The 72,089-nt window shown below is 39.0% G+C and overlaps 1 long non-coding RNA gene across 1 annotated transcript; it reads left to right on the top strand.

Annotated features, from left to right (window-relative positions):
• Positions 1–36,712: 36,712 nt before the first annotated feature.
• LOC130142891 (uncharacterized) lies at positions 36,713–71,856 on the top strand. Its single transcript, XR_008819561.1, has 3 exons — positions 36,713–36,830; positions 68,229–68,320; positions 71,510–71,856. It is a non-coding gene; the product is annotated as an uncharacterized LOC130142891 (long non-coding RNA).
• The last annotated feature ends 233 nt before the right edge of the window (positions 71,857–72,089 follow it).

Genomic DNA, 72,089 nt, shown 5'->3' with positions numbered 1-72,089 from the left:
AAGCTGGAGCCAGAAGGATAAATCATGTTATTTCTTGCCTCACCTTGGGGAGGATTGTTAGTAGAAGATGAATCAGGGAAGCTGGGCTTAAGTATCTTTCCCCACAAGATCAGGAATACAAGAATCTTGGAGCAGAAGCACTGGCATTTCTTGTTGACATCTGAAGGGAAGAAGCAGACCTCAGGCTATCCTCTGTCCTGGAAAGCAGCACATAGGGCATCATCCTTCTTTTCCTATTTGTGTTCTGCTGTATCTTGAAACAGGTTAATCCATTTGGCAATTAGTTAAAGGCTCCAGACAGGTAAGAGGTACATGGATGTTCTTGGAGAAATCTGTTCCATAGACCATCTGCTATCACACCAAAAGGAGCGGATCTCACATCACTTTGTTAATATAAAGCATGGGGGTCATGCTTTCCACTACCTGTTCAAATGGCCTTACTATGTAGGCTGAAAGTTGGTCACTTGCATTTTCTTGCTGTGACCTCTCAAGACACTGAGATGTACATTAAGCTTTTGGTTCTCAGATGTCCAGTGAAAAAGCAAATCTAGCAGAGACCAAACTTTTCCGATTTGGAAAGCAACGATGAAGCAAAATGCAACTTTTGCCAATTATTGCTTAATTTTTGCTTTCTAATTACAGAGGGAGTCATCATGCTGTGTGATAGCCACCAACATGTCCATCAAATGCAGCCCTCAAGAGTATAAAGTGCTCAGATGACATCTGCATTAAGTGAATGTGCAGTGTTGTATTAAGTTGCATGTAAGTGCAGGATAGCCAAATATGGCCACATTCCATTCCAAGAGAATAGAATTAACCTGAGTCACCTTGTTAGCTTTGTCAGAGCTAATAAAATCAACACTACAACTTTTGGCAAGAGAGAATTCCAGCGCAGTTTTCAGTAAGTTGCACCATCCGTTTTATGAGCCGATCTTATAGACACGGTCTGATGACAATTTGGTCTTTTTTAATGTCTTCAGGATCTTCATTAAAAGGTCCAGTAGGAAGTGATAACAGAGTGGCAGCTTTCCTCCAATATAAAACAGGTTTAGGTGGTCACATCATTCTCCTTACAAGTGACTTCAGAATCCTTATTTGGTGAGTCTCTAAGAATGATTAAGAATGGGGGTTAGAGTAAGACTGTGTTGAAAACTCATGAGGTACTGTATCACACCCCTGTAGACTATTTATGAAGATCTGAAGACTATTGACAGTACAGTCCCAAAGACATGACAAGAAAGAAAAGAGAAAATAGGACAAGGCACTAAACATTTTTTCCAGCATCATTTGCAAAAGCCAGTTGGGGGGCTCAGTTGTGTATTTTCATGAACATTCATTCTGATGAGCAGTGCTAATGGCTACCTTGCCTCTTTCTGAGAGAATCATACTGTGTATAATCTGCTTGAGAAACAAGAGAAAGCTGACAAAATGAGCTTGGATGTGAAAGAGAAACTCATTTTGACAGCTGAATGGCAGACTCTAGAAGAATGTAAGGTATGTCAGGAATCCTTGACTAAGTGTAAAAATATCATCTTCAGAGATCATTTACGATGCTAGATTTCTGGGACCAGGCACTAGATATTTTGTATGATGTGAATTGATTTTTGTTGAGATTACTTCTTACCTTGCCCAGACCTGAGGCCAAAGCCCTCCACAATCCCTCCAGACTTTCCAGATGAGACGGACAACTGATTATTTTTCCTAGAAGTTATTGGTTGAGAAGAATCTCATAATCCTTTCACATTGTGTGCCTTCATTCCTCTGAAAGTGAGGGGCACAGGACAAGGTAATCAAATGATGGATGAGCCCTTTCAGTGAAGAGAAGTGATTATCACAAGAAGGGCAATCCTGGAGATGGGACATCTCAGACAAACAGAAATCTGAAGAAGAAAAAGGAAGATAGCATCTAAAATAAACAAACAAAACCTATTTAGTTGCAAGAACACAACTACTGAAAATTGCTTTGCTTAGCCACAGGGGATTGAAAACACCCAAGGTGTGAGATGTACTGGCCTCTACTGATGCAGTCACACCACGCATGCATGTGTTACAAATACTGGTGAATTAGAGAACATTCTGCAGCCCTCCGCAGCAAGGTATTCACATTCAACCACAGACTGAGTGTACATATATATAAACACCAGAGAGAAAACTACAAATATGCATTACAAATTATTTACACAGGAAGATCAATTAAAGATCAATTATCCTGCAGAGTCTCTACGAATACTATTTCTCAGCATTTGTCCCATGTCAGGGAATGGACCAGAAGCACCTGACAGTCAGCTACATTAGTACCTCCATAGGCTCATCAATCCTGCTTTTGTTCTTAGACTCTCCATGAACAGAGATTGCCAGAATTGCGTGGCCAACTTGTTTTGTAGGATGGCACAAAGCAGGACTCGGATAATAACTGTAAGCCTGTTTTCATTTTTACTTCAGAGGTTTCAAAGTTGTCTCTCCAGAGGCAAAAGATCAGTTAACTGTGCACTGTGATGCACAGCTCCCTACTCATAAATATCTTATTAGTACAATAAAGAGAAGCAGGCCTCTTAAATCCGTGATGGGGATATTAGTATATTAACACAAGATCCACAGCCTACAGAGAAATATGCATTAACATACACATGTTAATCTAATCTATCTAATCTAATCTATCTAATTCCTATCAGTACATCTAGGCAACTTCTGTGAGCAGCTGAGTAGTCCTACATTTTCCAATACTTAGAGGAGAGGCTGGTAAGAAATCTAAGGTATTATTGACACAAACCAAAGAGTGAGAACCTGATAGAACATAAACAACAGAAAACAAGTTGGCTGAAAGGCGTCATTACATCTTATGCCATTGCTGAGCTAATGAGCAGTAAAAAGTAAACTAGCAAATCTAGATCTTAGAAATTAAAAGAAAAGGTAATACTGCATGTAATGTCTGCATGTTATACATCAATGTCTCAAAGGGTGTAAGGGGAATAAAGGCAGGTAGCTCAATGGTTCCCAAAACTTCTACTGTATGAGGAACAATTTATGACACACCAAGACTGCTTCTGGAGTGTTCTAGTAATAACATACAGCAAAAAGCTTATTACACTTAGGCTCAAAATGCTTTCAAAATCTCTTTTAAACAGAATATAGCTACTGATAGCTAAATTGGAATCAATAAAATAAACCTAACCATTCTTGGCCGATGTCATAAAACTAAACTGAAGTACTGGCAATCTTTCTTTTTTCTTTTCCTCCACCTCTTTTTAAAAATTATTTATGGTACAACTTGTTTCTATCTAAATTAGTCAAGCTAATGACGTTATTATATTTAAGTTCCCTACAGAGCCCGGCGTGCATTATGCACACAGGTAACTGGTAGCCATTGCTCATGCTCGATACTAACCAGGTTCTATTTGGGGTCCTATGAATTCTAGTCATTCAGAATATTTGTAAATTATACTTGTAAACACTGAATTCCCCAGGAATCATAATGTATCTTCCAGCTTTCTAGACCCTACTCCAGATAAATGAGACTGAAAATGTAAAAAATGATTATTTGATCTGGCATTAAGCACCTAACAAGAGAGTTCGATATATTAACGCTTGTAGCTGTGCTGCACCCCTGCTAGCTACAAGAGAAGCGTATCTCAACCAGAGACACTGTGAAACAAGTCCATCTCCCATAGATGAAGACAGGACAGAACAGAACTGGTCCTAAGCCACTCTGAGCTACAAGTTCCCAGTCAGTCCCCCATATAGCAACTGACATGTGACAGGCTCCGTATCTCCCATCCAGTGATCCCACTCCCTTTAATGGCACCATGACTTGTATAGAACAGGAGATTCACCACATTTTCAACAGAGCTACAGAGATGTGTCTGTGGAACAGACCTGGCTTAGCATCCATGAATTCACATGCAAACCTCAGCCCCAAACGTTTGTCTGCTACTTAAGCCTTTGATTTCCTTGCTCAATTGGAACACTTATTTATTTATTTACACATAATTTAAAAAAAAATTACTTTAGGTTGATACGTCTTTTTCCTTTAATTACCTGACAAACAGTAATATAACTGCATAAATTTTGCCTGAGGTGAAAGCTGGAGTTGAGCCTAATCGCTAGCTGGAGACATTGTTCTGGCTAACTTAGGCAGAACACATATGTACTGTATGCCTGAACAATGGTTAGGCACTACAGTTAAGGATTCCTTTTAGTAGTTGTTGATTTTGATTAACCCCTTTCTAGATTATCTTAGAACACACTTTTTCTGCTTTACATTATTTAATTTGCATTAGAGTATAAAGGTAGAAGCAGTGAGTGGGCTCTGAGCTCAGCAGAGTGTGAACATGCACATAGACTTGATTAGCCTTCAAAGAAAATATGTGCAACTTTTGGAATCCTTACACATTTCCTGCACAATTCATGCAGCAGCACTGGGTTTATTTCCAGAATAAACCATAGGTGTTCCTATTTGCTTGTCTTAAAGTAAGGAATCAAAAGGGAAGCCACGAAAGTATAAGAAGGTACCAAAGTTGAAGAAAATAAATACAGATAATATAAATGTGCCTAAAATACATTTTTAAAAAGATACGATTGCAACTAATGTCATTTGAGAAAACTGACCAAGTATTATTTTGGTCAGCATTAACTGAAAGACATATGAATTCCACAGTAAAAGGGAGTAAGTTTTACAAAGTTATATATAGTTCTTAAAATTGTCGAGTTATTTCATTCTACTGTTTAATGTCTTTTGTCTAAGCTGAAGTTTCTTGTGTTATGCCACTAGGTAGGCAGGACGTCCTTAATTCCAAGAGATCATCAAAACCATCAAAACTTTGCTAAATGAGACTATTTCACCACCATTGTGATGCCCCAACATCCTGCAGCACTGTGCATGATCTGCCCTTGCCTGTTTATGTAAGCCTTTAAACTTAGACAAGCTCAATACCCAGCCTTGAACTACCCCTCAATCCATCAGTGGACATGATGTATCATGGTATGTTTAGGGATGGTTTGATCAGATTTTCTGATAAATTACAGAGGAATATTTCCTTGGATAAGAGTGTTCTCATTAATTTTCTCTCTAAAATATACATACTAGTACTTAGCAAAAAAGCAACTCGTGTATTTGCTCATTGCTCACCACCGAAAAAGGTGTGAGTGAACCGCACAGTAAGGACCAAACAAATCTGCAGAGCTTCAGAGCTAGAACTCAGATTTAAATCTGAATCTTCCAGCTGTTACTTCACCTGTACAGCACACTGAGCCAATTTAACACATGATTCTGTAGACTACGCCCATCATATCAAAATTTATTAATTCTAAAAAATGCTTAGCTCTTTTGGCTCAAAAGAGTTCTTCATTCATGCTAGAGATCTCTAAACCATCAATCACTCAATCCACACTGCTCCTAAAATGGAATTTCTCAATTCATGAAACTACTATTTTCTATGAATCCAGTCAGAACTCAGTTCTTACATGCACAAGTAATCTGTTTTGCAGGGATCCTTCTGTCTCAAAACTTCCCGCATTTCAGCCATCAGGTTTGTTTGTTTGTTTTAATATACTAAAAGACTGCATTAATAAAAGACCATTAATAAGGTGTTTGTATGCCTGCTACAGGCCTTCCAAAACCCTGAAGAGACTCATCAAGAATCTGTAGAACATCAGAATCACTCAGCCTCAATTCATGAATCTCTCATCATGAAAATGCACTTGAGACTCTCTGATAGCAATGGAGGCTCCTATTGGCATACATAAACGACAGAGGTCTCTCCCCTTTAGATCAAATAGCATTTCGCAAAGAAGAAAAAAGATGGAGGAAACATAAAAAAATTATGTGTACTAGTGAAGAACATGTCCACTGTTTCCAACATTGAAGTAAACATTAAACATTTTCCTTCTACCAAAAAAGTGTGTTTAACACTGCCAAAGTCAGCTTAGGAATCTGTACTGAGGTACTCCACTTGGAACCCATAGCAAGAGACACATGTTTTTCACAAATGCAGATTTCTCACAATCCCCGGCCCCCCTCCCTTCCCCCCTTGCCCCTTCCCCCCCCCCCCCCCCCCCCCCCCCGCCCCCGCAACTTACAGCTTAATTAGCATTTGTAAAAAAACATTGATAAAAGGTAAAAGGTGAAGATTTTCTCTTAGTATTAGAGGACAGGTATTTTCTTTCTCCCTTCATCTCTTTTGCATTGCTACATCTGGAAATAAATCATTAACAACACACTAATGTAAATATATAATACCAAATATTGGCAAACTTGTAGCAGCATACCCATAACCCATATATACAGTAGTGGCCTTCTAAAATTACTTACCTTCAAACCCTTAAAAAAGCAATCCATTAAGACCTTTACAAGGAAAGTGCCCAAGGCTAGTTTAGAGGCTGATTGATGTCACCGAGACACATTACAAAAATAGAGGTTAAAAAATATGTAATAAAAATCTCATGCTTGATAAAAAATGTAATACTGTGACCTGTAACTTCCAAATAAAATATGGTATTCCACTGTATTTTTATACTGAAGTCTGCTGTGATGTTTTTACTTAACTAGCAGGAATAAGAATGCTGTATACTCCATTTCCGGTAAAACATTTTAGAAGCCCATACTATTCAGTAATAAACTTAATAAGCAAGAACACTTTGATTCTGTAACACCTTGATAGTCATATTTCTGTTTTCAGTTTTGCATACTTCACTGCAACTGTTTGATAAAGAAACACAAAGCACAACTAAAATCCACGAAAGCATCCTGTTTTACAAGGTAAGTGGAAATAAACTTGGGAACGTGCGGGAGCTAGGGAGAGAAATAAGAAGCTGGATAAAAACTTTAGGTCCTGGGTGGCCTGAAGTGGAAAGATATGAAACACCCAAATGAAGGGGCGGGGGGTGGCCGGGGGAAGGCTACTTATGTGCACACATACATATGGAAGAAAGCCACACAAACAGTGAGAACTGTACAGCCCTGATCTGCCCTTGATTTTCTAGGACTTTCTTCTGGAAATCTGGTGAATAAAAGAACGCAAGAATCAAACCTCTTTCTCCTTAGCTTTTACTGAGCACACACCACACTGGCAAGCAACTGTATACAGTGCTTTCAAAGGCATATTGCTGTGTAGGAGTGATGACTGAGTGCCCTCCAGGCACCTCAAACGCAATGCTGTCACTTCTAGTCACTACTCAGCAGGGCTAATGCCATACCTGTTATGACAAGAATCAGCCACTTAAAGGCACCACACCTCTGCCCCCACAACGCATACTTGGATGAAGGTATGAACCACACAGTAACGTTTTAGGTGTTGCCAAGGAGAAGCAATCTTTCCTATAAACACTGAAGAGGTGAGAAGCACAGTAAATTAATAAACTCAGAGAAAGTATTAAATGGAGGAGAACTTCTTAGTTGGAATCCAAATAATTGCTATGATTTTGTAGTAGTTCCTCTTGTGTATGGTCAGAGAAAGATTAAGTTGCCATTTGACCAGGCTGAACTGGGTTTTAGTTGTCAGCCTAAACCTGCCATCTGGTGTCAAGATACAGCAGATCACACCCCAGATATGATCCTTCAAACAAATTGCACTTCTGCCCCCTTCCTCACTTTCTGCGGTACAAGCAGAGAAGAGGATCTATCAAAGATGCAAATTAGCAGGTTTACTGTTAATAAGAACAATAACATCAGCAGGTAAAATTTCACACACATGCAGAAAAAAATCAATTCATGCAGAAAAAAATTAATTACTGCTCCACAATCTCCATCTGTCAGTATTTGGTGCCATGGAAACATGTCTGCGGTTGAGGAAGAAGGTATGAATTTCTTGCTAGCAAAATATGCAGGTTGGCCCACCTCAGCCATTTGTAAGTCTTCTGAAAACCCAGTATTTGTTTCAGGGCACTGCAAGTTTTGAGATCTTTGTCTCATTTCTTTACTTCTTTCTGTTGCAATATCTCATTCCACAACTGGGGTGGAGAAGGGTTATGCAGCGCTATCATTTGCACCTCATTAGTCTTGGGCTGGAGCTTTGAGAAAGCTGATACTCCCTCTAAATTTTTACAGATGCTTCTAGTTTACCAGTTCATGACTGCACTACTAGGAAAGACTTCCTGCCACTAAACTGCTTGCTGGCATGTAAGCTGAATTTCAAAATCCCTGAAAAAAGTAAAGCTCTGTGGTGCTCACTTGCCTTATTCTTGAGGAAAAAAATGTATCCTGAAAAAGCACAGTAAAACTCTTCACTCCTAACCTGTGAGGCTAAAGCCTTTGGAAATATTTTCTTAAAATTGCAGCACATCTTGATTTTGTAACTCTCCACAAAAATGTTCATTAACAGGAAGGTATTTGTGGAGGTGTTTGTGGTGTAAATTAGTATTATGACACATTAAATAAGTAGGGAGAATAATTAATCAACAGATAACTAGTGTTTTGCCAATATCGTAGATATTTTCCTTTATTTCCTACATGCCACATGCATAATCTTTCACTTGGTGTTAGAAGATTTATATGAGATACTAGTCCTTCTCCACATGTCACACCCTATACTCCTTTCCCTAAAGGATGAGAACTCTCTTTGGTGAGGGTTGCTGGTTTTTTTTTTTTCTCGTTTTTTAAAATTTTTAATTACTTTTTATTTTGCTTTGTCTATAATGGTTTTGGAGAGTTTTCTGAAGTTCCAAGCAGGTGACACTGGTCTGTTCTTAATCTTTAGTGCTTTAGTAATGTTAAGGCTAATGACGAGGGACACAAATCCCCTGATGGAACTGAATGCATTCCAAGCTCCCCGACCCACTCAGAGCAGTAATCCCCTGCAGCTGGAACTTACTTACCACGATGCACAGCTAATACATTTTTTAAAAGCTAGTCACTAGTGACAAATGTAAACTGGACTGAGCAGCTCTCATCTCCTATCCCCAATCTTCTCTCATAACCCTGCGACTTGCTATTTCAGTGATGGATATGATCTGCCTTTTAAAGCTACCAAACCAGAGTTGCATAGCTCCACTCTTAAGTGACTAGAAAGTTTTAAAAGCATCTTCAGCTGTCAGACTTGAACAAAAACAAAAAAGTCATTCTTTACACAAACATTTCACAACTGGGAAAACCATCTTAGTTGGCTTTATCACTACCATTCTGAACCCACTGTTTATTTAGATGTTACATGCAAGCCATCTGTACAACACAATTACAGTATCTGCTTGATGCTATTAAGCTGGTTGCTTCTTTCTGTTGTCTTAATAAAACTGCTGCTTGACATGGGAATGAAATCCAAGACTGAGGTTCAGTTTTGTTGATGGTAATCTGTTGCTCATACAAAGGCAGTATGAAGTTCCAGCCTCCTACAAATAACTGTGTACTATGGTACAAAGGTAGACTTCCATGCAGTTCCTCCTAGTTAACTGACTGCAGAGGACTACTCAAATGTACATGTGGGCAAATTACAACCTAAACCATTTTTCTAGATATTCCAAGGAAGGGAGGATTGTTTCTAAATAAGCATCCTCTGCTCACCAGCTTCCACAGAAGTCCACAGCTGAACAACCCAGCATTAAAATTATGTTCCAAAGAAAGCAGTGGAGTGCAGAGGGAGAGCTGAAGTCTAAATATGAAGAAAAAGATTATATTGCTTGGAGGAAAGGGGGGGGGGGGAAACTTCCAGTGATGACATAATTATAACAAAATATCCTTGAAAGGAATGAAAATAGAAAGGGCTTTATGGTAGTGTAATTGTTTGATACAGCTTTTTTTAAAATAAGAGTTAGTATAGCACCTTACTTCTATTAAATTTCCCAGATAACTGGCATTAATTACCATGATTTAAGTGATATTACCAACAGGTCTTGGAAATAGCTACCAAAACACTGACTACAATACTTACATTTCATAAGATTTAATTACTGCCAAGTTACATCTGGTGAGGGAAACATAATTGTATAACTATCCTCAGCATTCTAACTGGAGTTCAGCCTTTGCATATTACATACTTAAGTATCTAATTTAGGTCCTAAAATTCACTCCAGTTAATACTGTGTAACTAGCAGAAACATAAAGAGACAGTGACAAACAGGTCTCTATGAATTAAAATCAGATCTAGTTATGTGACCTTTCTGTGTCCCTTAAAGCCCTCCTGAGGGCAGGTATTTCAAGCAGTCTTGGTGACCAGTCTCAACAGTAACCATGCAAATGGAATGTGTAAGATGGTGAAAAACCATCTCCAGTACTAATGAAGAAAGCAGAAAATTGTTTGGTTTATTATCAAGGTTCTGTTCTATTTTCTTCTGTTTTCTTTTGCATGTCACTGTCTGTCATATTTCCCTAATTTAAAGGCAATCAGACAGACTACAAATAATTAACCAAAAACCTTTATCTCTCCAATTTTCACTCTGAATATAGCACCATGGGATTTCAACATAGTGCATCCAATTATAAATGCACACACTGTTTTTACATGTAGTTATGCTCAGAACTCGTAAATTAATCCAACACCAACACAAAACTTAGAAATAAACTGGACTGCCAACATGCTAATGAAGGGTAAGTGATGCTTTATGGCAAGAATGTCCCCACTGCCACGAGCAGGTTTTTTTTGTTAATATTGCTACTGCTACAAAGGTTTACCAATACCAAATATTTTTAAGGACTGCTTTCCACAGTTGTGTCAAGCTTTGTAACTTCCATCATGATCTTAGATAACTTATTGTAATCCACACATTCTCTTCAGTGTTACAGTGCTTACTCATCAAGTATAAAATCTGGCACAAATTTCATCATAATGGAATTGAGCTATGGCAACAATATTTTGTAAATACACACAAAAAAATGCAGTTCATATCACATTAGAAAAATGAGATCAAAGTAAACTTGGAATTTTTTATTAACAAAATATAATCTAAAAATAGCATCCAGTGCTCTGCTTTAATCCACAGTAAAACTGCTAATGTAAACAAAATAGATACTGTAACAAGTATAAAAATGTAGGAAACCTTCTAAGAAAGCTGAAATGTAAGATTTTGTAGAACTCACAAGCATAAACAAAGAGGTGTAAAACCAGGGATTGCTCTGAAAAGTTCATGTACTACACCAGAGGTATCTGACAAGAAAACCCTCAAAGCTACAACTTCACTAAATAAGCTTCTACATGTTTCTGAATCCATGCAAACACTAAGAAGCAGGTTTACAGACACACACAGAGCATGAAATGGAAATTCCTAGCCCTGTATGAAATCCCACACAGCCACTGGCAGACCTTGTGTGAAATGAGTACTGTCTCTTTAAGCTTGAGGACCTGCTACACTTAAGCAGTCTGCAGCCAAGGAAAAGTTCTGAAGTTAAACTCTCAGGAGCAAACATTTTCTACTTGTGAAGTAAACTCTGTTGAAAGACAGCAGACTACGGTCCCACCAGTAAAAACAGGAAAGTTTTCAGCCAGTGACAGCTCTGCCTACAGACGAGGAAAAAAAAAAAAAAAAACTGTCACAGACTCACTTTATTAAACCATATGCTCATTGCCCTGTGAAGAAAGCAGGGTCACTAATTAGTTCATTCTGTGAAAGAAGCCCCTCCTGATCCCGTTGACTTTTGTCCCCCCGGTTAGCTCAAGCTATTTCTGTCATGCAACTTGAAAATCACTGGAGGGAAGAAGATCGCCATAACAACCGCTGAAATGATCTTGTGGAATGTGTCTAGTGGCACTGGAATAACCTGAATATGTGCTCCAGATGTGTCGGCTGTCACGGAAAAAGTAAACACATCTGATGGACAACGTATGACTGGATGGCCTCACGGTTGACTCCAGAGAGTTGGGATGGAGGGGAGGGAAAGGAGGCAGGGAAATGGAGTCAAGGGCCAGGCAAGAGTCACCCTGTGGACCTGTGCAGCCTGGCAGGCTGAGAAGGGTGAGGACTGGGCTTGATTGTTCCATTTCTGTCCCTCCTCTGAGTGGCCTCTGTGGGACTGCGGCAGCCTCTGTGCATTTCTGTCTGGCACAGACTTGTGAGCTTTTGGGAGCAAACTGAAATATGAACTTCTAGGAGGAGGGGGAGAGGAAGAGGGGTTTCATGATGCTTGCTTCCTAAAGCTTGTGTGTCAATAGATGGTTTTATTTTTTTCAAGGCATTCTGCTTCTACATTCCCAGTCCCTTTTCACAGAAATAACTTGGCGTGTCGCCTTCACTACACTATAAAGCAACACATTTATCACGTTGCTGAAAAAGGCAAGCTTGAAGTTCAGCTGTATTTCCAAAAGTTGGGCTTAGCTTGCCCCCCAAACATAGACAGGCACTCACTTTACCTACCTTTTTCAACATCACTTCTAGTAGGTAATAAATAATATCTATTTACAGTTGTCAGCAGCATGAACCAGTATTGCTAAGGAAAAGAAATCTTAAGGAAATAATCTGGATTATGATTATTATGATTAGGGTTCCTTTCCTATCCCTTAATTTATATATATAGATAAAATATATATAATATATATATATATATGATGCAGCTGATCAACAGTTAAGAATATATATCTAATGGGCCATTTTTTTCTTTGAGCTTTATGATCCTGATCTAAAAAGCTGTCATTATCACGCATATACACAAAATCTGCAAAGAGAAACATGCACCTGTATGAGGCACTTATGAAGGTACCATAAATTGCAAAATAGCATGCCCAAGCTGAAACTGTGGCATCACAAGACCAGTACAACATAGCACTAAGCAAGTGTTCTGCCATAATTTTACAGAGGCAGGAGTAAATCCATAGGCAAAATATCAAGAAAAACTGTCTTGAATTTATTCCATACAGTCAAGATTGGCTCAGCCCAAAACTTCAGACAGGAACACACACAACCTCTGCCTTTGGAAGAAGTACTCTGTGTTCAGGCACTCTGGGGCTGGATAAAGAAAACTTACAGCTGGGGCCAATTTCTGCTAAACTCAAGTGAAATTTAACATGTCATAGGAATTCCTCCATACATTCCATAATAAAAAGAGAGAAAGAGAATATAAAAAAAAATCTTATGTTAAAAACTTTACAGGAGCGTTCCAAAATACAGTCATAAATTGGATCCACATGATCTTTTAAAAAATAGTTTATCTATTTGTTTGCTAAAACATTTTAAAATATTCAAGTATTGCAAGTCAATAATTTTATAATTATGCCTCAAATTGGAATTTACAAAACCCGTGCATGTTGCCAGTTCCCTTACTGCTTCATCTATCTGGGTTTGTAATCTCTCAGACAATCTAAATCTGGAAAAGCAAGTGTCAACCCCCTCCTCCAAAAAACACATAACAGAAATTTTATTACAAACCTACAGGAAACAGAATTTAGTTAATTAGAGATAACTGCACCTACAAAGTGCTTAACTGCAAACAATTTACAGGGCTTGTTTGGTTAAAAATTAACCAGGCTTCAAATCCGACATTTAATTAACTGGAGAGAGAAGATCACATGGTGGCACTTCCCAAGATGGCTGACATGAACAGTTGTAAAAATTTTGTAATTGCCTTTTTTTTGAGTGAGATATCAGCAAATTTAAGACAAAGAAACATTACCAGTCGACAATAACGAAAGTCATGATGGACTAGTCTTGATAAGCAGCAAAATAGTAAGTCTTCAGCAGGGTTCCCTTTTTCCATATTTAGACATAGTTTAACAGCATTACCCTGACAACCAAAGACTAATCATCTGGAGAGATGTGTGGCAGGAAGACAAAGTTGCATCACTGCTGATCTCTCCACATAATCTTCCATGCAAGGGGACCTCACTGGGAAAGGACTGCAGACAGCCAAAAATTCGTCTTTCATAGGAAACTCTTTGCCTTCCAAGCAAATACAGCAAAATGTAACACTGCCAAACAGCAAGCCAAGCAATGTAAAAGAACACAGACTTCAAACAGTTAATGACTATCAGAGAAAAAACATGTAACAAGAACAACTAAAAATTAAATCTGTCTTATGACTTTTTTAGCCAGTATGTTTAACATTAAATTATAATCATGGTAACAAAACCTTAAGGCCCTAGATACCATGCAGCACTAATGGGTCAGACTCCTGTACTCTGTAAGCTAGGAATGAACCACATCATTTTTCATATAATCAGAAGCATCGGATTCTAAGCATGGAATTTTTCTTCACTTAGGACCTACATTCAGTACAACAGTTAAAGTACTCTTAGTTACACCACATAGTTCTACTGCTTATGATCAGAGAATTGTTATGCTTGGTAGGAATGGGGCTATGCTTAAACTTGGAGTGTCTACTCCAATGATTGACTGAACCAAGTCCTAAGTGAGAACTTGTATTGCTGCAAAACATGCCTCCACAAACCTTTGTGCTTACATGCATCTGGCTGCACACATACCCTAACATCAAAATGGTTACAGAACAAAAAAAATACATTTTAACTGGGGAACAAATTAGATGCCCTCCATGTTAATTGGTGTGGGCAACTAATCCATCAATCACTTAGTTAAAAAATTACTCAGAAGTCAAGCAAAAAAGCCCCAAACAATTCACATATACCACCACCACAAAACAGTTAACAGTTCATAAAAGCTCAATCTTAAAAATAAGCATAATGGAAAAGTAAAAAATTAACACATCTTATTTTGAAGCAAAGTACTGTCATATCGTCTTACTCAACTGTGCAAAGGTAGGTGTCAAGGTGTTGGCAACAGGCAGGCTGCAGGGGTGGCCACTGTGAGCAGAGGCCAGGGGCTGCCATGATGGACATAGCCAGCTCCAGTGGACCCACTGCAGGACACAGTTGAGCCTCTCAGCCAAGATGGTGGATCCTCAGGGAAAACATATTTAAGAAAGGGGAAAACACACTGAACAGAGAGAGGAGGAGGGGAAAAAGACTAAGAAAAAGTAGTGTGAACACCACATTCAAAGAAGGAGGTGGAGGAGGTACTCCAGGTGCCAGGTCACCCTGCAGGCCATAGAGAGAACAGTGCTGGAACAGATGTCCACAATGCAGCCTGTGGAGGACACCAAACCAGAGCAGATGGATATTCCTTGAAGGAACTGTGGCCCAGAGAGAGCCCAGATTGGAGCAGATTTTTCCTGAAGTTCTGCTGCCCATGAAAGGATCCGTGCTGGAGCAGGGAAAAAGTGTGAGGAGGAAGGAGTAGCAGAAAGAAGCTGTTACGGACTGACTATAAACCTCCAACTCCACGTTCCCCTGCACTGCTTGGAGGGAGTAGAAGAGTGAGGAGTGAAGGAGTAAGTGAGCAGCTGGGTAGGAGTTTGGCCCTTAGCCGATGTTAACTTATCAGATCAACCAATGTAATAACCACCTCATGGACGGAACACAGGACAAGGAAAGTGCAAGGTATCGTTTTGCAGTTGGGCTACTTAGTCCTTCATAAACAATTCACAGAACCCATCTATCTAGGTTTCATTGTTTTGACTAAGCATTTCTCAATATCCAGCACAATCATTATTGGCAATCATTTCTGCCTATAACAAGCAATGGAAAAGTCTTTTACTTAGTGAAACAGCATTAATATAAACAAATGTTTCTGAGTAACTTTAAGACCCAGTCCCAGACTGTTAACTTACTTTCTGTCACATGTCAACATGTTTGGGTAACTCCAAGAACAGCCATCTTCTTCACAAAACTAAGGTTCATTACTCAAAACTAATTTTCTAAGCATTTTCACCTAACTGAAGGTAGTTTTCAGATAATGTATAGAATTCTAGGAAGAATTTCAGTTGCTTTGTAAAACATTCTGTGGACAACCTACCTTTTTTTCCTCTGTCTGGTTTTGGCACACTTATATTTACTGTTCAAAACAATCATAAAGACTGGCTGTCCAAAGTTTACTTAGGACAGCAGAGTAAGAGAAATCATGCTTCAAAGAAACCACCTATTTTAATCAAGTGTTCAGAAGAAGCACTTGAACATGCATTTGTACTGTTGGACTATTTAGTTGTTGGACTGCTTTGTTTTTAATTCACTCTGATTCAAACTCTACCCTTTTACTCAAACCAATGAAGACACTTGCTCTTGCCTGCACCTGTTGAATTTACTATGGTTCATTTCCCACTGATACAAATATTAAGACTTCAGGGAAGCACTTTTTAATTAAAAATAAATCTATTAAATATTCTGTGTCACTAATTTGGTTTGTTCGTGCTGCCTCTTGCTTACAGACACCTGAAATTTGCTCATCTCTCCCTCACAGCTCATCATTTATCAGAAGGGATGCAGCTGCAGTTCAAGCACTCCAAAATACTAAATATGAACAAGACATATCATAGTCCTCTGCAGATCTTCAGAGTAAGTCTGATCACTCATGGAACCAGATGTTTTGTTATCTCCAAATTAGGCACGGACTTCATTTCGCACTGGGGAAGGGCTTCATCTTACCATCTATCATGTTTCTGGAATCCTTCCTTTCCAGGCCAGACAGCACCAATCATATTTCTGAGTCTGCCCACAACTAAATCTCTGTTACCGTATCACAGGTTTGGCAGGCATTTGTGGGAATCAGAAAGGGGAACAAGTATTAATGAATCAGACCCACACTCTCCTGTTGAGAGACTACTGATACAGTACTGATGGTAATGATATGCATGAAATAACATACTTTTCTTTTACGAAAGCATAACCTTCTTGTGTATGATTCTGGATAAAAACCTATCCTATTAGCTTCAACAAGGCTCTTGAAAAATGAGGGAAATACAAATGTGACAAGGGAAAATAAAAAAAAGTTACTTTCATAACTGTGTCAGACAAGTGTTCATCTGAGTTCTGAATAGTGGTTCTTTAGACCCTTGCAAAGACACTAGAGACCTAGCTCCTAGTGAATACAACTCTTCATCTGCATGGGATTGTTTCCCCTTAATACAATCAGAGCAAATGAAAACCAGATGCTGGGGGTCTGGTTTGATGGGATTTTGTTTTTAGGGATTTTTGCACAACAAAATCATTCAACTTTGTGGAGCTTAAAAATGCTCTCTGTCTTCCCAAGAGACATAAAACTCAGTAAAATGTTGCATACTAGCAAAAGACAACAGCACTGCCATACATACAGGTCTTTGAGTTTTTCCATCCAGTTTTCTTCATGTACATTAGATGCAGATATTATATGCTGTGGTATTTATACACAGTATACACACAATGATAAGTAATATGTCATCAAACAGGATGTTTTACTAATTTTTTGTATGTGTTATAAATCACTGAAAAAGCTATAATAAACTTGCTTTGAAAATTGAATCAATAAAGGAAGTAAAATGTAAAGAAATATAAGTTACCTTCAAACAGGATGCTGACACATAGAAGTTTTCTCTTTGTGTATCAAATGTTCAGAAGCTTAAAACTGAGACAATGGATGATGGAGAGAAACGAGCAACAGACTGACTGACTAACAGTAAAACACATCTATTTTTGTTCATACTATATTCACAAGGCTAGTGCTGGAAAACCACCTTTGGTTCTTCTAAGCTCATAACTTGAGAACTAAGACATGGAATATGGCGACAACTCAAAAGTCAATCTCATTTCTCATAGGTTAATCCATTTCTGTATTGTTTACACATGCTCACCTCAAAATCAAACCATATTTTTGCAATTTAAACTGAGTTCTCTTTTTCCACAGAAGATCTTGCCTTACTCTCCCATAAGAAAAGCTACTGTAGAAGAAATGGCAGTTACTGCACTGCTTACCAATTATCATTACAGTAGCTAAAAGAACAAAAAACTTGGTATTCTTTATCACAGTAATGGATATTATGAACTCTTTGGTTTTATAATCTAAACAACTGACTAATGTAACAGTGTTATAGTCTACCACATTAACAATGACAATGCTGGTTACATGTTGAGCTGCATGTCACAGAGAACACCACCAGCCAAACTTCCTTCTGTTACCATGTGTTTTTTTCACATGGAAGAAAAGTGATTTCCCTTCCAGGCAGCATTTCTCTACTTATTTTAGATAATTTAGTAGTTTTATGTTCCTGTCAACTAGCAATTGGTTTACTTACACAATGGTTTATGTTGCTGTCAAATTACATTTACTTTATCGATACTGCTATTAACTGTCTCATTCTCCTTTAATGGACTGATCAACTTACATTCTGATTCTCTATACAAAAACCTCAATATACACTGATTGCCAGGACTTGCAAATGCCAGGACTGAGAAAACCTCTCTCAGATCCGTGGGCAAGTAGGAATCACTTTCAGTCAAGGGTCACTAACTTCTAAGAAATCGAGAGCTTGTACTTCAACTTTTAGTCCTTGTAGCATGACAGGCCTCTCAAACACAGAATGAATGGAACCGATGCAGAATCTATCTGATGCTTCGGACTGATAGCTCCATGGCCCTCTGCTACTGCTTGTAGTTTTGTTTTCCTTGACAACTAAGATTTCTTTGACCAGAACTGAAAACTGAAGTCAACTTCTCTCTGCTACTCCTCTGGAAGCCTTCAGATAAGGTTCCCTGACCAAAGACGATGGACTTAAAAATTCAGAAACTTAGGGAGAAGCGGAAAACCATAAATATCTCATCTGGCTGTAAGAAGGCTAAAACAGTCACATCCAGAGTCACTGAAGGATAGGGACAAAACTGGCTTCTTCCTTTACAGCAAACAAAGGAAAGAAGAAAAAAAAAAAAAAAAATCAGTGAGGAGAAGAACAACAGATACAGAAGACAAATTCCCTAGACTGTGGTATAGGAAAATACTCAGCCTCCTTTCTTCCCCAGTGGCTCAGTAAGATGTGCTTGTTTCTCAGACAACTCTTATCTCCAAATTTCACATCACTAGAATAGCTGGCTTAGTTACCTGTGAAGTGTTTCAAAGCCATGTGTGAGTGGAGACTTGTAAAACCGGAAGAAAAAAAAGAATAGAATGGCTTAAGTTCAAACAAGGTAAGTATTTTAGAACACCCTGTACATAAAGTGTGCTCTTTTGTATTGGTAAATAATCCTGTATTTTTCCGATGAAATTAGGGTACTAGATTTTTTCGTATCTCTGAAAAAGAAAATTGAAGTTTAAAAATCACTTGAAGGTCTTACATGCAGTACACTCATCTTTCTTAGCAAGCAATATTACCTCAGTTCTGAAACCATATAAAACTGGAATGTAGGACAGCATTATACTTCCCCTGGTCAGACTGACCCCTGAACATTCTAAGAAATGCCTATTGTGGAGAGGAAAGTGGAAAATAAAATTGCCTGATGAGTCACTGGAACAGCTTCAAAAATAAATTTTGTTGTAAAAAACTTTTGAAGTGATTAATACACATTAATTGTGAAGATGCCACAAAGTAACAAACTCAATTGACAAAATCATGCTGCTTTCTGAACACAGGAACAGAACTAACAGATAACAAAGAAACTTATATAATCAGTAATTTATCTAAGAAACCTTTAATTGGAAAAGAAAAAAATACCTGAAGTTTCACATAATAAGAGACAAGCACTTATTTCCTTATCAAACAAATGAAAAAATCTGTTTCCCTGTAAAACTATCATCATTATCATAGATGTATCCATTCTTTTTCTATTTCATCTAAAAATTTAAATATGCCTTTAGGAGAAAACCAAGCACTACAGCTGTAGTTTCAGTAAAAGAATGATACATGCTTTGTGAAAGTAACAGTTTTTAATGCACAACAGCAAGTAGCCATGCAAGTCCTGTGAAAATGCAGTCTTCTAACTCAACAAAGACCAAAATCAGAACACATTCTGACAATACTGTAATCTATCGTTTGCATTAAATGCTCATTCCTAAGACTTTAATTGCCACAAGACGTGAAGCTCTGAGACTTAACACTGGCAAAGTGTTCATTCAGCAGGCATGGACAAGGAACACATATTTTATACATGCTGGTGCGCATAAGTCATTGTTTGCTAGCCTAGCTGTGAACACGCAAAGTAAGTCTTTACACATAACCACAAGGCTCCTTCTCTCTTCCTAGAAAATCTGTAGATATATATATATATATGTATATATATATACTCACAAAACACAAGCAAAAGATGGTGCAAAGAAAAAGGTGAGGGTTACTTTTCCCTAAAACTCTTCTATGCTTTTTTCCAGATCAAAATGCCAGTCTCTCAGTTTTTTTCTTTTCTTTTGTTAAAGTAAGGAACTGAAAACAACATTGCAGCCAAGCAGGACTTAGCCAGACACTGTGCACAGACACATTTTTGGGAAGTTTTGAACCACCAAACAAAATTTGGAGAAAGACAGTAGGGCAACAAGAGGTCTTCATTTCAAGTGGAGACAACAAACGCTTCAGAACACTGTGGTTGAAGAGAAGTAGGTTATAATTACTATGCATGCAGAGGTACAGTTCAGAAATACCCACTCCTCAAGTTTAACACAAACACAAAGATGTCAAGAAACAATCATGAGATGATGCACGTAAAATAGTAATATCTGTTTACAAATTCAAGTTGCTGCTTGGTGAAAACTTGATTTCTGTAACATATCCCCAAGATACAATCTAATACTAAAACTTTTCCTGCGGTAGGTCTACTTTCCAATTACTAGAAGTAAGCATACAAGGTATATAATTAGTTACGACACTGGGACAGGCATACATGTTTCAACACAGACAGAACTCTGAACAAACTTTTTGGCAGTATATGACAGAAGACTAAATTGAAAGCTCAAAGGCAGGGGCATACTGTATTATAGAAAAAAAAAAAACACCCAACCAACCCTCTAACTTAAAGAGTTCTCACACTAGATGATTTTTAAAGGTATGAGCATATTCAGGTTCATAAGCTGGAGAAAAAAAAATATTGCCCTGCAGCACCACAATGGGCTATATTACAAATTAAGAATAAGAAACTCAATCCTTTGAATGGTTTCTTTTCTTTAGTGAAAGGGTGTAATTCTTCCCTAAAGACTACATTATGACAAAACATTTATACAAATCAAAGAAGATTTCTTTAATGACTCTGGGCATGGGATCTTAAATCTGGGATGAAACACCAAATTCTATCAATTCTAAAATAAATTAGGCAAGGATTATACAAGTAGTACTTATCTTGGCATTAGAAAAAAAAGGAACATTAGTGTCAAAGACGTATCATCAACATGCCTTCAACCAATAGTCCCTGGAAGGGCCTTTAGGACTAAACTCAGAATAAGTGAACTCTGAGCAGTTCAATCAGGTATCTAGTTTCTAAACATTTTCATTTAAGTAACCAACAAGACACCAAATGAGATATAATGGGAATGTCCATAAGGATTAACCTTATGGATGTCTTGTTTCATTCTATAGGAAGAATTAGACTCCAACTAGTTTAAATAAGCTTTCTCAGATGTTTGAAAAGGTGTCCCTTGCTCTACCATCTTCCCTACAAAGAAATACTTTTTAATGTCATTTTTTCAACAGGAAGTCCCATGATCACAGTTTTCTGTAACAGAAAACACTGAATCTGTCTGTGTAAATGGAATTCTGAGTACACAAATTTGTAGGGCAACTATCTTGGGAAGTACACCTTAAGTTAAAATCATCACAATTAACAGCCTTTTTCAGGCTGAAATTAATGAAGCTAATATTTGCCTAACACACAGTAGTATGTTTATAAGGTTTTCAAGTGTTTAGAAAACAGCTTACATATTCTTGATACACAAACAAACCAGATACTTCAATCTTTATACCTATCTTATAAAAGCTAACAGCATAACTTCTTGAATTTCACACTCTTAGACAAAATTAAAGCAAAAAATACACTGCCTTTCCAAAACGAGTATGCTACCTCCATCAGTTTAGCTAATGTTACTTACAGAGTAACATTATACATATAACATACAGTAACATATAGCACTGCTGGCAGAAATATTTCTTCTGTTATCATATGCCATGTCCCACTGTGGCGGGCTGACCTTGGCTGGACACCACGTGCCCACCAAGCTGCTCTATCACTTGCCTCCGCAGCAGAATGGGGGGGGAGAAAGTAAGATGGAAAAAAACCCTTGTGGGTCAAGATAAAGGCAGTTTAATGAAACAATAGCAAAAATTGTGTGCACAAAAGTGAAGGGAAACAAAAGATATTATTCTCCACTTCCCATCAGCAGGTGATGTTTGGCCACTTCCTGGGAAGCAGGGCTTCAGCATGTGTAGTGGTTGCTCCAGAAGACAAACGTAAAAATAATGAATGCCCCCCCCCCCCCCCCCACCCCCCCCCCCCCTTCTTTGTCTTAGCTTTTATATCTGAGCATACATCAAATGGTATGGAATATCCCATTGGCCACTTGGGCTCAGCTGTCCTGCCAGTGTCCCCTCCCAAGATCTTGCCCACCCCCAGCCTACTGGGGAGGTTGGAGAGGCAGCCCTGATGCTGTGCAGCGCTGCTCAGCAGTAGCCAAAACACTGGTGTGTTATGAGCACCTTTCCAGCTACTGATACAAGCACAGCGCTGTGAGGGCTGCTATGGGGCTCAGCCAGACCAAATACACCCATCAACAAAATCTGACAACTCTCTTTTTTCTCCTTCAGATACTTAACAAAAAACATGGCTCTTGCCAGACACTTGGAAAAAGTGTGCCTCCGTATGAGGGAAGAAATAAAATTTTCAAAGACAGGGCTTACCATGAAGAACACAAAGTACCAGTTATTTGCCTAGTCCTTCTTAAGCTGAAAGAGTTAAGCATTTTCGTTGATTACAACTGTGGTAATAGTGCTAACATGGCACTTATGATTATTCTGTTAAAACCCATACCTTTACCATCACCCCAGAAGCAGTCTGGCTAATAACCTGCATAGTAGATGCGTGGGTTACATTCAGCATTAGTTCAGTTCATCAACACAGCAGGAACAAAAATAACCTGATCTTGGGGAAGAAAGAAAAAAGTTAACAGCATCTGAATACACCTCAAAAATATCAACACGTGTTAGCCTTGTCTAAATTGTGCCTGCCCCTACTCTGTCAGTTTCACAAACACAATACATTTAGAAAACTAACTTCACCTAAAGAGACTTCATCTTGCATACTTTGTGGGGGCATTGATCCTGAGCGCAAAAGGCACTTTGCATTTCAAGATCTGTAAGTAAGTGTAATGCTAATATGAATAAATATGAAGATAATACAATTCAGTGCACTCCAGAGCTACAATCCATCTCAGAACAACAACTAATCATACAAAGTACTGCACTGATCAATCAGAACAAGTTTTTGCCAATAAAGGTTGGACCAGATGATCCCTGAGGTCCCTTCCAACCTGGTACTCTGTGATCCTGTGAGTCTGTGAAGTTTATCCATAGATTTTGCTCTATTTAAGACATAATTTGAGAACTTTACAGTATACCACAGAATTAAATTATTACCAACATTTCCATCCTTCTCAATCAACATATGACTACATGTACAGATGATGATACTATGCAGACTGCGTATTTACTGATATGTATTCAGTTATGGTTTATTTTAACTCTGCAACTATCCCTTACAAAAAACCTGCGCCCCTCTTTCAGTTCTTACAAGTCACTACTCTAAGAGGATGACTGGACTTCTTTTCCAGACGTTTTTTCCCTCAGTTCTATGAGATCTTGGATAATTAGCATGGTGACTTAGAGACTATTCATGGAGTGGCTGTCTAGCATCAGACATTTAAAAAATCTGTTGAATATATATAATGATTCAAGTTCCCATGATCCCTTCAGAGCAAAGTGTTAATACCACGACCTTACCATTTTCCAGCTCTGGTAGTGGGCTAGACATTAAGCTTATGAATGCCAAAGGCAAAACACCCGTAAATACAAAAAAGTGACCATGAGGGGAAGATGATACAGATTCACAGTGGATCGATTAGCCTGCAGCACATCATGTAGCTTTAACAACCCTAAAACTGAGATCAAGACCAAGGGTCCTCAAACTATGGCCTGCAGGCCGGATATGGTCCCCCAAGGTCCTCAATCTGGCTCCCGGTATTTACAGAACCCCCCGCCCCCACCCCCACCCCCCCCCGCGGGGGGTTGGGGAAACCAAGCAGCCGCAGATGGCTGCCTGCCACTTCATCCGTGCGCCGGCCCCCTGGTTAAAAAGTTTGAGGACCCCTGATCAAGACAGTGCAAATTAGCTGACAAGCTGTAAATTCCTGTTAAAGGTTAAATTGCAGTAAAGATCTTTTGGTAGGTATATTCACAAGAATCAGGAACTTAAATGTTTTTTTGAAGTCAGTGTGAGATCTGGTACTGACTGCTTTGATGAGAGAGGACCTATTCCATCAGCTCATTCTAAATAAACTGCAAATGAAGTTAGTTTACTCCATCCTGAACTGCCACACATATCCCATGTTTCTATTTGAGAAAGGTCCTACAATGCTATCTGGCTTTGGGCTGTGATTAGTTTGTAACGTATTTTCTTGACATCTTGGGATGATACTTCAATATGCTAGCTAACTGACAGATTTATAAGCACCAAAGGCCAGCAATAAATACAGTGCCAAGCCTCTAACAACACCCATTACTTCCAGTGAAACTATCTAATGCCTCAAATGCACCAACTTCTACCTTGCCTTAAATGGAGTTAAACAGTACCTGTGTCTTGTTCACATGGGACTCAGCAATTCTGCATACCTGTCTCAGTGACTGACAACACTGCAATTACAGGAATGGTAGTAAGAGAAGTTACCTGCTAAGTAACATGACTTAATTTCAACTGAGCTTCCATTAACCTTTACATAATTTATGAACTCTTCCTATACTTTTGCCCACTGTGGCACCACATTTTGCCAACACCTGATATTTCCCATTATTTTATGAGTAGCCTCAGTTACAGCTACTCTCCCAACTAGGAACAGCAGGTTCGTAAAATCCTTATAATCCTGAAACTTTTTCCACAGGAAATACAAAGATTCTATAACAAGAACTAAGCCTGCACATTGTGACAATGTACCCAGGAAAATATAATCACAATATGCTTCAATGTACACTGTAACAGCAATAGAACCCAAGATAAATGGACTGAAGATGCTCTTTTGCAATCAAATGAAATGCCAGACCATTTTTGGTCATTCTTCTTTTATAACATATGAAAAAAAGCATAGTGTCATACTGTCCAGGTTTTAGCTGGGCTACAGTCAACTTCTCAGTAGCTGGTGCAGTGCTGTGGTTTGGATTTGGTGTGAGAACAATGTTGATAGCGCACAATGTTTTTAGTTGTTGCTGGGTAATGCTTATACTAAGTCAAGTACTTCACATGCAGTTTCTCAGGCACTGCCAGCGAGAGGGCTGGAAGGGCACAAGAAATTAGGAGGGGACGCAGCCAGGACAGCTGATCCCAACTGGCCAAAGCGCTATTCCATACCATATGACATCACACTGAGTATATAAACTGGGGGAATAAGAAGGAAAGGCAGGTTGTTCAGAGTGATGGTGTTTTGTCTTATCCATTACACTTGATGGAATCCTGCCTTCCTGGAGGTGGCTGAACACCTGCCCGTCAATGAGAACAGGTGAATGAATTATTTTGTTTTGCTTTATTTCCACACACAGCTTTTTTTTTTTTCTCTATTAAACTGTCTATATCTCAACTCATGAATTTTCTCACTTTTACCCTTCTGATTCTCTCCCCCAGCCCACTGGGGGTGGGAATGAGTGAGTGACTGTGTGGTGCTTAGTTGCCTGATGGGGTTAAACCATGACACATCTTTCATGTAATACAGTCATCATAAATGGAAAGCTACCCCTAATTTAGGAAAAAAATACAGGGATTCTTCTACAAATACAATCCTATACTGCTTTTCCAGGGAAAATATCTGCAAGAGCTGGCATGGTCATCTTCAGTTCCCAGAATTAGAGTGATATCAGAGGCTTCGTTGTTAGCAGGACTCATCATTATCATTACTGTAATATATTTATGACACATAGTCACAACACTGGATTTGTTTTAAGTAGTGCTTATGGAAACATATTCAAATCACAGAATAAGGTAATACATTTCTCAAAGAAAACATCGCAGATTGTATGAGAATGTCAAGAAAGAGGCTTTACATTATGCAGAAGAGGTAAGAAAGCTGAAGAACAACAGAGTAAAGAAACACAAAACTCCAAACAGAAACCAGTGTTTCCTAAAATGTTCTAAGATTAAAGGGAAGAAGAATATTTGGTTTCCTTTCTAGCAGTGCACTAATTTTCACAGAGATCTTTTAGGACTGATCTCTATCTTATTGTTACTCAAGAAACGTAACTGTCCAAAAGGCCTTCCTGGTAAGAAAAATGCCTTTCAGAAAAACCTTTAGGCATATATACATACATCTCTCTCTCTCTATGTATATATGTGCACATGTATACATGTGCATGTATGTATGAACTACGTGTGTACTATGAATGTAGGTATATGCATGTGTGTGTATGTTATACCTGCATGTCAATGCACTTACGAAGACATAGATACTAGGTATGCATATACTGTAATATAGTGTATAAATACATACATACACACAGAGGAAAGCTGCAGCGGAATTTCTAAAAGTTATTTTTCTTCTACTACATCAGTAGTTCATCTCCCCATACATCCCACTGATACATTTTTTAAAAAGCACAGTTAATCAAAATAATTTTGCCATATGTAAAACAAAAGGAACATGCATATTTTGTTTGCTATGAGGCTAAGTTTGTGTAGCTTTGTTACAAACTTACCACCACAAGAGCAAAAACAATCCTGAAAACCAACTATGTTTAAAAAGAAGTCTGAAGGTGAATAGCTGTATCACTCACACCTTTGAGGCTTAAATCCATAAAGCTGAGGACAAGAGCAGTTCTCTTTACTTCAACAGCCAGAGAATTTCTCTTTTGCAACCGTTCAGTCTACTGTGATTAGATTCTTCATGGGTCTGGCAACAGCTGCATGAGAAGAGTGATTTTTTTGACGTTCAGTGTTTGACAGTGGGAAGACAGTAACTGCCTGTATGTACCACAAGTTTATCTAACATGATCACAAATCCTCTGTATAGCCTAGTGACTTCCAAATGCTGCACAGAATTCACACATTATGCAAAACTCACCACACCACACTGCCCACACCTGTGAACCATTTAACAGGAAAAGGGCTATGAAATTCCACACACAAGTAACATGAGGGACAAGAAAGGTGTGCAGCGTACGAAAAAGGCAAGCCTCTTGCCCTGCTGCTATGGTGACTAGAAATACAAGCCTGTTCAAGCTCTTTCAACATCATACATCAACCTCACCCACCTCCCTCCCTGCCTTCACCAGCATCACAGAGACTTTTTCCTCTTATTTTTAATCAAAAGAATACTACTAGAGTATTCATGAATGCTATCAATGAGCAGGAGATGGCAAAGCACTTCTTACTGCTTTCTGACCCACAGGCCAAACCATGAAGGGCCAAGTAGCTCACTCCCATTCTTGCTGCCCTCATACTGCCAACAGCAGTCCAAGAAGCAACAAAAAAGGATGCATATCTGCATCCTCTCTGAGTGTCCACTCATCAACCAAAGAACTTCTTGCTTATGGAATAATAATTTGATATCACAAATCATTTATATATACCAGCTGTTAAATCAGATTCACCACTGATATGCATAGTACAAGTTATGTGGATAAGACGAAATAGAGAAGACTCTAACTTACTCAAGAAACTGCAAAAAACTGCATTTTGGCAAAAAAATGGCAAAAGTTTAAAAAGCAGCACAGTTTAAGTAAAGGAGTAGAAACCTTTACATCACAAATCACTTACCTGCTATTGCTTCCTGTTCCTACTTAACTTTCTTGCTGTCTTAGCATGTGAATTATATCAGCTTAGATTTAAATTCCCTTAGAAGCCTTTAGTTATATAACATAGGCAATTTCACACATTGCTTTTTAGTATTTGCACCAAAGTGTGGAGAAAATCTTAATGCCACTTTGTGTACTGAAGAACATAAATTCCTCAGCCTCTTCACATTGTTTTTATAATCACTTAGCCAACTGGCTTGTAGTGTCATTTATTTTTATGATCATATTGTTCGGGACATCAGAAACAAGGTATCTTCAAAAGCCAACTCAAAATACAACTGCGAACTGAAATGTGGTCATAGCCTAGCATAGAAGTAAGCTGTAAGTTTTCACTATAACTTTAGTATTTGCTAATTTTTACTAATTCTTAATATCTTCAGCCAAACAGCAAAACATTTTCCATGATGCTCTCTAGGATTCTGTACAGCATCTCAGTTTGGAAAGTTAAGTATTAGCAGTAGGTTTTTGAAACATGTAATTGGCATCAGATCAGTATAAAAGCACTAGCCAACTGTACTGTAGACTGTAAGTTACTGTACATAATAACTTCAAACATACAGATGGGGTATATGCCCATTTGATTAGTACTAGGAACATACTGGTAACTTCAAAGTGAGGTGAGTAACAAAACCTTTCTTTAATACTGGCACACTGCCACAACAAAGTCAATGGAGTTAGACCAGTAAGAGTCTATCAAATCAACTACAAAAGTAATTACCTAGCAATGAAAACTGGAATGTTTTAACAATAAAGGGAAAAAAATGCATTTTCTGGGGAATATTTCCCTTCATTCAAAAATGGGACTAATCAGGACTTCCAGATTAATTTACCTTAAATTTATTATACCTCAATTCAATTTTGAAGTGGTTTTATTGCAAAAATTACCAGGCTAGTTGCAGTAAAGAGAAGTGGTTCATCATGCTGAGCACATCTTTCTAAATGTCAAATGCTACATTTCAACAGGAAAATTTATTTGATTCCTAACTGGCCCTTTCATCTTTGATTTAGAAACCATGTAGTAAGTTTTAGATTCATCAAAGCTAATATCAGTCTAGTAATGAAAGGATGTTTTAAACTAAGGGCACTACTACATTTGTTCTAGCTCATGTCTGAAGATTTTGTTCCATTTAAGTATTTGTCTAATTCAAATCACAAAATACAACATCTTCTCTTTTAATTTGCGGAAAGTGGAATTCAGTATCAGCATTACAAATGTTTCCAGTGTTTGACTAACAAAAATAGAAAACCATTTTTGCTGAATTTTTTCTCAAACACAATTTTCTTTGGAAACACTTGTTCCTGCAATCAACTACTATATTTCTGGGCACTTTGGCTTCAAAGTTCTGAACTAAAGCTAAAAAGGTACAGCCATGCTTCACTTTTTTTGTACCAAAAATGTAAAGAATAACTTAAAAGCCCAGAATTCCTATTAATAAATTATAACCAATCACTTTTTGAAGATGTCAATCTAAATAGTGCATCTGAAACAAGGAATTTGTAAGGATTTTCCTGTAGCCCAATAGATGTATCATCTTCAACTTTCTCTTAGCATGCTATATGGAAAGTGAAAAGGAGGTGACCAGACTTTACTCAACAGTTTCACGTAACACTTAACTCCCAACAGCTTTACTCCCACTTTCAACCTTGCTATGAAAAGGACCAACAATAGACCCTTATGCTTTGCACAGACCTAAGGGGAGTTATTAAATTATACGTTAACTATAAATCTATAGGTCTAATTCTATTTTGAACAAAATACCCTTACTAAAGTCATAGGAACTTAGGTATCATATTGTTATAATACCACTAACAAAAATGTAATTAAGAAGCATTCTAAAAGGTCAACTATTGAGAAATCAGGAATAAGCATGAATTTTTTACTACTGTAAAAACTGAGAGCTCAGAGTTCAGTCACATTTGGTTAATGGAGTAGGTAAGATGGGTTTCACAGGAACATGAGAAGTAAAATGTATGTGAATATTGCACTGGACTAAATTGAAGATGTGCCTCAGCAGAATGAGGAAGCAGTGTCATGACTAATAATTTTGGCTTTCTGGGTGGCAGATGTAGAAGAAACTACTTAGAAGAACCTAGTCATTCTCTGTCAAATTTATGCCGCAGACAAGATTATGTCAATGCTTTTACAACACCAAGAGTGAATTTGAAGATTTGCTAACAGGAGTATTTTTAAATAAATTGTAATTCACATTTGCAGATCTTTTTCAAGTAATTTGGAAGATTTGCAGGTTTTGATCCAAAACCAAGTAAATAGAAAAAATAGTCATAAAGTCAAAAAGAGGACTACTTCAAGTACACTTTATCCTGACAGCTTAAAAAGGGAAAAGCAATACATTTCTTAGTCACAGAACACATTTTTTTCCTTTGTAAATGACACTTAAATGAAAGTAACATGATTGACAAGTACCTCACAAGCAAGCCTTGGCAACACTTAATGTTAAGTCCATTGCTTTGGCGTTTTAAGTAAAATTCCTTCACAACTGCTTGTCTTTGCAATAACTCCTACAAAGCTCATTAGTGCCAGCCTTGGTTTATCCCCCATGTCGTGCATTTATCCCTGGGATGCATTATCAACATGTGGCACATGTCCTTGACATGCACAGAAGAGTTGCACCCCAGGATAGCAGCATGCATGACAATAGTGTTTACTCTTACTCCTTTATGGTTGCTGGGATGTAACCGAGAAATCTAATAACTGTGACAGTAGGCCTTTAGGTTTTTCCTTGCCTTTCCAGACAGTGAAGCTGCACAGACACTAATGAAAGGTTAAATGAATAGGAATAGCTGACAAGAGGTACAATAAAGAAGGGACTTGGTAATCCACAGACACTGAGCAGAGATCCTTGGCTCAAGCAGAGAAAGGACAGCACATCGTCGAGTCACAATATTTAAAACAGCTTGCTATACACAGAGGCTTTTGTGTCTGGGTACATGTCTGGCTTTGGAAAAAAAAAAAAGATACTGAAAAGACATTTCAGCATGGGGGCACTTTGGCAAATGTCAGGTCACAAAAAGGGAAAAATGTTTTTTGTTTGCTGTTACATCTTTGTATTCAGCATTAAAAAGCATTGACTAAAAGCACAAATCAAAAGTTTCAAAATAATACATATTTGACAAATATGATAAAGTTGCAACACTAATTTAGTGTGATTCCAGCTGACAGCATGAAGGTGGTGTATGCACACTCAGCTTCATTTACAGCTGGTAACAGTCCATAATATGCTTTGCATACTTTCTAAAACTTTCCCCGTAGCTGAAGAATTCTAACAGGCCTAGCTTCTTCAGTTTTATATGCAGCAGAACTGTAGGCGTAACCAATTGTAATACACCGCAACAACATAGCTAAACTTCCAGACAGTATACCAGACCTTGGTGACTTAAAAACTTTTTAGTGGTTAGCTTATGGCATTTTGATTTCTTTTGGCTTTCTTACGAACCAGCATTATGGACATTCTGTTTTTCATAATTATGAAATAACTGCAATGCCCAGCATGTTTTTAAAACGTCTCTAGCTTTTAATAATTTTCTACAAAAATCTAATCTAAAGGATCTCGTAGAACATTTTAACTCCATGAAAAAAATTTTTAAAAGAAGCAGAAATAACTCTCTAAAGTAACAAATTAGAAACAAATCTGATTATCTGAATTTATAGGTTTTTTACATAAAGTATTTCAAGGAGAAGTACTGAAATAGATGCTGCAGATGAAAAGAATTCTCTCTCAAAAACCTTGATTTACCTGGAATAAGAAAAAAAGTATTTGCATATGTATCTGGAGTATAACACATACATATTAATAACATGCGGTGAGAGTACTGTGGAAAGATTCTAAAATGAGATAACCTCTTTGAACAACCACATTAAATTACAGCAGAACTCCTGAGTGTACTAAGACTCTAATAATCAACAAATAAAGGCTTTTACTAGTACAGCACATAATGAGAGCTACTGTGCAACAGAGGAGGCAAATCTGGTAGTTTATCTCACTGGATTGTATCATTTACTTAAATGGTAAATAAGTTTGTCCAAAGTAATGCTTGCAAAAGCTGCCATATAAATATTACACAGCAATTTTGATCAATGCATTTTTAGAACAAATATGCCAGAATTTAGGGGGTACAAAAATGACACAGAATACAAGGTTTAAACAAATGATTTTCGTTAAGTCATGTTAAATGCTTTTCCTCTAAAATAAGTACAAATTCCTGGATAGATTAGAAAGTGATACACATTTCCAAAATGACAGATATAGTCTTACTTGTTTTGTATTTTATAAGGAACTTTTTTTTATTTCCAGGCATGCACATTTTTCTCCAAACACATACCAATAGTGGACATTGAATCAAATTAAATCACTAAATCAAAAGCCCCATGCAAACCTGCAGACTAGAACTCAGGACTCTTTCATTAAACAATGTTCAGCAAAGAAAAGACTTCAAACTCTGGTGACAGTGTCCAGTGTGCAAAAGCAAAAGGGACAGTGCCAGAAACTCCCATCTTTGAGGGGGGAAAAATATAAATTTTGGTTTTGTTTAAAATCCAATGTTTTACTTGGACTTGTTTTAATGTAATTACTTTGCTGTTGGTCATTTCTGTTTTGCTTGAAATTGACAAGACATGTAGTCAGCCACAAATGACATACATATATGTGTAACACAGAATAAAGCCACCTCAAAGTCTAAGTTCAAGATCTCTGGCTCTGAAAAAAAGCTAGCAATCAGCCCTCCCTTATTCTGAATATTTCCCCACTTCTTCTTATCTATGGCATATCTAATAAAAACATGAAGCTCCCTCTAGCTCTGCAGAGGAGCTTAACTGACCAATGATCCTTTACAGTTCCTTCCCATTTTCAAAAGCAATACTGAGAGCAAGGGAGGTGGTATTTCCCTTACGTAAGTGTTCTTGTTTTTCATTCAGCAGTTTTCAATTCTAAACTTGAAATGACATAGATAATATGTGAGAACATCTGCTATGAAATATGTGAAGTTAAATACTGCTTATTATTGTGCAGCATACTAAAGACCCTCTTAATCATTTCCAACTTACACTTCATTTACCAAAATCTACTTTGAAATCTCACTTGTTTGACAACCTAGCCATGTATGTATTTAAACACACACATGCACGCAAACACACCTCCTGTCCACTTTCCAACTAAGTGCAAGAAAATGTAAAAAAGAATGAGAGATATTACCATAGCCCCATTTTAGAACCCAGATGTTAAGTACAGAGTGTCTTAGTTCAAAATCAATTTGTTTGTATACACTGGTTTTCCAGAAAACCAGTAATGCCAGTGGTAATTTGCTGACTGTATTTTCACCTACCATAATATTTACACATACCATTTGGAATGGCTTTGATTGTTTAATCTCCACTGTATTTCAGTATTGGATACTATGGAATTACAGTTATTTAGCAGGCTATAAATAATGTAGTTGGCATGTGCAATTGATATTTAAAATGTCTTATGACAACTGTAAAAGCCTTATTACAGACTAGCAAATCATTTCTAACAAGCAAGTTCAACTCACAAATACCAAAGCAAACCTGCAGCCCATGCTGCAAGCATGTTTGTTTTATTTAAACACCACACATTTAATGCAGCGTGCAATGGGCCATCCATACAATCTGTAAATAAGAAACAAAGCAAACTTCCAAAGTAATACTGCTATTGCGAAGTTTTCTAAAATGCAACTGAAAAAAAAAGGGGAGAATTCTGAGTAACAACAGAAAGAATAGCTTACTTTCCCCTCCCCCCTTTAGGAGCTAGTGTCCAATTTCTTCTTTTCTGAACAGCTGTATTATCCAACTTAAGTTGCTCTGCTAATTTCAGTCCCACAAGGACTAACTTGGAAGGCAAAAAAGTACTAGAAAAGATCAATTTGCTGGGAAAGATCAAATGAGAAAACTGTGGGGACAGCACCAGGTCAGAGTGTGAAGAACTAAGCAGACCTGTTCTTCATTAATTTAAGCTCTTTTGGGATGTCACATGCTACCTGTCCACGGGCTTATTGAACCGCCTAACCCTCGTCTCTGTACCATTCTTCTGGGCCCAAGTGAATCATATCCTGCTGCTGACAAATTAGCAGGGGACTGCGGCTGCAACATGAAAGTACTTTTCTTTCTTGTCTAAATCAGGCAGATTTTTGAAAAGACGACACAGCACTGACTCGTGACATGGCAAGATGAAATGAGAGGTCTGGGCTGGTCTTCGAGCTGTGCAGATAAAAGTAATCAAATGACACTCCTGGAATGTAAATTGGCATTCTTGACTGCAGCCATTGCACAACCATGAAACATCTCTGACAGCAAGCAAGATTAGGACAAAATGTTATGTAAAGCACTGAACTCAAAAACTCACTAAAAAATTCAAACTGTAACACTTACATTTTAATATAGCATTAGTCATCTCTGCTTTTGTCTGTTCCTTTACTTTGTTCAGTGTAATCACACAACCGTCTTTTGCAAATACCTCAATAATAAAAATGGAATGTGATTAAAGACATAGATGTGCTCAGTTTTTTCCCCTGAAACACCATGGTGTTGTATTTTTACAAAATAATGTACCAAGGCAGAGTTTTATGTTATATGTGTAAGATGTCTGCTTAAAGGAGCACTTTTACAATATCAAGTCTTAAAAGGAGTTTCAAAATTTGCTCATAACAAATCAAGTTTATTATTTACATTTAGATTTTACTGCATCTAAATTAGGTAAAGATGGATCATTTTAAATATTTACTAAGTAAATTTTAAAATTCATGTGCTCTAGGAATTCAAAGAGGAACATAGATAGAGCTAGATGGTTCATTAATACTGGACAGCTTAAAATGAAACTACTGTGCATCAGACAGCTCATATGCCCCATTAAATTTCAGATTAAAAATTCCTGCAATTTTTAAGGGCAAGCAAAGTTCTACATACTTTTACAGGAACTTGGTATTCTTGTGCAGATCTGCTGATCAGGCTTATTAAATATTACTGTCTGAAATTAACTCAGTAATTAAACTGTGAACATTTGTACTCTGAAACTATGACAAAAACGCTACCCCATTTTCTAATTCCTCTATGGAGATGAGTTATAATACAGAGGGGAAATGGAAGATAATGAAAAATAAAAGCCCACTCCTAGTAAAAAATATTTCAACAACTACTATGCACGGCTAATATACAGGTTAACAAAATAAATATGTAATATCCTGCTTTGATTTCTTCCTTAAAAATAGCTTCAAACCATTTTAACTGCTGGCCAGACATACACACAAAAAGACACTCATTGCCACTTTAATCCTGAGTACACCAGATTATTACAAGAAGTCTTTTGTGCATCAATTTTAGAACAGCTTGACTCTAGGGTAAATGGGAACCATCATAAATCGCATGCTGCTTTCAAAACCACTTTAATTTCTGTCAACGTTACTGTAACCACAGTCCTGAGCACATGCTGCTTTTTCCCCCCTCTTTTTTTTTTTGCCTACATTTGACAGTTGCATCTCCTACACTCCAATGGTGGCTTTGATCACTGAAACAAGACATGTCATGTTAGAGAAGGGAAAAATACAAACCCTCCATCTCAAGCTCTCCTTTCATTCACACCGACATACACTGTATCTATAGTTTGAGTGCTGTATATACATGTATGTATGCACATACAAACATACATGCGTGTACGTGCACATGTGTATATTCAAAGCACACAGATACGTAACATCCCAGGAGTGAGGTGAAAAAAGCAAGGGAGTAGTCCCAGTAACTGAAAATACACCACTTCATCGAATACGGGCTGATTGCTGTTCATCACTAACTGAGGTCAGTCCACTTGTTAACATGAACAGTTACCATTATGCATGTTAAATTTAGCCATGACTCTAAACGTGCTTGTTCATCGTAGCTGTTTAACTTATCTTCACGTCACAACCCAGATAAACGGACTTCAGCCCAATGAGGTCCTCAGTCATTTCGATTTTTAATTTTTGAATTAAGAGGTCATGAAACCCAAGCTCTGCTTTGCAAAATCCCTGCTGTAAAGGAGACATGCATTTGCACAGCACATGAAATAAGCAGCAAAAACTGGCTAAAAGTTGTTTTTTGGGGGCTCCCCCTTCCCTTTTACAGCTAGGGAATCAGCATAACTCTGCAAGTTCTCCTAACATTCGCTGACGAGAGAGGTGCAAACTGCAAGCACATGCACAACAAAAAGAGTTACAGAGGGAAAGGTGGATTTACACGTCTGTCTCCCTGCCGCAGGCGTTGTTTCACACGCAAACACACAGCTCCTACCCCCGCTCTCAAAGGTTACCTTTACATTGTGTGCAAACCTTACTTATTTCCGAGCAGAAGGTGGTGTCCAAAAAAGATCAGACCACCGTATGTCCGATTCAATCCCACTGCACTCTCCCTCCCTCCATACACACACTTTTTTTACACTAGCCCCTCTCATGTTTAGTGGAGGGAAGGAGGTGGCAAAAAGCATGTGGCCATCCCATTTCAACCCCCCAAACTCAAAGTTTAGCACAACCTCTTAGTCATTTTTTCCCCCAATCCACGCAGCACAGGGCTGATTTATTTATTTATTATCCTCCTCCTTTGCCTTGCCCGGCTGCATGTTTATTTGAAGACTGAAACACACCGGATAGCGAGCAGGGCTGCTTGTGTTACTGCACAATTTATTAATCAAATCAAACCAAAGTAAAAGCTAGAATGAAAACGAAAGGCTGCTGGAAACTTCTTACCATCTCTGCATGCTGGTTGTCAAGTGCACCCCCTGTCTCTCGATCTCCTCTCAGCGGCAGTGCCTGCACCCTTCCTTTTGCCTCTGGGCTCTCAGCGCCTCTCTCTTTCGCCCCCTCGCTCCGTCCGCCCCCCACCTCCCCCCCCACCCCTTCCCCCCGTGATTTGAACGAAAAGATAGAGATCTAAAAAACAAAAATACTCCTTCCCGCCGCCCCCCCCCCCAGCAGCAGCAGCGACAGTCTCTCTCTCTCTCTCTCTCTCTCTTCCCCCGCCCTCTCTGACTTTTCCAAAACTTCAGCCCCCAAAGTTCAGCCCGAGCAGCAGAAAGAAAAAGAGCTTTCAGCGGAGAGCTGGAAGTGATGGGAGGAGGGACCCAGGTTCGGGTCAGAGCCTCCACAGGTTGGTTTGTTGTTGTTGGGCTGTTTGGCTGGGGAAGGGGAAGGGGAGGCGGCGGGGGGAGGCTGCGAGCGGGTCTGAGGGGGCAGCGTTGCTTCCTTCTAACCTTACGCTCTCGGGCAAGGGCGGCAGAGAGGGAGGCAGAGGGAAAGGGAAAGAGTAGCCCGGGTGGGCGAAAAAGTAACCCCCCTCTGTCTCGTCCCTGTCCGTACCCCGTTACCCCCCCCCTCCCCCCCAACTTTCTGTGTCAGACGGGGGCTGCGGCAGAGGCCGTCCGCGCCCAGCTGTCAAAAACGCCCAGCGGCCGCCGCCAACTTTGTGGTGAGGGCGGCCGGTAGCGCGGCGCGGGGCTGGCCGCCCCTCTCTGCCTCCCTCTTCCCCCTCTCTCCTTCCCGCTCCTCTGCCCGGTTCCTCCTCGCAGCGGCTGCAGTCTCTCCCGCTGCTTCTCCTCTTCCCTATCAGCTCCAGGCGCCGCTGGAGCGAGCGAGCGAGCGAGAAGGCGGCAAGGAGAAAGGTGGAGGGAGGGCTGAGAGAAGGGAGAGACACGGCGGAAAATTAAGCGTAGCCCAGCGGAGGGGGTAAGGAGCCGGAGGGGGAGAGGGAAGAGCGTTAGAAGGGAAGCGAAAAGTTAGGCAGATGAAAAGTTTTCGCTTGTGGTGCCGGTTTCCCGCTTCCCACCCATTTCTCCATCAGCTCCCGGGCTCTGCTGCGGCGGCTGCTGCTCGATGTGGGATCTGAAGAAATGTTTGTAAAAGGGTGGTGTTGTGGTTTTTTTGTTGTTTTTTTTTTTTTTTTTTTTTTTGGGGGGGGGGGAAGGGAGGCGGGAGGAGGTGAGCCGTCACGGTTGTACGTTTGCAGGGAACAGACAAGAGTCACATCTGTGTGTGACACTGAGCCAAACCGAGCGAAACCCTGCCCCGGCGACGCCGGGGAAACACAGGCGCTGCGGCCCTCGGCGCGCAGGCACACAACGGCCGCCGCGCGCGTCCTGCGAGAGCGCGCGCGGGGGGGCGGGGAGGGCCGTTCCGCGCCCTCCCGCGGCCGCACACGCACCGCCCGCCTCAGGGCGCTGCCCGGCGGCGGGGAGGCGTTGCCGTTAGCGCTCGTTCGGGCCGGCGACCTCGCTGCCCGGCCAGCCCCTCGGCGGGAGAAAGGCTGCGGGCCGCCGGTCCCTTCTTGGCGCCTTCCCTGCGAAGCCTTTTCCTTACCCCCGTTCGCAGCCGATGTGAAGCGTTCTCCCACACGTCTCCCGCGCACGGCGCTGAGCGGGTGGCAGGTATCTAATGCGTCGCATGGGTTGTATAACAAAGGGAAGGTGATAGAAGGCTATCGTGCTTTATCTGCAAGAACCGATTGCCGAGCTTATCCGACCATCCCTCGTGTCCTGCCAGTGAAGACGCTGAGGGCCACTAGTGCTACCAGAATTGCCTCCTGTCCCCAGGCCCTGTATGAATACAATGTGAGGACTGAATCTTTAAAAAGTGAACATTAGGAGAACTTCTCAGGTGACATGAAATACAAGTGATAGGATGTTTTGCCTCCTGCGCTGTTTTGGCATGACTGGACGCTTTGATGACGCAGCAGGCACTTAGAATTGAGAAGAGACAGGTCAAGTGTATGCATTCAGTAGCTGCTTGGGACTGATTTTTCCTTGCCTCTGCTATGGCCTAAAACCACAGCAAACTCTTCATGTAATGAACAGCATGTCCCTGTGATTTACCAAGTTTCCACATGTTTTACCAGTTTTTGCCATCTTTTGTTAATTGTGCATTTCCCATGCCTGTCAAAAGATGGAAGGGTAAATGGTCTATACTAGTATCAAAACCAGGGTTTCACAAAAACCTGCTTGGATATATCTCAATGTTTTCTGCATTTCTGTGGAAATTTTATTCAGTTTTCTGGGTATTCATCAGATACCTTCAGTAGGAATAATAAGTATCAGCTTATGGAAAGGACTTGCAGTCCCAGACTTCATTGGGGTTAGTTTCAAACCTTGAGCTGTAGAGAGCATGTTTCAGGCCCAGACAATGATTCAAAAGGTTTTTGCATTTTTTAGGATTTTTCTTTCTTTTTTTTTTCTTTTTTTTTTTTCTTTTATTTTTGGTACAAGTACTATGACCAGCAAAGATTTCAAGTAATTTATGGTCATTCTAAAAAAAATCACAGTACTATTTAAGCCCTGATTTGATGTGTTTTCTGTCAAAGGGGAGAGATAAGAAAACCCTAGTTAATTACTTCAGAGTCCCATTTTATCATACAGAAAAACGCATTTGCCCTTTTGAACCAGTGAAGGGCCAAGAAGTTGTCAAAAAATTGTGTTCGCACAGCCCCCTAGTGGTTAAAGCCTTGACAAGTTCACATCCGTGTCTCATGAAGGAGGGAGGATCCAAGATAGCTTGATGCAGACTGAAAGACAAGTACTGCAATCCTAGCTCGCAAAAGACGTGGTCACCTGCTAGAATAAAGATATGCCATAACCATTACAGGCCTAATCTTTACTATGCAGTTTCACAGAAGCGAATCAAAGGCTATGAACAGGTACAGCTTCATGAAAGAAAAGACTTATACTAGGTAGACAGCCAATCAACTAAATTTAAAACCAGGTTTCCTTACTACTTTGCAAAAGTGAGATTTTTTTGAACTGGGGCTACACATTTGAACGACATATTCCTGTATGCACTAAACCAGTAGATTACAGTGATAATAAGGTATACCACAAACTAAAAATTTTTATTTAAGCTCTAACACATCAAAGAACCCAGTAAGTGTAACACAATCATTAATAGCTGCCACTTACTTTATTTTTAAAGATTTTAAGTAATTTTCAATGAAAACTAATAATGCCTTATGGAGGCATTCCTTTGTTATCTTGCTTGGTATTTAATTCAGCTTTTTTAAAACTTTTTTTCCTTCCACCTGTCAATAAGCCAGTGGCTTTTGTATTGACAGTATATTATAGTCTCTTGAAAGCTGCTGGGGAGGTAAAATAGCTGGAGGCAAGTTGGCTGTTGGGAGTTCTGATTCTTGGGTTGACAGTATGGGATTACAGGATAAACATTGTGGAATAAGACATTCCTGCTCAGAGGATCAGGAAAATAGCTAACTGGTGACATTTGAATGTACATTATCATTAGACGTCAGACTAAATAACCTCCAAACTTTTCTGAAACTTCGCATCTTTCAGACTCAACCTTCAGTCACATACACAATAGTGTTTTAAATTTGCATTGAGTTCTTACTTTCAAATCTACCTATGTGGTATATTCTGAGATAATCTTAAGAAGATGGGGCCCTTATTAAAATACTGTACCATCCACCAGCACAGTGACATTTGTTTCTTTATATTGCTGCAGTGACTGTGATGACAGCACACATTATAGATATTGCAGGAAATGGCAAGATATCTTTACTTGTAGTTCAATGAAAACCTCAAAAGACAATACACAGACTCAAGCTGTGACACAGGACAGTCTTATGACTTCTCAAAGTGTGTAATTATCTTAAATTTTGGAGATTGTATGTAAGGTTTCAGAGAGTAGGAGCAAAGCCTAAATGTTTCCTTGCTTTTTGTTAGTGAAGAGAGCAGTGTCTCTAATGGTTTCAGCCACATCAACAGGAATATCTGTCCTGTACAGCAAATACCTTCTCACTGTAGTTTTCCCTTCAAAACCAGCTATAACCACCATAAAGAATTAGTAGTACTCAATGCTCTGAGATTAATTAGCATGAACAAAGTTAGATTTCTTCAATTTCTTGTTAATTTTCCAGATTGGAGCACTGAGATGTTGTGAGTTTGAGATAGAGTCTGAGTAGGAACTGCAGCTTGAGAGGAATGGAAGTATAAAACATCTACATTGTGATGTCTCCAGAGTGTGGTGTTTCTCAGCTGTCTCGGTGTTCCTTCTCATGGAAGGAATTTGTGGTTCCCTTGATCTTCTGCCCACTTAGAAAACCTGGAGGTGCAGTCCAGAGGATGTGCCCTTCCAACAGAGCAGAGGTGGGACATAAAGCACCAGTGGCCTGTAAGGAGCTATAGCAATATATCAGACTGAAATCCTCCATATTTTGATGGGTGACAAGGTGAGAAAGAACACTTGTAGAGTGTAATTATAATTGAATGTAAATGAAAAACCAGTTTACCAGTATAAAGAATCTCCAACAGAGAAATGATACCCAGTCCTGAATATAAAACCTATTTTCTGTGGTCCACAACTAGTAAAGGGGAAAAAAATCCAGTTCAGCATAAAAAAAAAAGATCAACATTTTAGATTAATACAGTTATGAATTCCTAATCTGGTTATTCATTTTATTCAGAAATACAGCTGTAGCATCCATATGCATACTGAACATCCATATTAAGTTCCTATGCTGCATATTACTCTACAATTGTTAGGATGGTTTATATCATGACTTACACAAAAGGTAGGCTCCTACTTCCTGTTAGGTTTCTTTTTTAGTTTTTTTCATTGTTTTTTTTTTCTTTTTTCCCTCTTTTAAATGTTTTAATTTTAGTTTTATGCTAGTTAATCTGTCGGATTCTGACATTTTGGGAGAACTACAACCATTTTCAAGAATCCAATTAGGAAAGAGTATCTGTACATTCATTGTAAAAAGGGGTCTAATGCTTTCCCTGGCAAACTATAATTTCCTGGTGTTTTAGAGTAATAGTTTGAAATTTGACCTGAGGTAGGCAGGGTGTCAAGGATACTACTTCTGAAGGAGTTCATATAAACTTCGCTGTGGACCACAGGGATCTGAGCCAAGACGTGAAAAACTAGTGACCAACTGTAAACATTTTGTTTAAAGTGAGTTGCCCAGGGTTACACAGGGGCTCAGAGACGGGTAGAATCTGGTTTCCCAGGATGGGATTTAACTGCTTCATCTGTTTTAACTGTTGGTCTAACTTTCCTGTCTCATTCATCACACACCTTAAAACTTCAGTAGTAGATTAAGCAGGAGTCTTAAGAAAGAAGCTTCGTTCATTATACAGACACTCATTTTTGTTTAGAGAATATCACCCATTCTGTGTACTTGATACAGACATGTCTTATAGGGAGAAAACCTTACATGATCACACAGTTTCAGACACCACGTGCTCATCACATGAAAGGGCTGAATTAATGTTGTGTGGACACTCATAATGATAACATTTCTTAACTTCTGAATATGTAAGTTTCTAACCCCTGTTAACCAACTGACAAAATTCGTTATAAAGTTCATGAATGTATGTCAAATAATAACACAGATACTTTAGTGTTATGAGTCAAAAAGCATTTTTTTCATTCAGGAAGTGAATTTAAGAGCAGCTAATTATGTTTCCTTTGCCTCTCATACTAAAATACTGAAGGTGATTTGAAGTCTGTCCAGCACTTAAGTATTGCTAGATCCTCCCAGTCATAATGGTGTTTTCTGGAGATGAAAAAAGGTTGTAACAAGCATATCCATCTTTTTTCTTTTTGGACCATATCCTCTCTACCCAATCTTTCCTAACATTCTTTTAGAGGTTGCTATCACACAGTTTGATTTATCCTAAACTTTCCCAAAGGCATTAGCAGATGTTCTTAAAGACAAACGTGCTTGCAGTACTTTATGAGCTCAGCTGAAAGAATATATATTAAAAGCAATAGATACAGATGTTACTTTGTAGTTCTGTAACAGCTTTTGTAAGGGACATTAGAAGTTTTTAAACATGAGCAAAGAAACAAAACTGTTCAACCTACTTTAGAGATGAAGAAATAAGGTGCAGTAAGTTTCAGCAACGTAAAGTAGTAAAGAAAGTTAAAATACATGTTTTGGATCTATTTGCTAGTTCTATGGCCAACCTTTCAACAATAAGAATACACACATTTACATTTAAGAGCTCTCTAGATTGAAGTTTCTTCTTTCTCTGTTGTCACTTCCAATCTCTGTCCATCAAAATTGTTTTCTATAGCTTAGTAATTGCTAGTCAGAGACCACACATAGTGTTCTACATGCATTCTGGAATATGTCTCAGCTTATCTCATATAACACTTGAGGGTATTTTTCCCAAGTGAATCTCAATGTTTTCCAGTTCTCTTAGTGGTTTACCATTTGTTTTCCTTATATTCCTGCAGTCAAAAGTGATTGCCTTAGAGAGCTGGTTGTAATCATGATGGGAAAGTCTCTTTTTTCTTATCCAGTTTAACTGTTATAGTCTTGAACTTTAATTGTGGATGGGCTTTTACTTATTTTATCCTGGTATCTTACAATAAACATTTGTGCACTTAGCTTTCTTTTATAAATGAGTTTTAACAAATAGAATGTCCCATTCACACCTAACAGTCATGAGTGGCTCAGTATCTTAAAAGCAACATTTGGTTATTTGAAAGATTACTGCTAAGATTTCCCTACTTCTAGCAGAACAATTTTTCTGCTGTTTCCACGTTGCTTAAATGGATGTGGCAACTTAAGCTGAATACAGGACAGAAAAGTAAAGCAGCCTTTAAATAATGTGGCATTTTAAAATTTCATTTATAATTGCTTCAGATATTAAACTACAATTTGATCTTCATGTCAAGAAAGAAAAGAAGGCAGAAAAATTGACTGCTTGATCCTCAACTTCTTTCCAAAGACCAACTTTTAGATTTCAACCTCTCAAAGCAGAGGATTCAGCTACTCTGATGGCAGATGCTTAATACATCTTGTTTGAACTTGAGCTCAGTTCTAAGCCTCACACCCAAAGATTTAGTTGGAATGACGGATACTGTCGTGCTCTTTAGTATAAATACTTCGTTGAGGACATCTGCTAGACTTTTATTCTGCATATTGTGGCCAGGTGCGACTGCAAGAGGAAGGTGTAGACTTTGCTATAGGCACTCCTTAAAATCTGCAAAACCTGGAGAAAGTAGGAAATGAAAATGTTGTCTACACAGACTGCTTTCCTTTTTTTACTTTTTCATCCATACACTTCTATCACTGGATTGTAAGCCAAATACTGTTTCATATTGACAGTACTACCCAAATAAAAGTCCGAATTTCCTTTTGGTCCTTTGGCTGTCCCACTTTCAGTTAGTTTGATTTCATATCCAAAGGGCTGGTATTGGACCTTAGACGAATCTCTCCAAGTTTGTGGATGTCCTAGTTGTATTATCTGAGTTAAAAATACAAAACTGACCCCACCTTTGTGTGTGTGTGTGTGTGTGTGTGTGCGTGCGTGCATGCGTGTGTGTGTGTGTGTGTATACACACAATGAATAAAAGGAGTTCATTCCATGTCTGTATAGATGGACAAGGAGAACAAGGGAAATAATGAACTGCTGGCTAAGTGCTTTTTTTAAAAACCTCAAAATCTTTTAGAGTCAATCCAAAATTCAAATGTGGATCTGTCAGCATTGGTATCTTCTAGTTTGTGACTTTGCATTATGCAGGGCGGGAGAGTCTTTTATTATATTTGATTTTAAGGATAAAAAAATGTGACTTTCTACTGTGAAAGGGAATTTACAGGTATGCTTAGAGAGACGTTCTCTAATCCACCCTACCAGTACTGTCACGGAATACATCTCTCAGAGCCGAGTTAGATGTGAGGACAAGGCAATGGCTCTAAGGAAGAGACAAAAGAAGTTACCATTTGAAGAACTGCAAGAAGTTCTTCTTTGTGAAATACTCTCCCAGAAGGACACACTATTCTTAGATTATGACATTGAGTCTGTAGCAGCTGAGAGTCTCTTTATAAAATTATGCTGTGTATGGTGAGCATTTTAATTTGACCCTCTATTTCTGATTTCTTGATGCATCTAAAAACTTCCATATGCATGTATCCTCTGCCACATGACTTCTGCCAACGAATACACCGTGTACAAGCAAAAGACTTACTTACGTTTGATACACATAAGTAAAAAAAGTTGGTAACACTGATTGCCTTTGTGACCTAGACACCATAATTTTAATGTTCTAGCACTCAGAAGCATCAAAACAATTATGATAGTTAGTGCAAAAACCCCCCACAGAATCTAACACCCCACACTCACCCCTGCATCTTGCTCTGAAAAACAGCTCTAAAATCTGTCCCAGTCCAAGGTGGCAACATTGTTCTACAAATCACTGATGAGGTCAAGTTTCTTTTGCCTGACCTGTTAGTACCAAATAATGGATATTGCTCTGGTAGCAAACTAAATACATCACTACTAAAGAAGAAATGCCACAGGCTGTGAGATAAGAACAATAACAACTGTTACAAAATTAAGATCTCAGCAGCAGTTATTTGGCATCTTCAGTTTATATATAGCATATAAAATATTTGAACTTAAAATATCCCCTTTACCATTCCATAGTCTATAACTGCATAATCAACAGAATTAGCAGAATCTTCAGATACATATGCCTAGCAGCTACAGTCTTGTGGGTGTTGTTGGTGTGGAAAGTACATGAATCCAAGCTTTATTGTCAGTGCCTCCCATAACATTACTGCCATTTCCTGTTTCAGTCTTCACTAGGACAGGATAGGTTAAGGTTTCAATTCTCTCCTGTGTGTGCGCACACACCCCCCACACACACCCCCACTCCCACACGCACGCACAACGCCCGCCCCCCCCCCCCCCCCCCCCCCCCCCATTAAAGTTTAAAGAATGGTTGAAATACAGTCCAGGCCACATTTTTAAAAGGAAGCTGCATTCTTCTAACTCATTCCACATACTTCTCCTAAAAGACAAAAAGTACTTCCTTGTAACTTCTTCAGCTTCTTTGTATTCTTATTTCTTTACAGACCAAACACACACATACACATACAAAGGCACTGCTTAGTGCTTTGTAAGAGATGCTGCTAGAATTGAAATCATTACTTAAAAATGGGAGCTAAAATAAGTCCTATATATGAAAGGAAGGATGATCTTTAATTGCAGTGCCACATTTATGCAGAGGAAAGACACAGACATCCGGTCCTCTACGTATCGTTTTAGGAGGCATTTATTCAGGAAATCTGTTGTAGAAGCATACCAGTGGATACATTTTTCCAGACTCCAGAGGAAAATGCTATTCATAGGAGTGCAACTAGTACAGAATACCGCATTTTTTAACAGAGAGGCATCAAAACAAATACATAATGAGCTACTTCGAGCTCTCATAATACTTCAGTCTCTGTTTGCCTTATTCAAAACAATTTTACTCACCTCCAGACTTCAAAGCACTTTATGATTTTATTTTAAAGGCTGGGCCAATAATTTAGGTTCTAAACCTAATCACCAGCACCAGGAAAAAGAAATCCATCACTATAAAGCAGCGACAAACAGAAATCTGTTACTTCATTTTAAACTGGATCTCTGTAGTGTGTATGTCACCTTGAAATTATAGAATTGCAGAGTTTTGGACTGGATGAAATCTCAGGATTTCTAACTGTTTTGAGACAAGATTAGTATGTGTAGAACATCTCTAAGACATGTTGGTCCAGAATTTTCTAAAACATCCCACTATATCCCCCATATGTGGCCTACTGCAGTACTTCACCCCTTTAATGTTGGATTTTCCTGATAGGTAAACAAAATATTTTTGCCTATAAATAAACTGATTCCTATCCTAGAGAAACTTCATAGCGGACTTGAATGCTGGAAGGCCTTTCCTACATTCTTTTCAGACTCCTACCTCCCCCATAGACCAAACAATGTCTTTTCCTTCAAACATCCCTCATAGGTTGTATTTCTGAAAATTATTAGCACTCTTGTTGCTTTTCCCTGAGTACTCCTTAACTTCTATAAATGTCAGCAAGTTCACTGGACTGATTTGCAAATAGTTCTTTAGCTGAAGCTTCACATGTTCCATAGACCATAGAATAATTACCTCCTGTATTTGATACATGGTGTTCTTGGTAATACAGCTCATAATGGCATTTTCCTTTCAATATCATATTGATCTAGCTGGTTTGCGTTCCATTCTAACTTGATCTCCCCATGTGTATTACTGTGATCCATAATTTTTAACTTTTACCTTATTCTGTCTTGTTCTTTACCAGTTACTTTTATACAATCCCTTCTTACCCACTTTCAGTTTATCAAAACCATATAAAATATGCTTTACTCTGTCACCAAAGTTGTTACTAAAATGATGACCAACCTTATAATTGGCAAAATTCCTCTGTTTCAATAAGCCATGCCATATGTTTCAAGACCCAGCTGAGCCAAGTAGTTGTGACTGTGCTGAGCCAGAGATTGCCAGCTCAGTTACAAAAACAGTAAACATGTTATGAAGTAGGACAGAAACCAAGCTAATAAAGGCTTTTACATGACTCTTGAAACCCATTGTAGATAGCCTGGTACCTCTGTGCAGAATTAGGTTGTATCCTGAAAAGCTTACCTGTTCAGGTTTAACTACAGCCTCACCAATAGAGCAGAGTGGAGTTGCATTGACAAACCAGTGAAGACTTGTGCATTCTTCTCTGAACACTACTTTCTAAGACCTATCCAGGATAACAGTTTTGGGGGATGCTGAGTTCTGGTTGGCTTCACATAGAACTGCACATTCACCTAACGTTAGTAGAAACACTTCAGTAAAAACAGGATCTCCCATAATGACATATTCTCAAGTCTGAAAAATTTATTTCACATTTCTTTGTATTTCTTGCACAGCCACCTTCTTTGTAAAATCATCCTAAGAACAGCAACCATTCAGCATTTTCCTGCTGAGGATCTTCAGAGATTCTTGGATGTAAGATGTTATATAGGCATGAACATAGCTGTCTCTTTGGGCAAGTATGCAAAAGCAGGGAATCAAATGGAAGTCTTGCAATGTCTTGCAGACCACTAACCACAGTAAAGATACTTGGCTGGCCCAGAACTAGCATGTGATACTTAAGTCATATCCAGACTGGGGGATTTCTTACGTCACTGTATTCTCAGGAAGCAATTTTTTTGGACTGAGGGCAGGATGATTGTTTTGTCTTCTTGTAAATCTTTGCAGATACTAGTTGTGATTACAGTATGAAATAAGAGCTCTCTCCAGTGTGATATTCTCTAAATGCATCTCATATCACAGCCAAAATCAGAAATTTCTGAATCTTACAGGACTGTCTGATCAGAGGAGAAAAGTATTTGTTTGCAGAAATGTGTTTATGTAAGCAGCAAGAATAAAGTCAAACAGCAGAATTAGACACCTTTCATATAAAGGCTGCCCAAAGATACGTAACACTTGCAAAGAAGCAAAGCTGACAGGAATATTAGAAGAAATTAATTTGTCTCATGTAGACAGTACTGGGCATCTGAACTTGACTTATAATTGTTCAATATTTAAAATTGGTTACAATATTCTTTATTAGTACAGAGCCTCAAGAATAAAAGCTTTCAAGCCATGCAGCAAACACAAACTAACTCCACACAAAGGAAAGTTTGGATTTGTTAATTAAATATGATAGGTAGGTCAAGAGTATTAAATAATTTCACCTTATGTTTTAATGCAGAACTCAGACACAGTTTAACAGGGAATGGGTATACTTCATCCCCTCTTGGTAATTTGTGTTGATGTTCATGTATCTTGTGAACTTCTCTCAATCATTTGTCATTAAAATCAGTTCTACTGGCAGTCGAGTTTCCATGCTGAGAGCTAGGAAGGAAAATAGTTATGATTAAAGAGACATACAGCTGCTATTACTGACCCTGACTGGTTTATTTTGGACACCCTGGATTACAAATTACATTTCTTTTTTCCCCACTTTTGGGTAAAAGCTTGGGTGTGTCCTTGAAAAAACAGATCACCAAAGAGGGTGGAGAATGCCCATTTGTTACCTGATTCTGTCTGCTGTTTAGGCAGTGAGTGTATTTGAACAACCAGCAGGATTGAAAATAATGTTGTTGTTATTGCTTAATACAAATAAATATATTTACTTTGATTTCCACAAACATGAGGCTCTTTTAGTGTAAGGGAACACAATCAAATTCAGACCAAGTCCTGTTCTATACTTTAAAAGAAATTACAGACTTTACATATTTTTATTATCTTATATTTCATGGTATATTAAAATAAATTCTGTCTTTTCCTTATTAACACTGATAGAAGGGCAAATAAATGGAAGTAGATCATATTCAAATTCTGTGGAAAGCATGAAGTGAACAAAAGTAACTGTTTTCAGTTCTCTTAGAGGGAGCTAGTAGTCCACCTCAGGAAGTATTTAACTACTTTTCCAACACTTGAGGGAAGTTTGTGTTGATATTATCTAATAATGCAGTTTATATATCCTCAGCAGATCATCTACATCTAAAAAGTATATTGATGTTTCATTATAAGCAAATAAAGAACACCTGTTGATACCAATCATTCAATCCTCAGTACTTAGTAACGCTTGACTCTGGAAAGTCTACCTGACTCAAGCACTTAGTTTCATCCTACATCAGAATATCTTCTGTGAGTACTCAGATTTGCTTCTATTTTGCCTTCAATACTGATCTAATACTTCCAAGTGACTTATTTAACTAAGTGCTCCCTCTCCTTCTAGTTCTGCCCTTTTCTCATGTTATTATTGGCTTCTGTTCTTCTAGTCACCGTGGATGGCTGTATTCACAAACTGTCCACTTCTTCCTTGGCTTTCCATGACAGACTGTATAATCTCCAAAGACTAGTAACATTCAGTACTTCTCTTTTAACCCTCAAGCCACTTATCTTTCACTGTCTCTCCTTCCATCCTGAGATAGAATTTTCTTCCATGAAATAAAAATAAGGAAAAAGATGGAGTATTTAGATGAAACAAAAATTGACATGGAAGTACGTAAATTACTACGCTAATTTTCCACATAAAGTAATTTATATAACATACGTTATATTAGTAAATATACTTCTTACTTTGGAGTGCTATTAGTAGTAGCAAGCATGTCTTTGGAATCAAAGATGCTGTCATCTTAACATGTATTGTAAATTTGTGTCAACAGAAGTATTTTTCAAGATTGCACTTATTTTTACGTATTAACAAAGATGCTATTTACAACCAGAGGTACCAGAGGTACATAACAAATCTGCAAATACTAGAAGCAGTTATGCTAGAAGAAGAATGTCTCAGGGAGCACCCCAGGGTTTCTTGGGAAAACTGGGTTCAATTTTGTTTTCCTTCTTAGTCTTTTTGTGTGACGGCAGCCAAGTTTCAGCCTTTTGTTGTTCAGTTCCTCCTGTATAAAATTGGTGTAATAGGAAGTTTCCAAATTACAGGATAGAGAGGTGTACACTCAGCTAAACCTATGAGATGAAAACAGTGGTCATTAAATACACTCCACTGGATTAGCAAAGCTTTTGAAATAAAGAAAAAAAATTCATCTGTACCAGGGATCAAGCTTTCTTGGGACTGCGGAATTCTGTGCAAATCTTACCAATTTCTGCTCAAAATACAAAGTGCATTTCCTGCCTTTGTTACATCTGATGTAAACAAACGTAAATCTTTAGATAGTTATAGAAGTATAGACAGGGTAAATTTTTATGTAGTTATAGAAATATTCCAAAACATGCCGATGTATGCTCTTCTGCTGCTAGGAAGAGGCTGAGGGGGCACCATAGATGATAGATACAAATTACATTGCTGAGACACTGCTGAGATACAGTTGTGAAAAGCATAATGAAAGAGCTCAATGTACAGAATCCATGTAATGGCTTGTAGCAAAGGCTGGCAAAGGGAGATTATGATTCAAGGCAACCTAATAACGTTTGTGAAGTTCCCTGTTAAATGAAAGGAAAAAACCTGAACATGTGGAAGAGATAAAGCAGAAGAGCTTGCATCTGAAATAAACAGAAATGGCCAACAGAGAAGTATACATACTCTCTGTCACTTATTCCTACCTTTCACTTTTTATGTCATTTTTGCAAGTAAAAAGTAGTATCTGATCACTCTGTTTCTAGTATAATAGATTAATCCTTTTACATGTTTTCTTTCTTGATTTGACACATATATTCAGCTGCCTTTCAAATCTCTTAGAATTTTTTAACAGTATTTCTTGTTTTCCACTGTAATCTAATTTCCTGCCTTCAAACACCTTTCTTCCGTTTGCTTCCGAGCCAATCTTTGATGCTTTTAAACTTAATTTTCATCTAGTTTTGTAAGTTAAAGAAAGATTTCCCTTAAGTTCTTAACACTGTCAAAAATTATACTAAATACAACATAGCTACTAGTGAAAAGCAATCCACTTATTTTACTTTGGAGAACTAGCATGCATAAAGCTACAAGTTGCATCATGTAAAATAAAAAGCTATGGTAATGTCACAAAATCTAAGATCTGATTTCATTTTCTTCCTTCCTTAAAAGAATGCTGCTAAAAACATTCACATGCAAATAGCAGATCACATGCCTTTCTAACATTTGGAATTAGAAGGGCTCCTGGTCGAGTTACTATCTGCTTTAGGTCTATTTACTTTTATATTACTTCAGAATATGACCAGCAATGAAAAGGCATCAACTCTTTGCAGCATCTGCAAGTTTTGTAATAAAACTCCTACACGATTACAGGACTTCCTTCCTTTCTTTATGAAAGCAAGTTATTCATACAGTACTCTTGAGAAAGCACCAACTATTTAGTGGAAAGTACCAATTCACCAAGGTGGGAGAAGAATTTGGATATAAAGGCATTTAGCCTCAGGGAGGGGAAAATCTGCAGGGCAACAGATTACAAGTGGTTAGAAAAAGAAGTATTGATAGAATCCTGCAAAGCTGAAGCAAATAAAGTGACAAATCTCAAAGGGGATGTAGAAAAGTGGCCTGCCAGGAAGATGGCAAGCATTGTAACATGGCAAGGATGGGCAGGAGTCACAGAGAAGACACCGAGGCGTTTAGTTAGCTGCTGGAAGAGACTAATACTGGCAGAAAAAAAATCATGTTAGGGCCATCTCTAGGGTCAGTGATTATTGAAAACAAATAATTAGACGAAAATACACATGGAAAAACATTTAGCCTGATAGAAAGCCTAGAAATTTTAGCCTGTTATTCAAAGAAACTGTTCACAGAAGTTATGTACTCACTAAATACTGGAGTGAAAAATAGCATAAAGAGACCAAAGAGCTGCCACAAACACAAATATTAAGTAATGCACTGGGCAGCATGGCAGAACAAGCTCAGGCCTGCAGAAATAAACTGAGAGCCAGAGAGGATTTGTCTTTAGAAGGAACCCTACATGCTAGGTATAGAAGCTCATAGGAATTGTTCTGTATTCTTTTGGACTGCCTACATAGGGCATGAGTTGAAAATACTCCTTATTTTTTGACAGGTCTTCCCATGTCTTCTCAGGTTGGAAAGTATTATGCTAATTATTGTTGATTATTTATTTACTAGAAACCTGTCAAATGTCAATGCAACAGTACAAGAGACAAAGCTGAAAGGACATAAATATCAGGCTTTTAGTACTCAAGATAGTGCTGATTCTAATTCCTATTGACTATTCAAGTCCTTGGTCTGAAAGTCTTGGTAAATCTCTGACCTGGTTAATCCTTTACTCCCCTTTCTTCCCCTGCCCTGAAAATACTGTTTTGCTTGTACACCTTCAGATTGATTGGTCTTTAGTCAGAGTAAGTGGTAAAAAAAAACCCCAGAAACAAGGGGGTTTCTCAGGTATTTGTTCAAGTTTTTCAGGGATTGGTGAAAGATGTTCTGACTGTGAACATCTGTAGCTGTGGCCAAGAGTTCAAATACTCTACAGTTGCTGTATCCATCGTATCTTTCCACACGTTTCAGCAACATTGCACTCATTTTTGGTTCCAGAACTTAAAGTATATCAGTATAGAAGAGCAGATTCTTCACTTTTGGTGAGAACAAGTGAGTTTAGTGAGAATCTCACTAACCTTTTATGGGGCAAAGTAATATTCAGTCACCTTAAGTGGGAGAAGACAAGGAAAACAATGGTGATAACAGAAAAAGCATGTTTGGCAGAAGTATGCACCATTGACATAGGGCCAACTGCAAAAATACATACTTGTGCTTATGAAAAAAAGGCTGGACAGTAAAATGTGTTTTGTTCCAGTGATTTGTTTTCTGTTTCCTCTTGATACTGACTAGGAAAGGGGAATAAAGAGAGCCAGACAATCTCTTTCCACTGGAAAGAATGGAAGATAAGAAAGGGACATCTTTGGATATAAGTGCAAGATCACATAGCTTAATGGGCCCCAAAGGAGCAGATATTTCTACAGGGGGTGGGGGGTGGAGGGGTGGGGAAAGAAGCTCCTTAGAGATCCCAATGACAAATTTACCCTCATTTTAGAAGCTTCTATTTCTCACTTCAAAAATTAACAAATGGAGTGGTAACAGAGGCTCCTGAGGGAGGTAAGTAAACTGAGACCCCCAATGAGCAGTATCCATAGCATTTGGGGAGAAGTAAAGATCATCCAATTCCATGTGCCAAAGTGTTTATAGCTTACATCCCAAGTTTCTCCTCTGTGCTCTGCTGAGGCTTTTGTCAAATCCCTACATACATTAGAAATACTAACCACACTGTACTTTCTTGACAGACTGCATATCAGTGGAGAATACAAATTCAGCCTAGGTACTAAGTTTTTCTATTGCATAAAACAGTCATATACAAGGATGACCAGTAGCGATTAAGTTATGGCACTACACAGAAGTTCCTCCATGTGAATTGAATTAATTGATTTATTAGTAGCAAAATAGCCAGGTGGGTCAGGCTAATTAAGACTATGATTGCTAATTGCCAGCACTGGGGACAGTATGAGTGGTTGCACAGGCAATAGATGCAAGACACAGTCTGTAACAGCTCTATAAACTGCTAGATAGTTAAGACTGGGGAAAAAAATAAGAGAAGACATTGTTGAGGATGGGAGTGTAAGTCATTGCAGGCTCCATTCAGATGAGAGAAGTAGTTCTCTATAGAGAACTTCTGTCATTCTTCAGTGGTCTAATCCAGTGGTCTGCAAAGTGGGGTGTGCACACAGTAATCCACTGAGATGCAGGAAGAATGTATTTTTTGTACCATTAATAAATACATTTATAAAAGTAAAGTATTTAATTTGTCTTTATCTCATCCTTTTGTAATTCCTCTTTTCTAAATATGATCTATGTATACATTAGTATAGTTAGTACATGTATATAATTTATAAATCGTTTGGAGACATGTTTGGAGTCTGCTGGTCTAGTTTAAGGTTCAGAATAGCTTTCCTTCAGTTTCCCAGTTTTCTGTATATTGGAGTCTCTCTGGTATGCTGGATATATCAGATAGTTTGGCTGCCAGGTTTAGGTGTTTCAAAGAAAAGAAGTTATACAATGTGGTTGTTAGTGTTTGTAAAACTTAAAAGGTTAAACTTGACGTTCACATGCATTTAAAACTGAATGTCTATAATGCTTCATAAACCATACAATACAACTGTAGAGCCAAATGGGACCAAATGATTGTTGTTTTCAGATTGACTAAACTATGGAGAAAGTGCTGGCTGGAAATGTATGATCTAAATCTGGAAAATATATTTAATAAGTATATATGACCATAGGTGTATTAAGCCTAAAAATATCCAGATACTGTGCATGTTGTAGAAGGATGAGGGTTTTAAAACTTAGATTCTGTAGATTAAATGAAAAAAAACCATGACATTTTTGTCTCTGGAAATGCTATGGAAGAGTTTTAAAGCAATATCAACATTGAGATTTTTTAAGTATTTCTTATTCTGTACCTATCCAATTTCTGTTAAATTAATGTCAGAAAAGATATGTGTTTTTTTTATACTGAATATTAGTTTCCCATACTTCTTTGTTTAGCAAGTACTACATAGTTCTGGATGTTCCTGTTCTCAATATCCCTTTCTTTTTTCTCACTAGTAAATGAACCAGACGTTTTACTGCATTAAACAAGATTCTTCTTCCTTACCATTTGCCTTCCAAAGCTGATAACCTCCTCGCATGCCGTCACAGGTGCTTTAGAGTGAACCAGTTTCTAAAACTTACTCTGTGTTGATAGCAACAGTCAGAAAAGGGGTATTATCTTCTCTTCTCTATTCTCCATAGCTTGACTGAAGGACTATAAAAATTAAGGTTTCAAATAAATATTTTGGCTTCTTCTAAAAGAAACTTCTGCATCTGTGATTTTTTTCTTTTACTGTAGCTTAACAAGCAAAAGTGAAATGTCACGTTGTATTAAAGAAATTCTGAATAATAGTGAATTATAATGAATAAAAATACTTGCAGCATTGCTTACCCAAACACGACTCAGTCACAATCACAGATCATTTTATTTTGTCATTTTTTGCAAGATACGTGGCAGGCTTGTGGGAGGAATGTTTATTACCCATACTAGTTATGTTGGTTTAGTTGGGTTTTTTCTAATTCACTTGTTTCAGTTCACTTAGTGGGTATTGGATCTTTTCTCTGTAGTGCCACCACCTGATTTAATTTTCTCAGTGTGAGAAATTCTGATCCTGAAGTAGCTGCTGGGATGAGAATTTCCCCAGTAGACTTTTTCTGATTCTTTATATTTTAACATCATGTGCTTTTCCTAATGAATTACAGTAATTTACTTATAGCATCATTATTTGGTAAATAATAAACATTTTAAGGATTATTTATTTTCAGAGAGATTAACAGTATATGACAATTCTCTCTCCCTTAGCTTCAGTCAGATCTTAATTCTCCTGAGCATAAAATTTTAGGCAACTTTTTCAATGAGGTGCCTGTGGGAATTTTAAGTGCATTATTTCACTAAATTAAATTTATTACCTATTTGTATACCCTTTCTATGTCAAAACATTAGTTTTAATCTAGTTTGTGGATCTTGTTTTAATAGATTGCTGCCAAAGGATTTATGTACAGTCTTTCCTGAGATCTCCCCACATGTCATTATGTTCATGTTTCTATGCTGCCACATAAGTTGTCAAAGATGCTACATTTTTTTCCTTTTCTTCCTGACACATCCCTGGCATTTGTTTCTAGTTCTGTTTTTTAAAATGTTTGAAATTAGATGAATTAGATGTCTTCTTAAAGGTATTTTAGTGTTCATTCCTCACTTGATTGATATTATGCAGTAGTTTTTACACCGTCTGTACCAAAAATAGAAAAAATATAAATGTCACTTTGTGACCTCATGTTGAGAGCTTGTGGCTTTCTTTTGACTTGTTCCTTTAGAAATATTTTAGTTAGCTGTTTAGGAATTAGATACTTTTGCTTCAATTAGGGACACATTGACAGTAATATCCTTGCTTTGTAGCTTAGAAATATTCATAGTCTGTAGCCTGAACTGTCTGCTGTTAAACTGAGAGAGTATTGTATGCTTTAGATGCTGTATAGGCATGATGTGCACAGCCTTGAGATATATACACCTATATAAGCTCCAGATTGTGCAAAATGCTAAAATCAGCATTCTTACTAGCTTTGGTCTTACACAACTTTGCTCAAATAGTATGGGCAACACATTCCGTTTTACTGTTCTTGCAAGAATACATTTTGAGTTGCAAAACAATATGGCAAGCAGAACATCCACCTTCTGGATCAGCTGTCTAACTGTGTGCATGCAGTTCACCTTGTGAGGTCTTACAGTGCTGACCTATGACCTGACACCAAATTTATTTGAAGCTTTTTTATATCTCTGTCTTTCAGCTGTGGCACTCCTCAAAAATGGAAATCAGTGCTGTCTATGGAGGGTCAAGATGTATCACATACTTAGGTTTAGATCAGAGCTCAAACCTCAGTGGTTGCCTTTGGCTTAAGCTGATTAACTGAGTTCTGCCATTGATATCTGTGAAATGTCCTGGCAGACCCATCTGAAAGGTGTGATTTAAGTACAATGTGTATTGTATATACAAGTTAACCGTATCTTTGTAGAGACAAATGTATTGGGTTTTAATTGTTATTTTTAATGGATCAGATTAAAATATTGTTCTGTTCTATTTGATCTCTGTCCCCTGGTGGGCTTTCTTTTTTTGTGTCTTTCCAACAGTGTGACAGTTTCCTCTTTAGACTTTTAATTATGTCTCTGAGGACCTCCTGTATTAGCGATGGTGGTGGCAGTTTACCTTCTGAGAGCTAACCCAGCTAGTTGCTGCTGGGCTTAGCAAGTTTTACAAAGATGGTGCTTTTATATTTTTAAACTCCAATAGAGTTTGGGGTTTATTTGAATAATTAGATGGCTGAAATGGCCAAACTGTTCTTATATCTGGCTACAGAATAAAATATCACGCTTATGATTGTGTTACCATGGTCTATTCAGGTAATGGATCAGAGCTGAACGTGGCAATTCAGGACAGTTACTTCACAACAAAACTGCTAACGGCATTGTCGTCATGCGGTAATCTGTTTTTTGAGCCTCTGCGATAGTACTGGAACGGCTTTTAAAATCAGACACTTTAGATATTTCTTTCCTCCTCTTTAGGATTATTAAAAATAATACTGCATTAACTACACTGTATCTTCCTGCTTTCCATTCATTCTATCACTCTTTTTTATTGCATCTCTAGATGTCTTTCCTTGCTACTGTAAGAAAAAAAGTACAAGTTGTGCGTCTTCCTTTTCATTCAAAAATGCTTCCCAAAAACATATTTCCCCCTAAAGTCTAGACAGAAAAAGTCAGACATTCCTCAGCCCTGCCACACAGCATAATTGTAAGAGGATTATAGCAAAGGTGGTATTAATTATGCAACATCAAAAAAATCAGAATTAAATATAGAACCTAATAAGATAGCCTTAAGAACCTACGAGTAACTCTATTGTCTCACTATCAAAATATGTCCTTAATTTCTTACTTTCCCAGTTCCTCTTATGTCCCCATCATAATCAGAGCATCAGGTCTAATACAGGATAGTTTTTAAGGAATTTGAGGCTGGTACTGGCTTTTCAAGGTTGTCATGAAAAAGCATACTGTATACATGTATAAACACAGACTTAGTGAAGGTGCTTTCATTTATAAATTGCATCAGGAACGAACTTTTTAAAAAAAGGTTCAGTCTGAACTGTGAAAAGAAGGGTAGTCCAACCCAAGACAAACAGTTACTGCGCCCATATACTTGCGGTGAAAGAGAAGACCCCCCTCTTCTGGCATGAGCTGGAGTAGCTCTCCACAGAAGACGATAAAATATGTTAAAAACCATGTTTTGATCACAAATAGGAATACTCCTAGGATTAATATTTGTATAACAAATATTTCTTCCTCCATCATGTCCTCTGAAGTTTTCTCATGCCACGCTTGCACACAAAACTTAGTCCTCTACACCACCTCTCTGAATGTGCACTGAGTGTTCTAGCTGCTTTACTAGAGACTGAACACTCACTGTGTCACAGTCAGATTCTTTTTGTGTAATTGTTTTCTGGTTCATTACAAAATGTATGAAGAACTCGCTACTCCAAGCACCAAGTGGACTGAGCACCAATATTAAAAATACGACCTGCAGTCTTGATAACTGTAGAAGCAAAAGCCTTTTGACACACAAATTCTCTTTGTTCAGGCAATGTTATTTGCTGCCTTCTTCCCTGAAGGTGACCAGCAGTTTCAGCTGGTGAGAGAAGACTGTTGCTAAAGAAGTTCAGAAATCCTTTTCCATCCAGCATTTCAATTGTTCCTGTAAATACAAGGTTTTCTCTATGATAAATATGGCAGTGAGAATTCTGTCCGAATCAGACTTCAAAACAGAAAACTGTATGTGTATTTATCTATTTTCCTGCCAGAAATAAAGAAGCAGCATGTATAATGTTTCCTTTTGTTTGTTTTTAAATTTTGCATTACCTTTTTTTTTTACCAGCCTTTACAGTTCATGAGTTAATGTTAGGTAGATGGAATTCTTCTATGAGATCATATATTTCACTCTGTAAATGAAAGATAGACTAGCTTTACCCATACCCTAACAGTTAAGAAAAAAATAAAGCAGTGAAACATATTCACATTCCTCCTGCCGTGCCGAAGGAGCAGCTGTTTTGCTTTGGTTTTAAAATTGAAGTCATAGATGGAGAGATATGTAATGCTGTTTATGTGATTCATCTGTAAGGTAGAATACTCCCTACAAAAAGGGAGGAGTTTTAAAGACCAACACTGTATAGTTGACTCATTTCTATGCAATAATACGCAAAATAATGTATTTCTTTCCAACACACAGATAAGGTATGAACTTAAGCATCTTTACTCTGATAAGGGCTGGAAATAGAATGGCAGCCATTGTGATAGGCACTGAACTGTTTAGCAATTTATCTAGAAAAGCTCTTAGTTTTGAGTATTTCTCTCCTGTATTTCAAGCATATTGCAGATTATTTTAATGTATTTTATACTTTTTAATTCCAGATTACTATGTCAAACCTAAGTAAAATGAAATTACATGTTTTCATTTTTCTGTTCTCAGTGTTTTAACGATTTTTATTTCTATTATTCATGTCCAAATATTAACTAAACGTTGTTTAACTTATGTGTGAAATCTGAACAAAGTACAGAAAAATATTAACATAATCTCTGTGACATTTCCCTAGACTTTTCTCATGACTTGCTCAGATTGTGCATTACAGTTTTGCTTTTTAAATTTGTTTTATAAAATTGGAGCACTTTTCAACCACTACTACAAAAGAGGCATCTGCTCTGGAATTGCTGTACTAACGGGTAGGAAGAGATCTTCCTTTTCTTTTGAATACTTTTGCATTTGAAGTCCTTTACTGAGTTTATCCACTGTGTCTCAAATAAACTCTGTTTATGAACTGCCCAGAAAGATGAAATCGAATATTGAGAAGGAATGGCTGGTGCATCAACCAATCTCTCTCCAAAGTCTTCAGTTAGGAATGTTGAACAATTGCTGTCAATTTAAGGTAAAATCAAGGGAGTCACAATTTTGGGAGGTTATAAGGTTTCTTGGGGTAGAACAATAAGCTAAGAAGAAATCAGCTATATATTTCTAAAGCATGCTTTAGTTAAGAATCTTTGCCCTGGGGAAGCCCATGAAGGACAGACATACAGTGTGGACTTGTAAGAAGATTGAAAATATTGTATTAATTATGATTTAATTGTAAATCTGTAAGTGGGAGAAAAGGACCTTGATCAGCAAGAAACCTAGAACTGGTTAATTGTTAGAGAATAGCATATTAGTAATTTATTGTAGCTGTAGTTTATCTTCTTCAGTGTTTATATGAAGAACACATTGTATTTCTATCTGCAAAACTTCATTAACTGTTTCTCAATCCTTTTTGAAGCCATTATAAATGTATATAATGACTTCCTACTTGCTTATCTAATGCTGGGTCAGTTTTCCATTTCTTAATGAAGAGCTTCCCGCTGGAAGCTTTTTGTGAGCAATTGTCAGCAGGTGGGTTACAGAGGGAGAGAAGGGTTTTATCTCTTATGGTAGTGAGGCTAAGCCTGTTGCTGTGTTGCTAACCAGAGTTTTAAAAGGTTTGGGATCTGTATTCCATTTTACTGGTGACTCTGAGTGACTTTAAAGAAGGTAACTTGCAGTTTTTAAAGGTCTTCTGGCATGTTTTCCCAGGATTTCAATGGTTGTCCAGCATCAAAACAGTTTTTAAAAATTGCCCCTGCTGTATGCTGCCTTTAGCTTAACAATCTGTAAACATCCTGTCCTGACAGGTGTATCAGGATGCGGTATGTTATATATGTACTAGTATCTTAAAATACTAATATAGACATTAGACTGTATGATGCTCAGTTTTACTAAAAAAGGAGATTAGTAGTAGTTAAAACAGGCACAGGATCTCTCAAAACGATGACAATCAGCTTCTTCAGGACTTTGAAGACTTTAAAATGGTTTTATTCAAGACAATAATTTACTGGTATTCACACAATTTTTTGTTCACACAATTTGCCCTTGCAGCACAGAAGGCAAATGGTTTCCTGGGCTGCGTTAGGAGGAGTGCTGCCAGCAGGTTGAGGGAGGAGATCCTCCCCCTCTGCTCAGTCAGTGAGGCCACACCTGGAGTCCTGTGTCCAGTTCTGGGCTCCCCAGTAAAAGACAGACATGCAGATACTTGAGAGGATCCAGCAAAGGGTCACTAAGATCAGGATGGCACTATGGCAGCTCCCCTATGAGGAAAGGCTGAGACAACTTGGTCTGTTCAGCCTGGAGAGGAGAAGGTTCAGGGAGGGATCTGTCGTGGTTTAACCCCAACCAGCAACCAAGTACCATGCAGCCGCTTGCCCACTCCTCCCCCCACAAGAGGAATGGGGAGGAGAATTAGGAAGGAATGTAAAATTCTAAGGGTTGAGATAGGAACAATTTCATAATTTAAATAACATAAACCAAAATGAAGACAATAATAGTAATTATTATAACAAAAAGGAGGAAGAAGGGGAGAGGAACAAAATCCAAAGGGAAGGGAGAAAAGAAGACAAGTGATATACAGTACAACCACTCACCACCCGCTGACCGATGCCCAGCCAGTCCCCAGCAGCGATCAGTGCCCCCAGCCAACCCCACCCTCACCCCAGTTTATATACTGAGCGTGACATTCTATAGTATGGAACATCTCTGTGGCTAGTTCGGGTCAGCTGTCCTGTGTCCCCTCTCAGCTTCTTGTGCTCCTCCAGCCTTCTCCTTGGCAAGGCTGGAGAAACTGAAAAGTCTGTAACTTAGTATAAACACTACTTAGCAATAACTGAAAACATCCATGTGCCATCAACATTGTTCTCACACCAAATCCAGAACACAGCACTGCACCAGCTACTATAGAAGGAAATTAACTCTGTACCCTCTAAAACCAGGACAGGATCTCATCAATGTGTACAAATACGTGAAGGGAGGGTACAAAGAGAACAGAACCAGGCTCTTTTCAGTGGTGCCCAGTCACAGGACAAGGGTCAATGGGCACAAACTGAAACACAGGAGGTTCTCTCTGAACATCAGGAAATGCTTTCCCTCTGTGAGGGTGTCTGATCACTGGCACAGGTTGCCCAGAGAGGTTGTGCAGTCTCCATCCTTGGATATAGTCAAAAACTGTGGTCACCTAGGCCAGATGACCTCCAGAGCTCCCTGCCAACCTCAACAACCATTCTGTCATTGTGTGATTCTTAGCTTTTATCCCAAATAAAGACTTTCGGTGCAAACTGGTTATAGTAATTTCTGAAGATTTTAAAGAATTTCACACCTAAGCTTATGAATAATAGCAAATAGCATAGCATTGTGATTTGTTGATACTTCGCACAAATGTGGAAGTTATCATAGATTGAAGGCATTTCCTGGGATTTGTGGTATGGAAGGAGTTTTATCTGTTTATGAACTGTATACTAAGAATGGAGGAGCAATTATTTCCTTAACTTTCAAGGGGCTTTTTATTAAAATGGCCTTTTTCTCCCCAGACTTCCTCAAGGTTTTGGAAGCATAATTAACAGAATTAATCCTGTCAGTAAAACATGAACTTTGAGAAGAGTTGTTACTAGGAGCTAGAGAAGTAAATACTACATTGCTATTGCCACTTGACATTACACACTGTTAAACTGTATAAAATAGTTCAGGTTTTTTATCTCTGTACTACTATTACTTGTGGTTAAATGAACAGCTGATGAAATATTTGAACAACAAAAATATGTACAAGTAAATACAAAAAACTTAATTGAATGAAAGCAAATCTTCACACATACCTCGTATTTGACAGGCTGACAGACTAAAAAACATTTTAAATTGAAGCTGTGTATACTACCTCTACATGTAGTCACTAGACAAAGGCTTTCTAATCAATGTAATGCCCTTTAGGAAAGGTTCATCATCTCTGAGGGCTGATACTTTGAAAAATCGGTATCTACTGCTCATGCTTTAGATTCCTAGAGAAGAAATTGCTGCTAAGAGATGGAAACATTACCTCACAACAGCTGTAAACTCTCCATCTCGGCAGGCACTGATTACATAGATAAGATCAACAAAACCACATTTGAGACCTAAATATTCTGGTGGTGGTGTTAATTCTCTGTCCTTCATTTAATCTTATTATTTAACTAAGCAAAAAATACATTTTCAGTGTTAGTACAAAAGCATATTAAAAGAGCTAGTTTTCAAAACAGAGAAAATAATTAAGCCTTCAGCTGGCGATGTGGTAGCTCTGTTGTGTGTCTGACACTGTACTGTTGGCATTTTTGATCTAACTTCTCCATCTTCTTGGTGTAACTAAGCAATGCAGTTAAATTACTACAGCCCTTCTCTCCTTAAGTGGACAGATATTATATTGTTACAGCTCTTTATTAGAGAAGAACAGCCTTACCTATGTAAGGCAGATTTGTATAGACATCATGCATTCATGCAAGAGGGTTTTTTAAAGCTATTTCAGTTAGAGTCTACTCCAAATGCAATAGTTTTCTTGAAAAAATTCAGATTTAGAATAGGCCTATATTTTGGAATAATGCTAGTGCTAAGGAACAGAAACCACTGAAAAATTTTACCCCTTCCAATAAGTCCTTCATGCTTTAGCTCTCGGTGTATCCTAGCAAAACCTCTTTATTTCACATCACATGAAGAAAAAGAATAAGAGGGAGTGTCATAACAGCTGCTTATGTTGCCAGGGAACACCAGGATGAAGCCTGTTGTCTTTTGATTGCTTTTAGTAGAGCTAGGGCTGGAACAGCTGGGGAACTCCTTCACTCTCAAGGAGACACACTGCTGAAAACACACTTGCCTTCCTCTTGTCACACAGCCACATGCTAGACAGCACCTGAGAAGAGGCATTGTTAATTACTCTGTATACTTAAAAGAACGTTCTCCAGGGTTTAGCATATTGTCTGCTTCATATACACCAAAGTCAGAGCTAAATCTTCCAAAGAACAATGGTTAGCTCTCAGGCTGATCCAGGGGCCATTTTATAGAATTACAGAACAGTTTGGGTTGGAAGGGACCTCCTCTCATCTAGTCAACCCCCCTGCAATGAACAGGGCCATCTCCAACCAGAGCAGGCTGCTCAGAGCCCTGTCTAGCCTGACCTTGGACATTTCCAGGGATGGGGCATCCACGACTTCTCTAGCCCACCTGTTCCAGTGTCTCGCCACCCCTACAGTGAAGAATTTCTTCCTTGTATCTGATCTAAATCAACCCTCTTTCAGTTTAAAGCCATTACCCCTTGTCCTATCACTACATACCCTGGTATAAAGTCCCTCTCCAGCTTTCTTGTAGGCCCCGTTTAGGTGCTGGAAGGCTGCTATAAGGTCTGCGGGAGCCTTCTGTTCTCCAGGCTGAACAACCCCAACTCTCTCAGCCTGTCTTCACAGGAGAGGTGCTCCAGCCCCCTGATCATCTTCATGACCCTCCTCTGGACTCACTCCAGCAGGTCTGTGTCCTCCTTATGTGGGGGCCCCAGAGCTGAATGCAGTACTCCAGGGGGGGTCTCATAAGACCAGGGTGGAGGGAGAGAATCGCCTCCCTTGACCTGCTGGTCATGCTTCTTTTGATGCAGCCCAGGATACAGTTGTCTTTGTGGATTGCAAGTTCACATTGCCAGCTCTGTCCAGCTTTTCATCCACCAGTACCAAGTCCCTTTCCACTGGGCTTCTCTCAGTCTCCTCATCCCCTAGCCTATATTGATACTGTGGGTTGCCCTGACCCAGGTGCAGGAGCCTGCACTTGTCCTTGTTGAACCTCATGAGGTTCACATGGGCCCACTTCTTGAACTTGTCCAGGTTCCTCTGGATGGCATCTCTTCCCTCAGGCATGGGGGACATGCCTGGCATGACACCCACCGCTCATCTGGGTGTCATCTGCAAACCTGCTGAGCGTGCATTCATTCCCACTGTCCATGTCATTGATGAAGATATTAAACAGTACTGGTCCCGGTATGGACCCCTGAGGGACACACTTACCACCATTTGACCACTACCCTCTGGATGCAACCATCCAGCCAATTTCTTATCCACCAAACAGTCCACCCATCAAATCCATGTCTATCCAATTTAGAAAGAATAATATTGTGGGGGCTGTGTCAAAGGCCTACAGAATTCCAGATAGATGACATCTGTAGCAATTCCTTTGTCCTCTGATATAGTCACTGCATCATAGAAGGCCATTAGGTTGGTCAGGCAAGACTTGCCCTTGGTGAAGCCATGCTGGTTGTCTTGAATTATCTTCCTGTCCTCCATGTGCCTTAGCATAGCTTCTAGGAGGATCTGTCCCATGATCTGCCTAGGCACAGAGTGACAGGTCAGTAGTTCCTAGGGTCCCCCGTTCTACCCATTTTAAAAATGGGTGCAATGTTTCCCTTCTTCCAGTCATCAGGGACTTCACCTAACTGCTATGACTTTCCAAATATCATGAAGAGTGGCTTGACAAGTACATGAGCCAATTCCTTCAGGAGCCTGGGATGCATCTCATCACGTCCCATAGGCTTAGGTATATTCAGATTCCTCAGGTAGTCATGAACATGATCTTCTCTTACAGTGGGATGTACTTTGCTCCCCCAGTCCCTGCCTTGAGGTCCATCCAATCGAGGGTGTGGGAAGAAAGGTTGCCAGTGAAGACTGAGGCAAAAAAACCTGTTGACTACCTCAGCCTTCTCCTTGTCTGTCATTACCAGTTTGCCAGTTGTGTTCATCAGAGGAGTACACATTCTCTGATCTTCATTTTCTGGCTGACATACACATAGAAGCCCTTATAATTCTTTCCATTCCTTGTCAAGGTCAGCCCCAGCCACACCTTGGCCTTCCTCACCCCATCCCTACAGAACCAGGCAGCATCCCTATGCTTTTCCCAGGATACCTGTCCCTGCTTCCACTGGCCCGTGCATTTCCTACTTGCCCTTTAGTTTGACCAGTAGGTCTCAACTCATCCATGCTGGTCTCTTACCTTCCCTTCCTGATCTCTTATACCTAGGAAACAAGAGCTTTTGTGCTCTATGGAGAGCATCCTTAAAGATCTGCCAGATCTATTCTGCTCCCTTGTCCCTGAGGGCAGTTTCCCAGGGGGTCCTACTGACTAACTCCTTGAACAACTGGAAGTTTGCTTTCCTAAAATTGAGGCTCCTGACTTTACTGTTTGCCTGACCCATATCCCTCAGGAGTGTGAACTCCACCAGTGCATCATCACTGCAGTCCAGGCTGCCTCCAATCTTGATGTCACTGATTAGGTCACTTGTGTTGGTGACCATCAGGTCCAGTATCGCATCCCATCTGGTAGGGCTGCATATTACCTGGTTTAAGAAGTTGTCCTCAATGCAATCCAGGAATCTCTAGGATTGCCTACAGCCGCTGGTGCTACTTTTCCAGCAGGTGTTGGCGTGGTTGAAGTCCCCCAGCAGGATGAGAGCCTGCAAGACCTATGTCTTCTGTAGCTAGAGTAAGAGGACTGTGCCAATAGCCTCCCCTTGATCGGGCAGCCTGTACTGAACACCAGCCACAAGGTTCCTTCTGTTGCCTTGGTCTCTAATTCTTACCCATAGACTTCCAACTTGCTCGTGGCTATTCTTCAGAGACAGCTCTTCACAATCCACCTGTTTCTTGACGTAGGGGGCACCCCCGCTGCCCCTCCTTCCTTGCCTGTCCCTTCTGAACAGGCTGTAGCCATCGACAGCTGCACTCCAGTCTTCAGTTCATCCCAGCAAGTTTCAGTAACAGCAAGTAGGTCATGGCTTTCTAGCAGCACGGTGGCTTTCAACTCCTGTTTGTCGCTCATGCTGTGTGCATTGGTGTAGAGGCCTTTCAGCTGGGCTGTTGGCCACATCACCTTTCAAGAGGAACCTTAATTCCTCTGAGGTATTTCACTGATGTTTCCCTGTTGGCTCCTATTGCCTCAGGAGCTCCTGGCTCGTCCCTGTAAGACTGGAAATGTGCTCCAGTGTACACAGCATGTCCCAGAGCAACAGGCTGAGGGCCCTCACTAGCACCCCAACCCTCTAACCTCCCACAGCTTGTCACAGGCAAGCCTGATACTATCCCTGGCCCCCCTCCAGTCTAGTTGAAAGCCCTGTCAATGAGTGCACCCCAGCTCAGGAGCACAAACTCTCCTCTATTCTGCCTTTGTAAAAGGTGAATCCCACCTGATGCCAGCACGCCAGATTCCAGGCAGACCATCCCGTTATAAAAAAAACCACCAAATTTGTGGCGATGACACCAGCCACAGAGCTATATTCTTCTTTGATGAGGAATATCTAAGTATTAATGCCGCCTTCTAAAGAAGCAGCATTGGTGACATAAATAAATATGAGACTGCTGTATGAGAGGCTCCCGTTGGCCCTGCACCACATGTAGCACAGTTTCTGAGTTGGGAAGTTGATACTGGACAGAAAATAAGTACTACAAAGACTAGTGAATGAACATGTACTTTTTTCTTATTCCTGCTAAAATCAATCTCACCAAACTCAGCAGTAAGCAATGCATATTTGTAAAATAAATTAATGAAAAACAGAGGAAAAGGAGACTATCGGTTTTAATCATATTTTGCAGCATAAAGTTATTCCAGCATTAAAAGTAGCAAGAAGTAGAAATTAATAGTTTATGCTTAAAGTCAGAGGCTTAGATTTTTAGGCCGTGTTTGCACATCTACCATAATATTTTTAGTCTCAGCATAACATATTTTTTTTTTATGATTCCAGGGTGTATGAACTGATGAATTCTGTAGAATAGAAAATCCAAGACTTAACTTTGTTGTAATAGTGTTAAATTCTTTACTAAACATACGAATAAGGAATATGTCTGCTTTCTAATACTAATGAGTATGAGTACTGAAAATTTATAGTGTCAATTAATGGGGTGCAGAATATGGAGCATGACAGCATCTTCACACCAAGATGTCTGCAGTCAAAAAAAAAAAAAAAGGAGAACAGTAAAGTATTTCGACTATTGGCAGGACTGGTAGAACTACATACATCTAAGTGTGTCAGTGTCGTGGTTTAACCCCAGCCAGCAACCAAGCACCACGCAGCCAATTGCTCACTCCGCCCCAGCCAGAGGGATGGGGAGGAGAATTGGAAAGGAGTGTAAAACTTGAGGGTTGAGATAAGAACAATTTAATAATCTAAACAGAATAAAAAGGTAAGAACAACAACAATAATAGTAATAGTAATAATAACAACAGTTATATTGGAAAGGTTAAAAAGGTTAAAATCCAAGGGAAAAGGGAGAAAGGAAACCAAGTGATGCACAGTACAGCTGCTCACCACCCGCTGACTGATGCCCAGCCAGTCCCCCAGCAGCGATTCCCCCCGCCCCAGCTAACCTCCCAAGTGTATATACCAAGCATGATGTCCCATGGTATGGAATATCCCTTTGGCTGGTTCAGGTCAGCTGCCCTGGCTGTGCCCCCTCCCCACTTCCCATGCCCCTCCAGCCCTCTGGCTGGCAGGGCCCAAGAAACCAAAAGGTCCTTGACTTGGTATGAACATCACCCAGCAACCACCAAAACCATCCGTGCGTTATCAACATTGTTCTCACATCAGAGCCAAACCCCAGCTCTGTACTAGCTACTAGGAAGAAAGTTAACTCCATCCCAGCTGAAACCAGGACAGTCAGAAAATAGACCTTGACAGTATTTTAGTTGGTTTTAACTTTTAAAAGCTTATATACTGTAGAATGGTATTTTCTATTACTTCAAAGTAGACATTTTCATTTTTTAACAGAATTATCCTGTTTTTGAGACTAGACATGTCATGCCGTAACTGAATGCCTGAAGAAGGAATTGGGTGCTGAGGGTGAGCAGAACTGGAAAGAGGTAAGAAAGAAACAGGTCAGAAGAGTGACTATGATAGGAAAAGTAGAAATAGAAGGGGATGAGGCCAAGACTGGAGGAGTCCTCCATACTGCTTCTTCATCCCATTCCCAATTCTGTGTTATCTGAAAGACAGATTGCACCGGCAGCAGCCTGCTTAAGAGCACAACTCTGTTTAACACCTTGACCATTGTCAATCCTGTTCACTGAATGAATCAAGATTTTGGAGAAAAAATAACCCATTCAGTTGGAATGCAGTTTGCATTGTAACATGGATGCTGTGAGATACTGAATTCAGACTGCAGAAGGAAAGTTCTCCTTTTTTCATAATTTGTAAGTACTTAACTTTGCAGACAATGCTGTTTTAATGGGGGATAACTTGAGCTACTTTCATGTAGCAGTTCTGAAAGCCTACATCTGCCAGAAGAAAAATCCATCAGATGGAACATGAGTTGTGCCATCAGCAATCTTTGGCCCAGTAGATGCACACCACAGACCTAACACTAGAATTATTGTCCCATGAGTATCTTGTTATTCTGCACAAGGAACAGCACTTTTTATAGGGCTGGAATTTTTCATTTTTTTATTATTTTTTATTTGCTAACAGGTTTCAAGCTATTTACAGCAGACAGAAAGAAGCAAAGACAAAGGGCACAGAAATACCAGGTTTTTTGCAGACACTCTTCTCTATAGTCTACTAGATCCTGCTTCTTTTTGCTTTCATCTAATCCTACTCATTCTGGCTTTGAGTTTTATTCATTCCCCTTTTATGCGTGCCTCTAAACAGCTGCCTATCTCTTCATCTGTAGGCTTCTGTCTTCTCTGCTGCTGCCTACCTACCTTAGAAAGCAACTCCTTTGCATCTCTGACTGATGTCTTCTTCCAGAGTGCATATGCCCACCACACCCTCTTTCTCTTCAGCTTGTTTTCTGTCTGGCTTCTGTAATGCTATTTTCTTTTCATCTTCCTTATAGTGGGTTCCATTTTGACCACTTGTCTTTGTCTGGCTTATGCAGGGATAAGCATCTGAAAGCATAGGACAGACATCCAGCATTCAGCTTCAGTGTCCAGCTCTAGAAATACAGAATGAAAAGTGTTGCTTGGCAGAAGACTTGAATGTACTCTTTATTGACGTACTTGTCAGGTCTGAAAAGTCAGTTAGCTACTTAGTTAGACAGGTCTAACTTCAGTCAGCTCTAAGAAGTCTCCACGGAGCTTTGTCAATTGTGGCTGCTTCTGAAAGCTTCTGAATTGCCACTGTTTGCAAAAAACCCCAAACCCTACATACCTAGAGCTCCTCAGCAGACAGGTTATAACATTTATTGGGGGGGGCAAAGGGGGGAGGGGCAAAGGGGGTGGGAAGCAGGTAGTACTTCCTATTCTTTTCCTCAGAAATCAGGTCTTCCCCAAAATTTAATCTGTTAGTGAAAGGCATCTTGAATGGTTCAAGCAATTATAGAAGTCTTATAACAGGGATTATAGGGCAAATATGTACAGGATAAAACTGTATTTAAAACCAGGAATAAATAATGGGGTTTATTCTCTGAATAATTTATTTTTTTGACTTCCCAAAACCTTTTAAATAACAAGGTTGTAGTGTGTCCACATGTGTGTGTTTGTGGCCTGATAATGAACTTTTGCTTTTGTTTGCAGCGTGGTCTTTGCTTTGGCTTACTGTGTACTACATGAACAAACACAATTTTACTCTTTTTAAAAATATTGTTCTGAGAACTGTTACATTCTCACCTTCCTGACTGAACTTTGTCTTCTTGAGGCTTGGATGCAGTGTGATGTTATTTGTGATGACAGGATATGCAGTATCAAAAAAACCCCACCCCAACAGAACAGCATAACTGTAGTGGCTGCCGTCAGCCCCGGCAGCAGTGGAAAGCCGCTTGAGCAGAGAGCATCTGTGGGCAGTGTGTGCTCAGACTGCTGTCACAGCAGCCCTGCATTGTCCTTCTGGATGCACAAAGCCCTCATGGCACTGCAAGGCAGGATGAGAAGCTGGAAGTAGTTAGCAAAGTGATACAGAAAGGTCCTTAACAGAAAGCAGTGATTTATTTCCATCACATGCCCAACAAAATGCCATGGTTTTGCTTTCTAAGAATCCCTCTACAGCATTTAAATTACTCTGTGTTGAATCTCTCTCTTTTCCTTAAAAAACAGAATGAAAATTAATTCATGTAAGCTAAATGATGGTAGACATTTTCTATTTATTTTACAGGGAAAAACTACAAAGCATCCTTTAAAATTAGCAGGGAGAAGGTGTCAGGGTGCAGGCAGGGACAGAGGCTCCCTGGGCACGCAGAGGCAGCTGGGCAGCCGGGGCCTGTCCCACCGCCCCAGCCAGCAGCAGGGCAGCTGGGCAGGGAGCAGGCAGAGGCAGCCCCATTCCTGGGCATTTGGCATCTGGCAGGGACCGGGATGGGCAGAGCCAGGCTGTGATACTGGCCCAGCGGCCAGGCACGGGGGCAGCTGGAGACTGGCTCTGCTATGGCATGGCTGGGGCAGGGGCTGGCGGCCCTGGAGGCTGACATGGGGTCCTGGGCCCTGGGGAGGCTTGGCAGGGCTGGTAAGCCCTGTCAGTGCCATCAGGGCCCTGATGGGATATACGATAGTGGTTTTTAATTTTTACTTTAAATAAAAAGAAATGCATAGTAGAGTTTTGAAGAAAGGAAGTAAAAAAAGGCAGGTTTTTTTCAGCTCCCTATGTTCTAAAAACTGAACTTCAGCAATAAAACTAAATGCAGTCAAGTGGATTTCACACAAATAGAACCAGTACTTAGGTAATTATTTTAGTCATTTAGGAAGTAATTTTGACCTTAAACTAGGAGTGCATAAATAGGTCCATGTATGAAGAGATCAGACTATGATACAAGCAGCATTGTGTCAATTCTAGTTGTGTACCAAGTTTTGTAATTATAGATTAGTCTTTCTGCGCTATGGGTCACAGCTCAGCATCAATGGTATATTGTGGTTGTGGAAAATTTCTGTGCAAGTGGCAGACATATGTCGAATTATACAATGATGTTGAGACACCTTCAGTGTATGACGTTCTTTTCAAGACAGCACTGAAATAAGAGCATGTGCAAGTTCTGAATTTATAAAACCTTAGTCATTATACAAAGAAAGACATACCCACTCTCTAGCAATTTGTTACAAGTTTGTGTTAATTCTTTCTAACCATAGACTCACAGAACAGCCCAGGTTGGAAGTGACCTCAAAAGATCAACCCTTTGTGGGAAATGGAGCCTGAATGGGATTATTGAGCATCCTGTCCAATCGCATCTTGAAAACCTGTGGTGATGGGGACCCTACCACATCCCTGGGGAGGTTGTTCCACTGAATAATTGTTCTCACTGCAAAAAATTTCTTTCTTATATCAAAATGAAACCTCTGCCGGTGCAACTTGTACCCACTGTCCCTTGTCTTCTCCGTGTGGCTCCTTGAGGAGAGAGAGCCTCTGTCCTTTTTGTAGCTGCCCTTTAAATGTCCATCTCCGAACCATACAAAAAGAGATTCTGTTTCATATTGAGTGTAATCACATAACAAATGACAGCTGTGATTATTAGCATGGCATGCAAACGTATGTACAATAAAATAAAATCCTGTCCTGATAAGACAGAATTTCTCCTCTGTTTGTTATGATGAAACAGACTGTTGCATACAAGAGAAAAATTATATGACAGTACAAAATAGTCTCATTTTAAAAGATGGGTTCTGAAATATACAAAGGCTGATGATGGAGTTATTTCCTGAGCAGCTTTAG

The sequence above is a fragment of the Falco biarmicus genome, chromosome Z (genome assembly GCF_023638135.1).
Source record: "Falco biarmicus isolate bFalBia1 chromosome Z, bFalBia1.pri, whole genome shotgun sequence".
Lineage (NCBI taxonomy): Eukaryota > Metazoa > Chordata > Aves > Falconiformes > Falconidae > Falco > Falco biarmicus.
Note: the sequence above shows the minus strand (reverse complement) of the source record. Positions and strands in the feature narration are given on the sequence as shown.